The 71,310-nt window shown below is 47.1% G+C and overlaps 1 protein-coding gene across 1 annotated transcript; it reads right to left on the reverse strand.

Annotated features, from left to right (window-relative positions):
• Positions 1-22,694: 22,694 nt before the first annotated feature.
• On the reverse strand, positions 22,695-53,918 carry LOC116958748 (uncharacterized). Its single transcript, XM_076063858.1, has 6 exons — positions 53,430-53,918; positions 52,558-52,574; positions 41,967-42,060; positions 39,055-39,135; positions 32,846-33,189; positions 22,695-22,961 (listed from the first exon to the last, which is right to left on the reverse strand). The coding sequence occupies exons 3-6, from the start codon at positions 42,055-42,057 to the stop codon at positions 22,707-22,709; spliced, it is 771 nt and encodes a 256-aa protein (XP_075919973.1). The 5' UTR covers positions 42,058-42,060; positions 52,558-52,574; positions 53,430-53,918; the 3' UTR covers positions 22,695-22,706.
• Between the last annotated feature and the right edge of the window lie 17,392 nt (positions 53,919-71,310).

A 71,310-nucleotide genomic window follows, 5' to 3' on the forward strand; every position in this document is an offset into this window, starting at 1 on the left:
CAGGAGGTCCGTGGAATCGATCATAGATACGGTGAGATGTTGACTACCTCGCCTGGTGCACAGGAGGTCGTGAAAGACCCTGTGAGATGTTGACTACCTCGCCGGGTACACAGGAGGTCCGTGGGATCGATCATAGATACGGTGAGATGTTGACTACCTCGCCTGGTGCACAGGAGGTCGTGAAAGACCCTGTGAGATGTTGACTACCTCGCCGGGTACACAGGAGGTCCGTGGGATCGATCATAGATACGGTGAGATGTTGACTACCTCGCCGGGTGCACAGGAGGTCCGTGGGATCGATCATAGATACTGTGAGATGTTGACTACCTCGCCTGGCCTACAGGAGGTCCGTGGGTTAGATCATAGATACTGTGAGATGTTGACTACATCATAGACACTGTGAGATGTTGACTACCTCGCCGAGTACACAGGGAGTCCGTGGGTTCGATCGCTGACACTGGGAGATGTTGACAACATCATAGACACTGTGAGATGTTGACTACCTCGCTGGGTACACAGGGAGTCCGTGGGATCGATCATAGACCCTGTGAGATGTTGACGACCTCGCCTGGTACACAGGAGGTCGTGAAAGACCCTGTGAGATGTTGACTACCTCGCCTGGTGCACAGGAGGTCCGTGGGATTGATCGCTGACACTGTGAGATGTTGACTACCTCGCCGAGTACACAGGGAGTCCGTGGGTTCGATCGCTGACACTGGGAGATGTTGACAACATCATAGACACTGTGAGATGTTGACTACCTCGCTGGGTACACAGGGAGTCCGTGGGATCGATCGCTAACACTGTGAGATGTTGACTACCTCGCCGGGTATACAGGAGGTCGTGAAAGACCCTGTGAGATGTTGAATACCTCGCCTGGGGTACACAGGGAGTCCGTGAGTTAGATCATAGATACTGTGAGATGTTGACTACATCATAGACACTGTGAGATGTTGAATACCTCGCCTGGGGTACACAGGAGGTCCGTGGGATCAATCATAGATACTGTGAGATGTTGACTACCTCGCCTGGTGCACAGGAGGTCGTGAAAGACCCTGTGAGATGTTGACTACCTCGCCGGGTACACAGGAGGTCCGTGGGTTAGATCATAGATACTGTGAGATGTTGACTACATCATAGATACTGTGAGATGTTGAATACCTCGCCGGGGTACACAGGAGGTCCGTGGGATCGATCATAGATACTGTGAGATGTTGACTACCTCGCCGGGGTACACAGGAGGTCCGTGGGATCGATCATAGACACTGTGAGATGTTGACTACCTCGCCTGGTTCACAGGAGGTCGTGAAAGACCCTGTGAGATGTTGACTACCTCGCTTGGTACACACGAAGTCCGTGGGTTCGATCATAGATACTGTGAGATGTTGACTAACTCGCCGGATACACAGGGAGTCCGTGAGATTGATCATAGATAATGTGAGATGTTGACTACCTCGCCTGGTCTACAGGAGGTCGTGGGTTAGATCATAGATACTGTGAGATGTTGACTACATCATAGACACTGTGAGATGTTGACTACCTCGCCGGGTACACAGGGAGTCCGTGGGTTCGATCGCTGACACTGGGAGATGTTGACTACATCATAGACACTGTGAGATGTTGACTACCTCGCCGGGTACACAGGGAGTCCGTGGGATCGATCGCTAACACTGTGAGATGTTGACTACCTCGCCTGGTTCACAGGAGGTCGTGAAAGACCCTGTGAGATGTTGACTACCTCGCTAGGTGCACAGGAGGTCCGTGTGATCGATCATAGATACTGTGAGATGTTGACTACCTCGCCGAGTACACAGCGAATCCGTGGGATCGATCACTGACACTGTGAGATGTTGACTACATCATAGACACTGTGAGATGTTGACTACCTCGCCGGGTACACAGGAGGTCCGTGGGATCGATCGCTAACACTGGGAGATGTTGACTACCTCGCCTGGTACACAGGGAGTCCGTGAGTTCCATCATAGACACTGTGAGATGTTGACTACCTCGCCGGGTACAGAGGAGGTCCGTGGGATCGATCGCTAACACTGGGAGATGTTGACTACCTCGCCTGGTTCACAGGAGGTCGTGGGTTCGATCATAGATACTGTGAGATGTTGACTACCTCGCCAGGTATACAGGAGGTCCGTGGGTTCGATCATAGAAACTGTGAGATGTTGACTACCTCGCCGGGTACACAGGGAGTCCGTGGGATTGATCGCTGACCCTGTGAGATGTTGACTACCTCGCCGGGTACACAGGAGGTCCGTGAGTTCCATCATAGACACTGTGAGATTTTGACTACCTCGCCTGGTACACAGGAGGTCCGTGGGATTGATCGCTGACCCTGTGAGATGTTGACTACCTCGCCTGGTACACAGGAGGTCCGTGGGTTCGATCGCTGACACTGGGAGATGATGACTACCTCGCCAGGTGCACAGGAGGTCGTGAAAGACCCTGTGAGATGTTGACTACCTCGCCAGGTACAAAGGGAGTCCGTGGGTTTGATCGCTGACACTGTGAGATGTTGACTACCTCGCCTGGTACACAGGAGGTCCGTGGGATTGATCGCTGATACTGTGAGATGTTGACTACCTCGCCAGGTACACAGGAGGTCCGTGGGATCGATCGCTGACACTGTGAGATGTTGACTACCTCGCCTGGTACACAGGAGGTCGTGGGATCGATCCCGTGAGCCTGTGAGATGTTGACTACCTCGCCTGGTACACAGGAAGTCCGTGGGATTAATCGCTGACACTGTGAGATGTTGACTACCCCGCCTGGTACACAGGAGGTCGTCGGTTCGATCATAGATACTATGAGATGTTGACTACCTCGCCTGGTACACAGAAGGTCGTGGGATCGATCGCTGACACTGTGAGATGTTGACTACCTCGCCTGATACACAGGAGGTCGTGAGTTCGATCCCGTGACCCTGTGAGATGTTGACTACCTCGCTTGGCTACAGGAGGTCGTGGGTTCGATCCCAGACCCTGTGAGATGTTGACTACCTCGCCTGGTCTACAGGAGGTCATGGGTTCGATCCCGTGACCCTGGGAGATGTTGACCTTAATCGCCTGGTCTAGAGGTTGTGAGTTCGACCCATAGACTCATCATCACACAGAGACCCGTAGTCTCATCATCCAGAGACCCATAGACTCACCACACAGAGACCCATAGACTCAAAACACAGAGATCCACCACACCACCACACCACCATCCCAGCCACACCACCACCACCACACCGCCACACACACACACAGACCCACCACAACAAAAACACAAACACACAGACACACACATACATAGACACACAGACAAACAACAACAACCGCCATTCGCCACAAACTGACGGTGACGTCACCACGACGCTTGTGCCAGGCCATGTGCACCTTGAGGCCACGTGAAGTGTCGAACGCCCGCTGGCAGGGTATCACGGGGCAGACCCAGGTGCCACGGGTGGACTAAGATGACTGAGATGACTGGCTGATGCACCACCTGTGCCCCCTACTGTGCCAACCTGCTGTGCTTTAGCCACCCGGCGCTCTGCTCATTGTTGTGAGTGTCGCTCCTCCGCCCTCCGTTGTTGTTGGATGGTGACTGCCTCCAACTGCCCAGTAGCGTCCTTCACGAGCCTCCTCCACAGAGGCCGATCTTGACACCGCTGGAACCAGTCATCGGCAAGTCCACTCAGCTCCACGTCCTCCTGTACCACATCACTCCATCTCTTCTCTAGCCCGTGCCACGCCCGTTTAGCCCCCTCGATCCGGCCGAACAAAAGCTGTTTTGGCATGCGGTGGCTGGGCATGCGGGCTACATGACCCAGCCATCGCAGCCTTGCCTGCCGGAGGAGCTCACCGATGGGACCTTGCCCAGATCTTTCAAGGATTTGTGAGCTCCTCACACAATCCAGCCTGGTTAAACCAAGAATGGATCGTAGTCAGGCTAGCCTAATGTAGGGAGGGAATGACCGTGGCCGAGAAGACCTGAAGCTTAGTGCGGAGCGACAGACCAGGTAGCTTCCACACACCATTACACAACCGATGAAAAGATATTGCCGCTCGACTGATTCGGAGTGAGACCTCTGCTGTTAAACTGGAGCCGGTCATAAGCACACTGCCCAGGTATGGGAAACTCTCCACTCTCTCCACAACTGCCCCATCACCGATTGGGAGGTGTGGGGGTGGAGTGTCCGATGGTACAAAATACCCAAGCAGGTGCTTAGTTTTGGTGGGGCTGATGGTAAGGCCCCACCTCTAAGTGGCACGCTCCAGTCTCAGCAGCTGCGTCTCCAACTCCTCCTCTGACTGAGCAGCTATTACCAAATCATCGGCATACATAACGTGGTTGAGCAATAGGGAGCCATCCCTTGACCGCACCCGCGCATCGATCAGCCTCCCATTATATCTGTACCAAATGGAGATTCCCACGGTACAGCTATTGAAGGCTTCACGAACTACGTGGTCAAAATATATGTTAAATAATGTGGGAGCCAGAGGACATCCCTGTCGCACCCCAAGGTGTACAGAGAATGGCTCTGACTCCCGGCCACGTAGTTTTACCAGGGCCCGCTCACCATCATGAAGGTACTTAATGATCGTTAGCAGAGGGTCAGGGACTCCAAAAGCACGAAGAACATTCCAGAGCCTAAGGCCTACTGATGGTATCATAGGCCTTGACCAGGTCAATAAAGCAGAGATGTAGGTCTTGCTGGAATTCCCTACACCTCTGCTGTAGCATACGGACAGAAAATATGGCATCTGTGCAGGACCGCACTTTCCTGAAACCGCATTGGGGCTCCGCAAGCCTCTCCTCAGCGTGCCTGGCAAGGCGATGTTGAATAATCCTTGCCAGCACCTTTCCCGACACACTGAGGAGTGAGATGCCCCTGTAGTTGTTACAGTCTGTGCGGTCCCCCTTCTTAAAGAGGGGGACCACTAGGGCATCGTTCCAATCCTGCGGAACCCGTCCAGTGGTCCAGACTGTTGTTATGTTGTCATATAGGGCAGTCTGTACACAAACGGCACCCTCCCTCAGCATTTCGCTTGGGAGATCATCTCTGCCCGCTGCCTTTCCTGGTCTCAGACTCCGGATCACCTTTAGTACATCCTCAACAGATGGCACTTCAGCCAGCCACTCACAGGGGGTGACTTCTTCCAATAATTGAGTCACCGCAGCCTCAGCAGGGCCATCCTCACTTTGTGCCATGATGTTTTCCTGGCTGAGGGATTTTCCCTCCCCCAGGACCTCACAGAAATGCTCAGCAAATCTGCAAACCTGTTCCTGGGGGTCGGAGATTGGATCACTATTTTTTCCCCTAATGATGGTAATAGGTGTGGCGCTGCAGGTTACTTTTTAGATGTAGTAAAATAGAGATTTGTGATCATGGGCCACTGAGGCAGACTCCATCTCCTCAGCAACCCGCGACCACCACCCATCCTTGCAGCGCCTCACGGCTCTCCGAACCTCCGAGCGAAGGCTGCGGTAAGCCTCCTCATTCTCTGACGTGAGATTCTGTAGCCGATGACAGTTTGCCTGTCGCTTCTTCTCAACTATGCTGAACACCTCTTCTGTCATCAGATAACTGAGACCAGGCCACTTTAGGTTGGAATGGGGTCCTGGGTGTACACCCACCACCGGAGTAGAAGAATGGCAGGCGCATCTTACAGATGACTAGTCGATGGTCAGAGGGCAAATCAGCTCCATGGTAGGTCCTAGTGTCAAGGATATGGGCTCGCATCCGCTGTTCCGTCACTATGTAGTCCAGCAGATGTTCTTGCTTGGACCCGGCATGCATCCATGATGTTGTGTGGATGTGCCAATGCCAGAATAGTGTGTTGGTAATTACAAGCCCATGAGCTGTACAAAAATCTAGCAGCCTCCTACCGTTGTTATTGAGCTGATCTGGCCCATGCCCTCCAATCACTCCAGACCAGGTGCCAGCATCATGACCAACTCGGGCATTGAAGTCACCCAACAAGATGACTCTATCCCGAGGTGCCACTTTAGCCAGCACCTGTGACAGGAGGTCATAGCAGGCATCTGACTCATCGGCTTTGCCTGCATCCCTCCACGGATGTTCGTCTTCGGTGGGGGCATAAGTAACCATGACCACCACTCCTCTCCTCCGGTTGATGGGAAGGCGAGCCCAAAGTAGCCTGGGGCTCACAGCTTCCCACACCTCACAGCCACGCTCCCACGCCCCCTTCATTCTTTTGTTCAAATGAAGAGCCACACCCTGCTGTTTGTTAGTCTGCTGCCCCGAGTAGAGGACTGTCCACCCCTCATGGTGGAAGGAGCCAGAACCGGTCCACCGGACCTCCTGAATGCCGCATAGATCCAGGCGGTACCGGTCCAGCTCCCGACAGAGGAGTGGCAGCCTCTCCTCCGCGGTGAGCGTTCGAACATTCCACGTGGCCACCCGTAGTGGCTTTTCGTTGTTTCTGGAGTCGCCCCAGGGTAGAGATTTAATCTCCTGGCTCCGACAATTGGGGTTTGGCCAGGAGACGTCATAGACGCCTGTCCTCCCAGGGACTCCGGCACAAGCTTATTAGTTACATATTTTAGTCGTGGTTTAGTAGTAAATTATTGAAGGTGGAGGGGTTACCAGCCCCTCGCACCCGTCCAGAGCCCCCGTTTAGCCCCTGTGGTGGTCACAGACGCCATGAGGGGAGGAGCCAATCAAAATTGGACCTCCCCCCACAGCATTGTCCACGACAGAGTTGCCCGTCTGGCTCGCGAGGAGGTAGGGGGTTGTTTTTCCCACCACACCACACACACAGAGACCCACCACACCACCACACACACAGAGACCCACACACACACACACAGAGACCCACCACACCACCACACACACACAGAGACCCACACACACACAGAGACACACACACACAGACCCACACACACACACACAGAGACCTACCACACCACCACACTACACACACCACACACACCACACCACACACACCACACACACACCACACACACCACCACACACACCACACTACACCACACACACCACTACACAACACACACCACACACTACACACCCACACCACACAAGACACCACCCACACTACACACCACACACCACCCACACCACACCACACACACCACACTACACACACAGAGACCCACACACACTACACATACACAGAGACCCACACCACACACACACACTACACCACACACTACACCACACCACACCCACACACTACACACACCACACACACTACACACCACACACACCACACCACACACACCACACCACACACACACCACACACACACTACACACACCACACACACCACACTACACACACACACCACCCACACACACCACACACACCACACACACACCACACACACACCACACACCACACACCACACACACCACACACACACACCACACACCACACACACACACCACACACACCACACACCACACACACACACACACCACACACACCACACCACACACACACCACACACACCACACACCACACCACACACACCACACACACCACTACACACACTACACACACCACACACACCACACAACACACACACACACCACACACCACACACCACACACCACACACTACACCACACACACACCCACACACACTACACTACACTACACCACACACACTACACACCACACTACACACCACACACACACACCACACACAGAGACCCACACACACACTACACACACACATAGACCCACACCACACACACACACTATACCACACCACACACACTACACCACACTACACCACACACCACACAACAGAGACCTGCAGGTAGACGATTTCCTGTGCGTGCCTCGAGGGCGCTGGCCCCTGCGACGACGAGAGGCGTCGAGAGGTTCGGCCACCGCCGGAGGCTGATGAGTAGGACGACTCCTCTGGGCACGAGGATGAGCATGAGGATGAGCCTGAGGATGAGCCTGAGGATGAGCCTGAGGATGAGCAGGACGACTCCTCTGGGCACGAGTCGGAGGAGGACCCCGAGCCGTGCCCACGAGACCGGCGGCCAACAGCGTAGAGGCCCGGAGCATCGGGCACCGTCACCGCGTTGGCTCGGACAGCGGCACGGTACCAGGGGCGGTCCACGAGACGCTGGGCCAGCTCCAGCGCTGGGCGGGGTTAGGGGGGGATAGGGGTTAGGGGTTAGGGGTTAGAGGTTAGGGCGTGGTTTAGAGGGGCGTGGTGGTGGTGGGGGTGGTGTATAGTGTAGTAGTGTAGTGTATAGTGTAGTAGTGTATAGTGTAGTGTAGTAGTGTATAGTGTAGTAGTGTATAGTGTAGTAGTGTATAGTGTAGTGTAGTAGTGTATAGTGTAGTAGTGTATAGTGTAGTAGTGTATAGTGTAGTAGTGTATAGTGTAGTAGTGTATAGTGTAGTAGTGTATAGTGTAGTAGTGTATAGTGTAGTGTAGTAGTGTATAGTGTAGTAGTGTATAGTGTAGTAGTGTATAGTGTAGTAGTGTATAGTGTAGTGTAGTGTAGTAGTGTATAGTGTAGTAGTGTATAGTGTAGTGTATAATGTAGTAGTGTATAGTGTAGTAGTGTATAGTGTAGTAGTGTATAGTGTAGTAGTGTATAGTGTAGTGTAGTAGTGTAGTGTAGTAGTGTATAGTGTAGTAGTGTATAGTGTAGTAGTGTATAGTGTAGTAGTGTATAGTGTAGTAGTGTATAGTGTAGTAGTGTATAGTGTAGTGTATAGTGTAGTAGTGTATAGTGTAGTGTAGTAGTGTATAGTGTAGTGTAGTAGTGTATAGTGTAGTAGTGTATAGTGTAGTGTAGTAGTGTATAGTGTAGTGTAGTAGTGTATAGTGTAGTGTAGTGTAGTAGTGTATAGTGTAGTAGTGTAGTAGTGTATAGTGTAATAGTGTATAGTGTAGTAGTGTATAGTGTAGTAATGTATAGTGTATAATGTAGTGTATAGTGTAGTGTATAGTGTAGTAGTGTATAGTGTAGTGTAGTAGTGTAGTAGTCTATTAGTGTATAGTGTAGTAGTGTATAGTGTAGTAGTAGTGTACAGTGTAGTAGTGTATAGTGTAGTGTAGTAGTGTATAGTGTAGTGTAGTAGTGTAGAGTATAGTGTAGTAGTGTATAGTGTAGTAGTGTATAGTGTAGTAGTGTATAGTGTAGTAGTGTATAGTGTAGTGTAGTAGTGTATAGTGTAGTAGTGTATAGTGTAGTAGTAGTGTATAGTGTAGTAGTAGTGTATAGTGTAGTAGTGTATAGTGTAGTGTAGTAGTGTATAGTGTAGTGTAGTAGTGTAGAGTATAGTGTAGTAGTGTATAGTGTAGTAGTGTATAGTGTAGTAGTGTATAGTGTAGTAGTGTATAGTGTAGTGTAGTAGTGTATAGTGTAGTAGTGTATAGTGTAGTAGTGTATAGTGTAGTAGTGTATAGTGTAGTAGTGTATAGTGTAGTAGTGTATAGTGTAGTGTATAGTGTAGTAGTGTATAGTGTGTAGTGTAGTAGTGTATAGTGTGTAGTGTAGTAGTGTATAGTGTAGTAGTGTATAGTGTAGTAGTGTATAGTGTAGTGTATAGTGTATTAGTGTATAGTGTAGTGTATAGTGTAGTGTATAGTGTAGTAGTGTACTAGTGTATAGTGTAGTAGTGTATAGTGTAGTGTATAGTGTAGTAGTGTATAGTGTAGTAGTGTATAGTGTAGTAGTGTACTAGTGTATAGTGTAGTAGTGTATAGTGTAGTGTATAGTGTAGTAGTGTATAGTGTAGTAGTGTATAGTGTAGTAGTGTATAGTGTAGTAGTGTATAGTGTAGTGTAGTAGTGTATAGTGTAGTAGTGTATAGTGTAGTAGTAGTGTATAGTGTAGTAGTAGTGTAGTGTAGTAGTGTATAGTGTAGTGTAGTAGTGTAGAGGATAGTGTAGTAGTGTATAGTGTAGTAGTGTATAGTGTAGTAGTGTATAGTGTAGTAGTGTATAGTGTAGTGTAGTAGTGTATAGTGTAGTAGTGTATAGTGTAGTAGTGTATAGTGTAGTAGTGTATAGTGTAGTAGTGTATAGTGTAGTAGTGTATAGTGTAGTAGTGTATAGTGTAGTAGTGTATAGTGTAGTAGTGTATAGTGTAGTGTATAGTGTAGTAGTGTATAGTGTGTAGTGTAGTAGTGTATAGTGTGTAGTGTAGTAGTGTATAGTGTAGTAGTGTATAGTGTAGTAGTGTATAGTGTAGTGTATAGTGTATTAGTGTATAGTGTAGTGTATAGTGTAGTGTATAGTGTAGTAGTGTACTAGTGTATAGTGTTGTAGTGTATAGTGTAGTGTATAGTGTAGTAGTGTATAGTGTAGTAGTGTATAGTGTAGTAGTGTACTAGTGTATAGTGTAGTAGTGTATAGTGTAGTGTATAGTGTAGTAGTGTATAGTGTAGTAGTGTATAGTGTAGTGTATAGTGTAGTAGTGTATAGTGTAGTGTAGTAGTGTATAGTGTAGTAGTGTATAGTGTATAGTGTAGTAGTGTAGTGTAGTAGTGTATAGTGTAGTATAGTGTATAGTGTAGTGTAGTGTATAGTGTAGTAGTGTGTAGTGTAGTAGTGTATAGTGTAGTAGTTTATAGTGTATAGTGTAGTAGTGTAGTAGTGTATAGTGTAGTGTAGTGTATAGTGTAGTAGTGTATAGTGTAGTAGTGTATAGTGTAGTAGTGTATAGTGTATAGTGTAGTAGTGTAGTGTAGTAGTGTATAGTGTAGTATAGTGTATAGTGTAGTGTAGTGTATAGTGTACTAGTGTGTAGTGTAGTAGTGTATAGTGTAGTAGTTTATAGTGTAGTAGTGTATAGTGTAGTAGTGTATAGTGTAGTGTAGTGTATAGTGTAGTAGTGTAGTGTAGTAGTGTAGTGTATAGTGTAGTAGTGTATAGTGTAGTAGTGTATAGTGTAGTAGTGTATAGTGTAGTAGTGGTGTATAGTGTAGTGTATAGTGTAGTAGTGTATAGTGTAGTGTATAGTGTAGTAGTGTATAGTGTAGTAGTGTATAGTGTAGTAGTGTATAGTGTAGTAGTGTATAGTGTAGTGTATAGTGTAGTGTATAGTGTAGTAGTGTATAGTGTAGTAGTGTATAGTGTAGTAGTGTATAGTGTAGTAGTGTATAGTGTAGTAGTGTATAGTGTAGTAGTGTATAGTGTAGTAGTGTATAGTGTAGTAGTGTATAGTGTAGTGTAGTAGTGTATAGTGTAGTAGTGTATAGTGTAGTAGTGTATAGTGTAGTAGTGTATAGTGTAGTGTAGTGTAGTAGTGTATAGTGTAGTAGTGTATAGTGTAGTGTATAATGTAGTAGTGTATAGTGTAGTAGTGTATAGTGTAGTAGTGTATAGTGTAGTAGTGTATAGTGTAGTGTAGTAGTGTAGTGTAGTAGTGTATAGTGTAGTAGTGTATAGTGTAGTAGTGTATAGTGTAGTAGTGTATAGTGTAGTAGTGTATAGTGTAGTAGTGTATAGTGTAGTGTATAGTGTAGTAGTGTAGTAGTGTATAGTGTAGTAGTGTATAGTGTAGTAGTGTATAGTGTAGTGTAGTAGTGTATAGTGTAGTAGTGTATAGTGTAGTGTAGTAGTGTATAGTGTAGTGTAGTAGTGTATAGTGTAGTGTAGTAGTGTAGTGTAGTAGTGTATAGTGTAGTAGTGTAGTAGTGTATAGTGTAATAGTGTATAGTGTAGTAGTGTATAGTGTAGTAATGTATAGTGTATAATGTAGTGTATAGTGTAGTGTATAGTGTAGTAGTGTATAGTGTAGTGTAGTAGTGTAGTAGTCTATTAGTGTATAGTGTAGTAGTGTATAGTGTAGTAGTAGTGTACAGTGTAGTAGTGTATAGTGTAGTGTAGTAGTGTATAGTGTAGTGTAGTAGTGTAGAGTATAGTGTAGTAGTGTATAGTGTAGTAGTGTATAGTGTAGTAGTGTATAGTGTAGTAGTGTATAGTGTAGTGTAGTAGTGTATAGTGTAGTAGTGTATAGTGTAGTAGTAGTGTATAGTGTAGTAGTAGTGTATAGTGTAGTAGTGTATAGTGTAGTGTATAGTGTAGTGTAGTAGTGTAGAGTATAGTGTAGTAGTGTATAGTGTAGTAGTGTATAGTGTAGTAGTGTATAGTGTAGTGTAGTAGTGTATAGTGTAGTAGTGTATAGTGTAGTAGTGTATAGTGTAGTAGTGTATAGTGTAGTAGTGTATAGTGTAGTAGTGTATAGTGTAGTAGTGTATAGTGTAGTGTATAGTGTAGTAGTGTATAGTGTGTAGTGTAGTAGTGTATAGTGTGTAGTGTAGTAGTGTATAGTGTAGTAGTGTATAGTGTAGTAGTGTATAGTGTAGTGTATAGTGTATTAGTGTATAGTGTAGTGTATAGTGTAGTGTATAGTGTAGTAGTGTACTAGTGTATAGTGTAGTAGTGTATAGTGTAGTGTATAGTGTAGTAGTGTATAGTGTAGTAGTGTATAGTGTAGTAGTGTACTAGTGTATAGTGTAGTAGTGTATAGTGTAGTGTATAGTGTAGTAGTGTATAGTGTAGTAGTGTATAGTGTAGTAGTGTATAGTGTAGTAGTGTATAGTGTAGTGTAGTAGTGTATAGTGTAGTAGTGTATAGTGTAGTAGTAGTGTATAGTGTAGTAGTAGTGTAGTGTAGTAGTGTATAGTGTAGTGTAGTAGTGTAGAGGATAGTGTAGTAGTGTATAGTGTAGTAGTGTATAGTGTAGTAGTGTATAGTGTAGTAGTGTATAGTGTAGTGTAGTAGTGTATAGTGTAGTAGTGTATAGTGTAGTAGTGTATAGTGTAGTAGTGTATAGTTTAGTAGTGTATAGTGTAGTAGTGTATAGTGTAGTAGTGTATAGTGTAGTAGTGTATAGTGTAGTAGTGTATAGTGTAGTGTATAGTGTAGTAGTGTATAGTGTGTAGTGTAGTAGTGTATAGTGTGTAGTGTAGTAGTGTATAGTGTAGTAGTGTATAGTGTAGTAGTGTATAGTGTAGTGTATAGTGTATTAGTGTATAGTGTAGTGTATAGTGTAGTGTATAGTGTAGTAGTGTACTAGTGTATAGTGTTGTAGTGTATAGTGTAGTGTATAGTGTAGTAGTGTATAGTGTAGTAGTGTATAGTGTAGTAGTGTACTAGTGTATAGTGTAGTAGTGTATAGTGTAGTGTATAGTGTAGTAGTGTATAGTGTAGTAGTGTATAGTGTAGTGTATAGTGTAGTAGTGTATAGTGTAGTGTAGTAGTGTATAGTGTAGTAGTGTATAGTGTATAGTGTAGTAGTGTAGTGTAGTAGTGTATAGTGTAGTATAGTGTATAGTGTAGTGTAGTGTATAGTGTAGTAGTGTGTAGTGTAGTAGTGTATAGTGTAGTAGTTTATAGTGTATAGTGTAGTAGTGTAGTAGTGTATAGTGTAGTGTAGTGTATAGTGTAGTAGTGTATAGTGTAGTAGTGTATAGTGTAGTAGTGTATAGTGTATAGTGTAGTAGTGTAGTGTAGTAGTGTATAGTGTAGTATAGTGTATAGTGTAGTGTAGTGTATAGTGTAGTAGTGTGTAGTGTAGTAGTGTATAGTGTAGTAGTTTATAGTGTAGTAGTGTATAGTGTAGTAGTGTATAGTGTAGTGTAGTGTATAGTGTAGTAGTGTAGTGTAGTAGTGTAGTGTATAGTGTAGTAGTGTATAGTGTAGTAGTGTATAGTGTAGTAGTGTATAGTGTAGTAGTGGTGTATAGTGTAGTGTATAGTGTAGTAGTGTATAGTGTAGTGTATAGTGTAGTAGTGTATAGTGTAGTAGTGTATAGTGTAGTAGTGTATAGTGTAGTAGTGTATAGTGTAGTGTATAGTGTAGTGTATAGTGTAGTAGTGTATAGTATAGTAGTGTATAGTGTAGTAGTGTAGTGTAGTGTATAGTGTAGTAGTGTATAGTGTAGTAGTGTATAGTGTAGTAGTGTATAGTGTAGTGTATAGTGTATAATGTAATGTATAGTGTATTAGTGTATAGTGTAGTAGTGTATAGTGTAGTAGTGTATAGTGTAGTAGTGAGTGTAGTAGTGTATAGTGTAGTAGTGTATAGTGTAGTAGTGTATAGTGTAGTGTAGTAGTGTATAGTGTAGTAGTGTATAGTGTAGTAGTGTATAGTGTAGTGTATAGTGTATAATGTAATGTATAGTGTATTAGTGTATAGTGTAGTAGTGTATAGTGTAGTGTATAGTGTAGTAGTGTATAGTGTAGTAGTGTATAGTGTAGTATTGTATAGTGTAGTAGTGTATAGTGTAGTAGTGTATAGTGTAGTAGTGTATAGTGTAGTAGTGTATAGTGTAGTAGTGTATAGTGTAGTGTAGTAGTGTAGTGTATAGTGTAGTGTATAGTGTAGTAGTGTATAGTGTAGTAGTGTATAGTGTAGTAGTGTATAGTGTAGTAGTGTATAGTGTAGTAGTGTATAGTGTAGTAGTGTATAGTGTAGTAGTGTATAGTGTAGTAGTGTATAGTGTAGTAGTGTATAGTGTAGTAGTGTATAGTGTAGTGTATAGTGTAGTAGTGTATAGTGTATAATGTAATGTATAGTGTATTAGTCAGTTTAACACGTAGGCTTTCGCGACCAATATTATTCATAATAAAGGTTTTTGGGTTAGATCGCGTTTATTTATAAATGTGTCGTAACCCTCCACCACCCGACACGGCCAATCAGCAAAGATAAGTGTCACGTTGACAAAAGACAAATAATTCACTACTTCAGCCCACCGGTGTGTTGAAGAGTTAATCCACATTTACAGTTTGAGTACGACGTTTCGCTGGTAAATACTTCCAGCATCATCGGGCAATTCGCCAGAATGGTAAAGCCCTCGCTTGCTCCCGGTTTTATATAGAGCAGCAGGGTGACGTCATCACTTAACTCATCAGGTGCAGTGATTAGAGGCGTAGGGGGGGGGGGTAATGTAATTATATAATCGATTAGTAATCAGTCATTGGTTATGATTAGTAATGAGTTGTAGATTAGTAATTCTTTAAATCAAAATGTAATGTGTATTATTTAATAATACGCTTCCAGGCCGCACTGAGCCGGTAGCTGTCAGAGCGATTAAAGTTATTCTTGTTCCTCTCAATTTCAATGGATTCTCTAATTAGTCTTTGCCAGTAATAATTAGTTTTACACACCACTGCAACATTGTCAAAATCAATTGAGTGTCCTTGTTGACAAGCATGTTCTGCCACTGCCGACAGTTGTGTTTGAGATAATTTTATATTTCTCTGATGTTCTTTTAGTCTTACGCTGATGTTACGTCCCGTCTGCCCAATGTAGCAGCTGCCACATGAACAATTAATCCGATATACACCTTCTGTTGATAGTTTAGGTAATGCGTCTTTAGTGCAAGATACTAGTTTTTGAATTTTGTGTACTGTACCAAATCTTACTGTAATGTTTTGCTTTTGCAAAACGCGGGCTAATTTGTCAGTTACTCCTGAGATATATGGAATTTTTATTGTTTTAACAATCTGGTCGCTTTCAGTAGTATTGCTTTGCGATCGTGATTTGGCATTCAGTGCTCTGTTAATTTGAGCATTATTGTAGCCATTAATCGCTCTGACAGCTACCGGCTCAGTGCGGCCTGGAAGCGTATTATTAAATAATACACATTACATTTTGATTTAAAGAATTACTAATCTACAACTCATTACTAATCATAACCAATGACTGATTACTAATCGATTATATAATTACATTACCCCCCCCCCCTACGCCTCTAATCACTGCACCTGATGAGTTAAGTGATGACGTCACTCTTCTGCTCTATATAAAACCGGGAGCAAGCGAGGGCTTTACCATTCTGGCGAATTGCCCGATGATGCTGGAAGTATTTACCAGCGAAACGTCGTACTCAAACTGTAAATGTGGATTAACTCTTCAACACACCGGTGGGCTGAAGTAGTGAATTATTTGTCTTTTGTCAACGTGACACTTATCTTTGCTGATTGGCCGTGTCGGGTGGTGGAGGGTTACGACACATTTATAAATAAACGCGATCTAACCCAAAAACCTTTATTATGAGTTAGTGGTGGTGTTGGTGGTAATGTTAGTGTTGGTGATGTCAATGGTGGTGATGTTAGTGGTGGTGATGTTAGTGGTGGTGATGTTAGTGGTGGTGGAAGTGTTGGTGGTGGTGTTAGTGGTGGTGATGTTAGTGTTGGTGGTGTTAGTGGTGGTGATGTTAGTGGTGGTGGTGGTGTTAGTGGTGGTGGTGGTGATGGTGGTGATGTTAGTGGTGGTGGTGTTAGTGTTGGTGGTGTTAGTGGTGGTGGTGGTGTTAGTGGTGGTGGTGGTGTTAGTGTTGGTGGTGTTAGTGGTGGTGGTGTTAGTGGTGGAGATGTTAGTGGTGGTGGTGTTAGTGGTGGTGGTGATGTTAGTGTTGGTGGTGTTAGTGGTGGTGATGTTAGTGGTGTTGGTGGTGGTGTTGTTAGTGATGGTGGTGTTAGTGGTGGTGGTGTCAGTGGTGGTGGTTTTGGTGGTCTTAGTGGTGGTGGTGTTACTGGTGGTGATGTTAGTGGTGGTGATGTTAGTGGTGGTGGTGGTAGTGTTGGTGGTGGTGTTAGTGTTGGTGATGTTAGTGTTGGTGGTGTTAGTAGTGGTGGTGTTAGTGGTAGTGTTAATGGTGGTGGTGTTAGTGGTGGTGGTGTTAGTGGTGGTGATGTTAGTGGTGGTGGTGTTAGTGGTGGTGGTGTTAGTGGTGGTGATGTTAGTGTTGGTGATGTTAGTGGTGGTGATGTTAGTGGTGGTGGTGTTAGTGGTGATGGTGTTAGTGGTGGTGGTGTTAGTGTTGGTGATGTTAGTGTTGGTGATGTTAGTGGTGGTGGTGTTGGTGGTGGTGGTGTTAGTGGTGGTGATGTTAGAGGTGGTGGTGGTGTTAGTGGTGGTGTTAGTGGTGGTGGTGTTAATGGTGGTGGTGTTAGTGGTGGTGGGGATGTTAGTGGTGGTGATGTTAGTGGTGGTGGTGGTGTTGGTGGTGGTGTTGGTGGTGGTGATGTTAGTGGTGGTGATGTTTGTGGTGGTGGTGGTGTTGGTGGTGATGTTAGTGGTGGTGGTGTTAGTGGTGGTGGTGTTAGTGGTGGTGGTGGTGTTAGTGGTGGTGGTGGTGTTAGTGGTGGTAGTGGTGGTGGTGTTAGTGGTGGTGGTGGTGTTAGTGGTGGTGGTGTTAGTGGTGGTGGTGTTAGTGGTGGTGTTGTTAGTGGTGGTGGTGTTAGCGTTGGTGGTGTTGGTGGTGGTCTTAGTAGTGGTGGTGTTAGTGGTGGTCTTAGTAGTGGTGGTGTTAGTGGTGGTGATGTTAGTGGTGGTGGTGTTAGTGGTGGTGGTGTTAGTGTTGGTGATGTTAGTGTTGGTGATGTTAGAGGTGGTGATGTTAGTGGTGGTGATGTTAGTGGTGGTGATGTTAGTGGTGGTGGTGTTAGTGGTGGTGGTGTTAGTGGTGGTGATGTTAGTGGTGGTGATGTGAGTGGTGGTGGTGTTAGTGGTGATGTTAGTGGTGGTGGTGTTAGTGGTGGTGTTAGTGGTGGTGATGTTAGTGGTGGTGTTAGTGGTGGTGGTGTTAGTGGTGGTGGTGTTAGTGGTGGTGATGTTAGTGGTGGTGATGTTAGTGGTGGTGGTGTTAGTGGTGATGTTAGTGGTGGTGGTGTTAGTGGTGGTGGTGTAAGTGGTGGTGGTGTTAGTGGTGGTGTTAGTGGTGGTGGTGTTAGTGTTGGTGATGTTAGTGGTGGTGGTGTTAGTGGTGGTGGTGGTGGTGGTGGTGTTGGTGGTGTTAGTGGTGGTGGTGGTGTTAGTGGTGATGTTAGTGGTGGTGGTGGTGTTAGTGTTGGTGATGTTAGTGGTGATGTTAGTGGTGGTGATGTTTGTGTTGGTGATGTTAGTGGTGATGTTAGTGGTGGTGATGTTAGTGGTGGTGGTGTTAGTGTTGGTGATGTTAGTGGTGGTGATGTTAGTGGTGGTGGTGTTGGTGGTGTTAGTGGTGGTGGTGGTGGTGTTAGTGGTGGTGATGTTAGTGGTGGTGATGTTAGTGGTGGTGGTGTTAGTGTTGGTGATGTTAGTGGTGATGTTTGTGGTGGTAATGTTAGTGGTGGTGATGTTAGTGGTGGTGATGTTAGTGTTGGTGGTGTTAGTGTTGGTGATGTTAGTGTTGGTGATGTTAGTGTTGGTGGTGTTAGTGGTAGTGGTGTTAGTGGTGGTGGTGTTAGTAGTGGTGGTGTTAGTGGTGGTGATGTTAGTGGTGGTGATGTTAGTGGTGGTGATGTTAGTGGTGGTGATGTTAGTGGTGGTGGTGTTAGTGGTGTTAATGGTGGTGATGTTAGTGGTGGTGTTAGTGGTGGTGGTGTTAGTGGTGGTGGTGTTAGTGGTGGTGTTTGTGGTGGTAATGTTAGTGTTGGTGATGTTAGTGTTGCTAATTCCTTTGTCAAGGCGCTTTGTTTCTTCTCACACAGCTTAAAAGGTCGCGATCTGAGCGTGGCTGTGTTCACTCCAGCGCTGTCCTCCAGACAATCTCGTCCCTTCACCTGATGAAGGCCGCTTGTGTCGTGGCCGAAACGTCGTGAGAATTTTAATATTTCATTTTATTAATTTATAATTGTTATCCTCATTCTACGTGGTGGTGACTTCACCGAAAGAACCAAAGAAGATGAATCCTCGCACTCACGAATGCTTTAAACAAGTTTAACACGTAGAAGGCTTTCGCGACCAATATTATTCATAATAAAAGTTTTTTTGGGTTAGATCGCCACGTTATTTATAAATGTGTCGTAACCCTCCACCACCCGACACGGCCAATCAGCAAAAAAAGTGTCACGTTGACAAAAGACACAAAATAGTTCACTACTTTAGCCCACCGGTGTGTTGTTGAAGAGTGAATCCACAACATTTACAGTTTGAGTTGTACGACGTTGGATGTATTTACCAGCGAAACGTCGTACAACTCAAACTGTAAATGTTGTAGAGATTCACTCTTCAACAACACACCGGTGGGCTAAAGTAGTGAACTATTTTGTGTCTTATGTCAACGTGACACTTTGTTTTGCTGATTGGCCGTGTCGGGTGGTGGAGGGTTACGACACATTTATAAATAAAAACACGATCTAACCCACCAAAAACCTTTATTATGAATGCTTTAAATCGTAACCAAAAAAAAAGGATTCGAGTTTTAATAATAGGCGATTTAAAAAAAAAATGTTTAATATAATTTAGGTGGTGGTGGTGGTGGTGGTGGTTGGGGGGCCCATTCACACAACATCATTCCGATCGCCGCTGTGACGGAGAGCTAGCGGCGATCTGAACCGGCGAGACTCGGGGAAACTTGTGGAAAATAAAGACGTCTGCCTCTGCATCCTCTTCACCACGCTCGCAAACAAAGGCACGCGCACACACACACGCCATAGATACGCACGTATATATATTTATATTTACGTATTTTTTGTTTTTTACACGTCAAATATTAATAACATATTTACAGCGAGCAAAAATACTTTAATAGTTATGACCGCCCACCCCCCTGACAGAAGAAATTCACGGGCTGATCGTAGCATCAAGAAGATGGGAATTGGTGTTAGTGCAGTGTCTAACTAGCAATGTCTCACTATCCAGTGTCTAACTAGCAATGTCTCACTATCCAGTGTCTAACTAGCAGTGTCTCACTACCCAGTGTCTCACTAGCAGTGTCTAACTAGCAGTGTCTCACTACCCAGTGTCTCACTACCCAGTGTCTCACTACCCAGTGTCTCACTACCCAGTGTCTCACTAGCAGTGTCTCACTACCCAGTGTCTCACTACCCAGTGTCTCACTACCCAGTGTCTCACTACCCAGTGTCTCACTAGGAGGGAATGACCGTGGCCGAGAAGACCTGAAGTTTAGTGCGGAGCGACAGACCAGGTAGCTTCCACACAGCGTTACACAACCGATGAAAAGATATTGCCGCTCGACTGATTTGGAGTGAGACCTCTGCTGTTAAACTGGAGCCAGTCATAAGCACACTGCCCAGTTATGGGAAACTCTCCACTCTCTCCACAACTGCCCCATCACCGATTGGGAGTTGTGGGGGTGGAGTGTCCGATGGTTCAAAATACCCAGGCAGGTGCTTAGTTTTGGTGGGGCTGATGATAAGGCCCCATCTCTCCAACTCCTCCTCTGAATGAGCAGCTATTACCAAATCATCAGCATACATAACGTGGTTGAGCAATAGGGAGCCATCCTTTGACCGCACCCGGGCATCGATCAGCCTCCCATTATATCCGTACCATATGGAGATTCCCCCGGTACAGCTATTGAAGGCTTCACGAACTACGTGGTCAAAATAGATGTTAAATAATGTGGGAGCCAGAGGACATCCCTGTCGCACCCCAAGGTGTACAGGGAATGGCTCCGACTCCCGGCCACGTAGTTTTACCCGGGCCCGCTCACCATCATGAAGGTCCTTAATGATCGTGAGCAGTGGGTCAGGGACTCCAAAAGCACGAAGAACAACCCAGAGCCAAGGCCTACTGATGGTATCATAGGCCTTGACCTGGTCGATAAAGCAGAGATGTAAGTCTTGTTGGAATTCCCTACACCTCTGCTGTAGCAGACGGACAGAAAATATGGCATCTGTGCAGGACCGCCCTTTCCTGAAACCGCATTGGGGCTCCGCAAGCCTCTCCTCAGCGTGCCTGGCAAGGCGATGCTGAATAATCCTTGCCAGGACCTTTCCCGGCACACTGAGGAGTGAGATGCCCCTGTAGTTGTTACAGTCTGTGCGGTCCCCCTTCTTAAAGAGGGGGACCACCAGGGCATCCTTCCAATCCTGCGGAACCCGTCCAAGACACTAAACCACAAATAAAATACACACACACACACACACATAGACACAGACACACACAGACACACACAGACACACAGAGACACACACACAGAGACACACAGACACACACACACACACAGACACACAGACACACACACACACAGAGACACACACACAGAGACACACAGACACACACATAGACACACACACACAGACACACGCACACACATAGACACACAGACACACACACATATACACTGCTACACTACACTATACACTACTACATTACTATATCACTACCCACATCACCCATCCAGATCACTACCCACTAACCACACCGAATCAACAAAAACATCAACTAACATCACATCAACTAACATCAACTAACACAACATCAACTAACACAACATCAACTAACATCAACTAACATCAACTAACATCACATCAACTAACACAACATCAACTAACATCAACTAACACAACATCAACTAACATCAACTAACATCAACTAACATCACATCAACTAACACAACATCAACTAACATCAACTAACATCAACTAACACAACATCAACTAACCACACCACATCAGCTCCGTGAGTGAGTCAGCCCAGCTCCACCCCCAGCTCCACCCCCAGCTCCACCCCCAGCTCCACCCCCAGCTCCACTCCCAGCTCCACTCCCAGCTCCACCCAGCTCCACCCCCCCAGCTCCACCCAGCTCCACTCCCAGCTCCACTCCCAGCCCCACCCAGCTCCACCCCCCCAGCTCCACCCAGCTCCACTCCCAGCTCCACCCCAGCTCCACCCCAGCTCCACCCCAGCTCCACCCCCAGTTCCACCCAGCTCCACCCCAGCCCCACCCCAGCCCCACCCCAGCTCCACTCCCAGCTCCACCCCAGCTCTACCCCAGCTCCACCCCCGGCTCCACCCCCAGCTCCACCCCCAGCTCCACCACCACCAGGTTAAGAGACGACACAGCTCCACCCACCCCAGCTCCACCACCCACACCACCAGGTTAAGAGACGACACAGCTCCACCCACACCACCCACTCCACCAGGACCACCTTAAGACACAACACAGCTCCACCAGCACCACCCACTCCACCAGGACCACCTTAAGACACAACACAGCTCCACCAGCACCACGTTAAGACACAACACAGCTCCACCACCACGTTAAGACACAACACAGCTCCACCACCACCCAGCTCCACCAGGTTAAGACACGACACAGCTCCACGTTAAGACACAACACAGCTCCACGTTAAGACACAACACAGCTCCACGTTAAGACACAACACAGCTCCACCACCACCCCAGCTCCACCCCAGCTCCACCCCCAGCTCCACCCCAGCTCCACCCAGCACCACCACGTTAAGACACAACACAGCTCCACCACCACCCACACCACCACGTTAAGACACGACACAGCTCCACCAGCACCACGTTAAGACACGACACAGCTCCACCAGCACCACGTTAAGACACAACACAGCTCCACCCCACCCACCACCACCCCAGCTCCACCCCAGCTCCACCCCCAGCTCCACCCCAGCTCCACCCACACCACCAGGTTAAGACACAACACAGCTCCACCCACACCACCACGTTAAGACACGACACAGCTCCACGTTAAGACACAACACAGCTCCACCACGTTAAGACACAACACAGCTCCACCACCAGGTTAAGACACAACACAGCTCCTCCACCACCACCCCAGCTCCACCCCAGCTCCACCCCCAGCCCCACCCCCAGCTCCACCCACATCTCCACCACGTTAAGACACAACACAGCTCCACCCACACCACCACGTTAAGACACGACACAGCTCCACCACCACCCCAGCTCCACCCCCAGCTCCACCCCAGCTCCACCCCCAGCTCCACCCCCAGCTCCACCCACCCACACCACCACCACGTTAAGACACAACACAGCTGTCCACGTGGACGTAGAGGGCCTCGTTGTACTCCGGCTCGTAGCCCAGGCGCTGGCTGACCGCGGCCTGGCACGAGGACAGCGGCAGCTCAGCCTCCCACTCGTGGCTGAAGGGGGTCCACTTCACGTAGAGATCACTCTCGGCAGACGAGAAGAGGGCCTCCGAGAGCCCGCACGGATTCTTGCGGCTGAACGCAGCTCGCACGGAGCGGCGGAGGTCCTTGGGGGCACACGCCACCTGGTGGAGGGTGGTGGAGGGTGGTAGGGAGATGTTGACTACCTCGCCGGGGGTACACAGGAGGTCCGTGGGGTTCGATCATAGACACTGTGAGATGTTGACTACATCATAGACACTGGGAGATGTTGAATACCTCGCCTGGGGTACACAGCGAGTCCGTGAGTTAGATCATAGATACTGTGAGATGTTGACTACCTCGCCGGGTGCACAGGAGGTCCGTGGGATTGATCGCTGACACTGTGAGATGTTGACTACCTCGCCTGGTACACAGGAGGTCGTGAAAGACCCTGTGAGATGTTGACTACCTCGCTTGGTACACACGAAGTCCGTGGGTTCGATCATAGATACTGTGAGATGTTGACTACCTCGCCGGATACACAGGGAGTCCGTGAGATTGATCATAGATACTGTGAGATGTTGACTACCTCGCCTGGTCTACAGGAGGTCGTGGGTTAGATCATAGATACTGTGAGATGTTGACTACATCATAGACACTGTGAGATGTTGACTACCTCGCCGAGTACACAGGGAGTCCGTGGGTTGGATCGCTGACACTGGGAGATGTTGACAACATCATAGACACTGTGAGATGTTGACTACCTCGCCTGGTACACAGGGAGTCCGTGGGATCGATCGCTGACACTGTGAGATGTTGACTACCTCGCTGGGTACACAGGGAGTCCGTGGGATCGATCACTGACACTGTGAGATGTTGACTACCTCGCTGGGTACACAGGGAGTCCGTGGGATCGATCACTGACACTGTGAGATGTTGACTACCTCGCTGGGTACACAGGGAGTCCGTGGGATCGATCACTGACACTGTGAGATGTTGACAACATCATAGACACTGTGAGATGTTGACTACCTCGCCTGGTACACAGGGAGTCCGTGGGATCGATCGCTGACACTGTGAGATGTTGACTACCTCGCCGGGGTACACAGGGAGTCCGTGGGATCGATCACTGACACTGTGAGATGTTGACTACCTCGCTGGGTACACAGGGAGTCCGTGGGATCGATCACTGACACTGTGAGATGTTGACAACATCATAGACACTGTGAGATGTTGACTACCTCGCCTGGTACACAGGGAGTCCGTGGGATCGATCGCTGACACTGTGAGATGTTGACTACCTCGCCGGGGTACACAGGGAGTCCGTGGGATCGATCGCTGACACTGGGAGATGTTGACAACATCATAGACACTGTGAGATGTTGACTACCTCGCTGGGTACACAGGGAGTCCGTGGGATCGATCGCTGACACTGTGAGATGTTGACTACATCATAGACACTGTGACATGTTGACTACCTCTCCGCGTACACAGGAGGTCCGTGGGTTTGATCGCTGACACTGTGAGATGTTGACTACCTCGCCGGGTGCACAGGAGGTCCGTGGGATCGATCATAGATACTGTGAGATGTTGACTACCTCGCCTGGCCTACAGGAGGTCGTGGGTTAGATCATAGATACTGTGAGATGTTGACTACATCATAGACACTGTGAGATGTTGACTACCTCGCCAGGTACACCGGAAGTCCGTGGGATTGATCATAGATACTGTGAGATGTTGACTACCTCGCCTGGTCTACAGGAGGTCGTGGGTTAGATCATAGATACTGTGAGATGTTGACTACATCATAGACACTGTGAGATGTTGACTACCTCGCTGGGTATACAGGAGGTCCGTGGGATCGATCGCTGACACTGGGAGATGTTGACTACATCATAGACACTGTGAGATGTTGACTACCTCGCCGGGTACACAGGGAGTCCGTGGGATCGATCGCTGACACTGTGAGATGTTGACTACCTCGCCGGGGTCCACAGGGAGTCCGTGGGTTCGATCGCTAACACTGTGAGATGTTGACTACCTCGCCGGGTACACAGGGAGTCCGTTGGATCGATCGCTGACACTGGGAGATGTTGACTACATCATAGACACTGTGAGATGTTGACTACCTCGCTGGGTACACAGGAGGTCGTGAAAGACCCTGTGAGATGTTGACTACCTCGCCTGGTGCACAGGAGGTCCGTGGGATTGATCGCTGACACTGTGAGATGTTGACTACCTCGCCTGGTACACAGGGAGTCCGTGGGATCGATCACTGACACTGTGAGATGTTGACTACATCATAGACACTGTGAGATGTTGACTACCTCGCCGGGTACACAGGGAGACCGTTGGATCGATCGCTAACACTGTGAGATGTTGACTACCTCGCCTGGTTCACAGGAGGTCGTGAAAGACCCTGTGAGATGTTGACTACCTCGCTTGGTACACACGAAGTCCGTGGGTTCGATCATAGATACTGTGAGATGTTGACTACCTCGCCGGATACACAGGGAGTCCGTGAGATTGATCATAGATACTGTGAGATGTTGACTACCTCGCCTGGTCTACAGGAGGTCGTGGGTTAGATCATAGATACTGTGAGATGTTGACTACATCATAGACACTGTGAGATGTTGACTACCTCGCCGGGTACACAGGAGGTCGTGGGTTAGATCATAGATACTGTGAGATGTTGACTACCTCGCCAGGTACACAGGGAGTCCGTGGGATTGATCATAGATACTGGGAGATGTTGACTACCTCGCCGGGTACACAGGGAGTCCGTGGGATCGATCATAGACCCTGTGAGATGTTGACTACCTCGCCTGGTATACAGGAAGTCCGTGGGTTAGATCATAGATACTGTGAGATGTTGAATACCTCGCCGGGGTACACAGGAGGTCCGTGGGATCGATCATAGATACTGTGAGATGTTGACTACCTCGCCGAGTACACAGGGAGTCCGTGGGATCGATCGCTGACACTGTGAGATGTTGACTACATCATAGACACTGTGAGATGTTGACTACCTCTCCGGGTACACAGGAGGTCCGTGGGTTTGATCGCTGACACTGTGAGATGTTGACTACCTCGCCGGGTACACAGGAAGTCCGTGGGATTGATCATAGATACTGTGAGATGTTGACTACCTCGCCTGGTCTACAGGAGGTCGTGGGTTAGATCATAGATACTGTGAGATGTTGACTACATCATAGACACTGTGAGATGTTGACTACCTCGCCAGGTACACAGGAAGTCCGTGAGGTCCATCATAGATACTGTGAGATGTTGACTACCTCGCCAGGTACACAGGGAGTCCGTGAGTTCCATCATAGATACTGTGAGATGTTGACTACCTCGCCGGATACACAGGGAGTCCGTGAGTTCCATCATAGACACTGTGAGATGTTGACTACCTCGCCGGGTACACAGGAGGTCCTTGGGAATGATCGCTGACACTGGGAGATGTTGACTACCTCGCCGGGTACACAGGGAGTCCGTGGGATTGATCATAGACCCTGTGAGATGTTGAATACCTCGCCTGGTACACAGGAGGTCCGTGGGATCGATCACAGACCCTGTGAGATGTTGACTACCTCGCCTGGTTCACAGGAGGTCGTGAAAGACCCTGTGAGATGTTGACTACCTCGCCAGGTACACAGGAGGTCCGTGGGATCGATCGCTGACGCTGTGAGATGTTGACTACCTCGCCTGGTGCACAGGAGGTCCGTGGGTTCGATCGCTGACGCTGTGAGATGTTGACTACCTCGCCTGGCCTACAGGAGGTCGTGGGTTAGATCACAGACCCTGTGAGATGTTGACCACCTCGCCTGGTACACAGGAGGTCGTGGGTTAGATCACAGACCCTGTGAGATATTGACTACCTTGCCTGATACACAGGAGGTCGTGAGTTAGATCACAGACCCTGTGAGATGTTGACCACCTCGCCTGGTACACAGGAGGTCGTGGGTTCGATCACAGACACCGTGAGATGTTGACTACCTCGCCTGGTCTACAGGAGATCGTGGGTTCGATCACAGACCCTGTGAGATGTTGACTACCTCGCCTGGTACACAGGAGGTCGTGAAAGACCCTGTGAGATGTTGACTACCTCGCTAGGTATACAGGAGGTCGGTGGGTTCGATCGCTGACACTGTGAGATGTTGAATACCTCGCCTGGTTCACAGGAGGTCGTGAAAGACCCTGTGAGATGTTGACTATCTCGCCAGGTACACAGGGAGTCCGTGGGATCGATCGCTGACACTGTGAGATGTTCACTACCTCGCCAGGTACACAGGAAGTCCGTGGGTTCGATTGCTACCTTGCCTGGTGTACAGGAGGTCGTGAGTTTGATCATAGACACTGTGAGATGTTGACTACCTCGCCCGGTACACAGGAGGTCGTGGGTTCGATCACAGACCCTGTGAGATGTTGACTACCTCGCCTGGTACACAGGAGGTCGTGGGTTCGATCACAGACCCTGTGAGATGTTGACTACCTCGCCTGGTACACAGGAAATCCGTGGGATCGATCGCTGACCCTGTGAGATGTTGACTACCTCGCCTGGTACACAGGAGGTCGTGGGTTCGATCGCTAACACTGTGAGATGTTTACTACCTCGCCTGGTCTGCAGGAGGTCCGTGGGTTCGATGCCGTGAGCTTGTGAGATGTTGACTACATCGCCTGGTCTACAGGAGGTCGTGGGTTCGATCACAGACCCTGTGAAATGTTCACTACCTCGCCAGGTACACAGGAGGTTGTGGTATAGATCGCTAACACTGTGAGATGTTGACTACCTCGCCTGGTATACAGGAAGTCGTAGGTTCGATCGCTAACACTGTGAGATGTTGACTACCTCGCCTGGTACACAGGAAGTCGTGGGATTGATCACAGACCCTGTGAGATGTTGACTACCTCGCCTGGTATACAGGAGGTCGTGGGTTCGATCCCAGACCCTGTGAGATGTTGAATACCTCGCCTGGCCTACAGGAGGTCGTGAGTTCGACCCATAGACTCATCATCACACAGAGACCCGTAGTCTCATCATCCAGAGACCCATAGACTCACCACACAGAGACCCATAGACTCAAAACACAGAGATCCACCACACCACCACACCACCATCCCTGCCACACCACCACCACCACACCGCCACACACACACACAGACCCACCACAACAAAAACACAAACACACAGACACACACACATAGACACACAGACAAACAACAACAACCGCCATTCGCCACAAAGTGACGGTGACGTCACCACGACGCTTGTGCCAGGCTATGTGCACCTTGAGGCCACGTGAAGTGTCGAACGCCCGCTGGCAGGAAATCACGGGGCAGACCCAGGTGCCACGGGTCGACTGACTGAGATGACTGGCTGATGCACCACCTGTGCCCCCTACTGTGCCAACCTGCTGTGCTTTAGCCACCCGGCGCTCTGCTCATTGTTGTGAGTGTCGCTCCTCCGCCCTCCGTTGTTGTTGGATGGTGACTGCCTCCAACTGCCCAGTAGCGTCCTTCACGAGCCTCCTCCACAGAGGCCGATCTTGACACTGCTGTTACCAGTCATCGGCAAGTCCACTCAGCTCCACGTCCTCCTGTACCACATCACTCCATCTCTTCTCTAGCCCGTGCCGCGCCCGTTTAGCCCCCTCGATCCGGCCGAACAAAAGCTGTTTTGGCATGCGGTGGCTGGGCATGCGGGCTACATGACCCAGCCATCGCAGCCTTGCCTGCCGGAGGAGCTCACCGATGGGACCTTGCCCAAATCTTTCAAGGATTTGTGAGCTCCTCACACAATCCAGCCTGGTTAAACCAAGAATGGATCGTAGTCAGGCTAGCCTAATGTAGGGAGGGAATGACCGTGGCCGAGACGACCTGAAGCTTAGTGTGGAGCAAAAGACCAGGTAGCTTCCACACACCGTTACACAACCGATGAAAATATATTGCCGCTCGACTGATTCGGAGTGAGACCTCTGCTGTTAAACTGGAGCCGGTCATAAGCACACTGCCCAGGTATGGGAAACTCTCCACTCTCTCCACAACTGCCCCATCACCGATTGGGAGGTGTGGAGGTGGAGTGTCCGATGGTACAAAATATCCAGGCAGGTGCTTAGTTTTGGTGGGGCTGATGGTAAGGCCCCACCTCTAAGTGGCACGCTCCAGTCTCAGCAGCTGCGTCTCCAACTCCTCCTCTGACTGAGCAGCTATTACCAAATCATCGGCATACATAACGTGGTTGACCAATAGGGAGCCATCCCTTGACCGCACCCGGGCATCGATCAGCCTCCCATTATATCTGTACCATATGGAGATTCCCCCGGTACAGCTATTGAAGGCTTCACGAACTACGTGGTAAAAATAGATGTTAAATAATGTGGGAGCCAGAGGACATCCCTGTCGCACCCCAAGGTGTACAGAGAATGGCTCTGACTCCCGGCCACGTAGTTTTACCAGGGCCTGCTCACCATCATGAAGGTCCTTAATGATCGTTAGCAGAGGGTCAGGGACTCCAAAAGCACGAAGAACATTCCAGAGCCTAAGGCCTACTGATGGTTTCATAGGCCTTGACCAGGTCAATAAAGCAGAGATGTAGGTCTTGCTGGAATTCCCTACACCTCTGCTGTAGCATACGGACAGAAAATATGGCATCTGTGCAGGACCGCCCTTTCCTGAAACCGCATTGGGGCTCCGCAAGCCTCTCCTCAGCGTGCCTGGCAAGGCGATGATGAATAATCCTTGCCAGCACCTTTCCCGACACACTGAGGAGTGAGATGCCCCTGTAGTTGTTACAGTCTGTGCGGTCCCCCTTCTCAAAGAGGGGGACCACTAGGGCATCGTTCCAATCCTGCGGAACCCGTCCAGTGGTCCAGACTGTTGTTATGTTGTCATATAGGGCAGTCTGTACACAAACGGCACCCTCCCTCAGCATTTCGCTTGGGAGATCATCTCTGCCCGCTGTCTTTCCTGGTCTCAGACTCCGGATCACCTTCAGTACATCCTCAACAGATGGCACCTCAGCCAGCCACTCACAGGGGGTGACTTCTTCCAATATTTGAGGCACCGCAGCCTCAGCAGGGTCATCCTCACTTTGTGCCACGATGTTTTCCTGGCTGAGGGATTTTCCCTCCCCCAGGACCTCACAGAAATGCTCAGCAAATCTGCAAACCTATTCGTGGGGGTCGGAGATTGGATCACCATTTTTTCCCCTAATGATGGTAATAGGTGTGGTGCTGCAGGTTACCTTTTTGATGGAGTTAAATAGAGATTTGTGATCATGGGCCACTGAGGCAGACTCCATCTCCTCAGCAACCCGCGACCCCCACCTATCCTTGCAGCACCTCACGGCTCTCCGATCCTCTGAGCGAAGGCTGTGGTAAGCCTCCTCATTCTCTGACGTGGGATTCTGTAGCCGATGAGAGTGGGCCTGTCGCTTCTTCTCAACTATGCTGAAGACCTCTTCTGTCATCAGATAACTGAGACCAGGCCACTTTAGGTTGGAATGGGGTCCTGGGTGTACACCCACCACCGGAGTGGAAGAATGGTAGGCGCATCTTACAGATGACTAGTCGATGGTCAGAGGGCAGATCAGCTCCACGGTAGGTCCTGGTGTCAAGGACATGGGCTCGCATCCGCTGTTCCGTCACTATGTAGTCCAGCAGATGTTCTTGCTTGGACCCGGCATGCATCCATGATGTTGTGTGGATGTGCCAATGCCAGAATAGTGTGTTGGTAATTACAAGCCCATGGGCTGCACAAAAATCTAGGAGCCTCCTACCATTGTTATTGAGCTGATCTGGCCCATGCTCTCCAATCACTCCAGACCAGGTGCCAGCATCATGACCAACTCGGGCATTGAAGTCACCCAACAAGATGACTCTATCCCGAGGTGCCACTTTAGCCAGCACCTGTGACAGGAGGTCATAGCAGGCATCTGACTCATCGGCTTTGCCTGCATCCCTCCACGGATGTTCGTCTTCGGTGGGGGCATAAGTAACCATGACCACCACTCCTCTCCTCCGGTTGATGGGAAGGCGAGCCCAAAGTAGCCTGGGGCTCACAGCTTCCCACACCTCACAGCCACGCTCCCACGCCCCCTTCATTCTTTTGTTCAAATGAAGAGCCACACCCTGCTGTTTGTTAGTCTGCTGCCCCGAGTAGAGGACTGTCCACCCCTCATGGTGGCAGGAGCCAGAACCGGTCTACCGGACCTCCTGAATGCCGCATAGATCCAGGCGGTACCGGTCCAGCTCCCGACAGAGGAGTGGCAGCCTCTCCTCCGCGGTGAGCGTTCGAACATTCCACGTGGCCACCCGTAGTGGCTTTTCGTTGTTTCTGGAGGAGCCCCAGGGTAGAGATTTAATCTCCTGGCTCCGACAATTGGGGTTTGGCCAGGAGACGTCATAGACGCCTGTCCTCCCAGGGACTCCGGCACAAGCTTATTAGTTACATATTTTAGTCGTGGTTTAGTAGTAAATTATTGAAGGTGGAGGGGTTACCAGCCCCTCGCACCCGTCCAGAGCCCCCGTTTAGCCCCTGTGGTGGTCACAGACGCCATGAGGGGAGGAGCCAATCAAAATTGGACCTCCCCCCACAGCATTGTCCACGACAGAGTTGCCCGTCTGGCTCGCGAGGAGGTAGGGGGTTGTTTTTCCCACCACACCACACACACAGAGACCCACCACACCACCACACACACACAGAGACCCACACACACACAGAGACACACACACACAGACCCACACACACACAGACCCACAGACCTACCACACCACCACACTACACACACCACACACACACACCACACACACCACACACACCACACTACACCACACACACCACTACACAACACACACCACACACACCACACACCACACCACACACCACCACACACACACCACTACACCACACAACACACACACACCGCACAGTGACCCACACTACACCACACACCACACACTACACACCACACAACACACACACACACCACACAGTGACCCACACTACACTACACACCATACACACCACACACCACACACCACACACACTATATCACACACACCACACACACCACACAGTGACCCACACTACACTACACCACACTACACCACACACCACACACACACACACAGTGACCCACACCACACACACTACACCACACACACACTACACCACACCACACACCACACTACACCACACACCACACTACACCACACCACACACCACACACTACACCACACACACACCCACACACACTACACTACACCACACCACACACACCACACACACACCACACAGTGACCCACACACACCACACACACACCACTACACACCACACACCACACACACCACACACCACACTACACCACACACCACACTACACCACACCACACACCACACACTACACCACACACACACCCACACACACTACACTACACCACACCACACACACCACACACACACCACACAGTGACCCACACACACCACACACACACCACTACACACCACACACCACACACACCACACACCACACTACACCACACACCACACTACACCACACCACACACCACACACTACACCACACACACACCCACACACACTACACTACACCACACCACACACACCACACACACACCACACAGTGACCCACACACACCACACACACTACACCACACACACACTACACCACACTACACCACACACACCACACCACACACTACACACTACACCACACTATACACACCACACACTACACCACACACACCACACCACACACTACACACTACACCACACTATACACCACACACACTACACACCACACTACACACCACACACACACACCACACACAGAGACCCACACACCATACACACACCACACAGTGACACACACTACACACACACATAGACCCACACACACCACACACACCACACACACACATAGACCCACACTACACACACACACTACACACACACATAGACCCACACCACACACTACACACACCACCCACACCACACACCACCACACACACCACACAGAGACCTGCAGGTAGACGATTTCCTGTGCGTGCCTCGAGGGCGCTGGCCCCTGCGACGATGAGAGGCGTCGAGAGGTTCGGCCACCGCCGGAGGCTGATGAGTAGGACGACTCCTCTGGGCACGAGGAGGATGAGCCTGAGGATGAGCAGGAGGATGAGCCTGAGGATGAGCCTGAGGATGAGCAGGACGACTCCTCAGGGCACGAGTCGGAGGAGGACCCCGAGCCGTGCCCACGAGACCGGCGGCCAACAGCATAGAGGCCCGGAGCATCGGGCACCGTCACCGCGTTGGCTCGGACAGCGGCACGGTACCAGGGGCGGTCCACGAGACGCTGGGCCAGCTCCAGCGCTGGGCGGGGTTAGGGGGGGTTAGGGGTTAGGGGTTAGGGGTTAGGGGTTAGGGCGTGGTTTAGAGGGGGCGTGGTGGTGGTGTGGGTGGTGTATAGTGTAGTAGTGTATAGTGTAGTGTAGTGTATAGTGTAGTAGTGTATAGTGTAGTAGTGTATAGTGTGTAGTGTATAGTGTAGTAGTGTATAGTGTAGTAGTGTATAGTGTAGTGTATAGTGTAGTGTATAGTGTAGTAGTGTATAGTGTAGTAGTGTATAGTGTAGTGTAGTAGTGTAGTAGTGTATTAGTGTATAGTGTAGTAGTGTATAGTGTGTAGTGTATAGTGTAGTAGTGTATAGTGTATAATGTAGTGTATAGTGTAGTGTATAGTGTAGTGTATAGTGTAGTAGTGTATAGTGTAGTAGTGTATAGTGTAGTGTAGTAGTGTAGTAGTGTATTAGTGTATAGTGTAGTAGTGTATAGTGTAGTAGTGTAGTAGTGTATAGTGTAGTAGTGTATAGTGTAGTAGTGTATAGTGTAGTGTAGTAGTGTATAGTGTAGTAGTGTATAGTGTAGTAGTGTATAGTGTAGTAGTGTATAGTGTAGTAGTGTATAGTGTAGTAGTGTATAGTGTATAGTGTAGTGTAGTAGTGTATAGTGTAGTAGTGTATAGTGTAGTAGTGTATAGTGTAGTAGTGTATAGTGTAGTAGTGTATAGTGTAGTAGTGTATAGTGTAGTAGTGTATAGTGTAGTAGTGTATAGTGTAGTAGTGTATAGTGTAGTAGTGTATAGTGTAGTAGTGTATAGTGTAGTAGTGTATAGTGTAGTAGTGTATAGTGTAGTGTATAGTGTAGTAGTGTATAGTGTAGTAGTGTATAGTGTAGTAGTGTATAGTGTAGTAGTGTATAGTTTAGTAGTGTAGTAGTGTATAGTGTAGTAGTGTATAGTGTAGTAGTGTATAGTGTAGTAGTGTATAGTGTAGTGTAGTAGTGTAGTGTATAGTATAGTGTATAGTGTAGTAGTGTATAGTGTAGTAGTGTATAGTGTAGTAGTGTATAGTGTAGTAGTGTATAGTGTAGTAGTGTATAGTGTAGTAGTGTATAGTGTAGTGTATAGTGTAGTAGTGTATAGTGTAGTAGTGTATAGTGTAGTAGTGTATAGTGTAGTAGTGTATAGTGTAGTGTATAGTGTAGTAGTGTATAGTGTAGTAGTGTATAGTGTAGTAGTGTATAGTGTAGTGTATAGTGTAGTAGTGTATAGTGTAGTAGTGTAGTAGTGTATAGTGTAGTAGTGTATAGTGTAGTGTATAGTGTAGTAGTGTATAGTGTAGTAGTGTATAGTGTAGTAGTGTAGTGTAGTAGTGTATAGTGTAGTAGTGTATAGTGTAGTAGTGTATAGTGTAGTAGTGTATAGTGTAGTAGTGTATAGTGTAGTGTATAGTGTAGTAGTGTATAGTGTAGTAGTGTATAGTGTAGTAGTGTATAGTGTAGTAGTGTATAGTGTAGTAGTGTATAGTGTAGTAGTGTATAGTGTAGTAGTGTATAGTGTAGTAGTGTATAGTGTAGTAGTGTATAGTGTAGTAGTGTATAGTGTAGTAGTGTATAGTGTAGTAGTGTATAGTGTAGTAGTGTATAGTGTAGTAGTGTTTAGTGTAGTAGTGTATAGTGTAGTAGTGTATAGTGTAGTAGTGTATAGTGTAGTAGTGTATAGTGTAGTAGTGTATAGTGTAGTAGTGTATAGTGTAGTAGTGTATAGTGTAGTAGTGTATAGTGTAGTAGTGTATAGTGTAGTAGTGTATAGTGTAGTAGTGTATAGTGTAGTAGTGTATAGTGTAGTAGTGTATAGTGTAGTAGTGTATAGTGTAGTAGTGTACAGTGTAGTAGTGTATAGTGTAGTAGTGTATAGTGTAGTAACCCCTCCACCTTCAATTAATTACCACGAAACCACGAGTCAAACTGAAATATCTAACTAATAAGCTTGTGCCGGAGGCCCCGGGGGGAGGGACAGGCGCCAGGAGATTGAATCTCTACCCTCGGGGCTCCTCCAGAAACAACGAAAAGCCACTTCGTGTGGCCACGTGGAATGTTCGAACGCTCACTGCGGAGGAGAGGCTGCCACTCCTCTGTCGGGAGCTGGACCTGTACCGCCTGGATCTCTGTGGCATTCAGGAGGTCCGGTGGACCGGTTCTGGCTCCTGCCACCATGAGGGGTGGACAGTCCTCTACTCGGGGCAGCAGACTGCCAAACAACAGGGTGTGGGTCTTCTTTTGAACAAAAGAATGAAGGGGGCGTGGGAGAGTGGCGGTGAGGTGTGGGAAGCTGTAAGCCCCAGGCTACTTTGGGCTCGCCTTCCCATCAACCGGAGGCGAGGAATGGTGGTCGTGGTTACTTATGCCCCCACCGAAGATGAACATCCGTGGAGGGATGCAGGCAAAGCCGATGAGTCAGATGCCTTCTATGACCTCCTGTCACAGGTGCTGGCTAAAGTGGCCCCTCGGGATAGAGTCATCATGTTGGATGACTTTAATGCCCGAGTTGGTCATGATACTGGCACCTGGTCTGGAGTGATTGGAGGGCATGGGCCAGATCAGCTCAATAACAACGGTAGGAGGCTGCTAGATTTTTGTGCAGCCCATGGGCTTGTAATTACCAACACGCTGTTCCAGCATCAGCGCATCCACACAACATCATGGATGCATGCCGGGTCCAAGCAAGAACATCTGCTGGACTACATAGTGACGGACCAGCGGATGCGAGCCTATGTCCTTGACACCAGGACCTACCGTGGAGCTGATCTGCCCTCTGACCATCGACTAGTCATCTGTAAGATGCGCCTGCCATTCTTCCACTCCGGTGGTGGGTGTACACCCAGGACCCCATTCCGACCTAAAGTGGCCTGGTCTCAGTTATCTGATGAAAGTTGCAAGCGAGAATTTCATCATCGCCTGCGGCTGGGATTGGCATCGACCCCGACTCCTCCTGATGTCGAGGGTAAATGGGCGAGGTTTAGGACTGTGACTCATGCAGCTGCAATGACTGCATTGGGTACGCGGTCCAGACCTCCCCAGAGACCCTGGCTGACAGAGGAGGTGTTCAGGATGGTTGAGAAAAAGTGACAGGCCCACTGTTATCGGCTACAGAATCCCACGTCAGAGAATGAGGAGGCTTACCGCAGCCTTCGCTCGGAGGTTCGGAGAGCCGTGAGGCGCTGCAAGGATGGGTGGTGGTCGCGGGTTGCTGAGGAGATGGAGTCTGCCTCAGTGGCCCGTGATCACAAATCTCTATTTAACTCCATCAAAAAAGTAACCTGCAGCGCCACACCTATTACCATCATTAGGGGAAAAAACGGTGATCCAATCTCCGACCCCCAGGAACAGGTTTGCAGATTTGCTGAGCATTTCTGTGAGGTCCTTGGGGAGGGAAAATCCCTCAGCCAGGAAAACATCGTGGCACAAAGTGAGGATGACCCTGCTGAGGCTGCGGTGCCTCAAACATTGGAAGAAGTCACCCCCTTTGAGTGGCTGGCTGAGGTGCCATCTGTTGAGGAAGTACTGAAGGCGATCCGGAGTCTGAGACCAGGAAAGGCAGCGGCAGAGATGATCTCCCAAGCGAAATGCTGAGGGAGGGTGGCGTTTGTGCACAGACTGCCCTATATGACATCATAACAACGGTCTCGGCCGCTGGACGGGTTCCGCAGGATTGGAAGGATGCCCTGGTGGTCCCCCTCTTTAAGAAGGGGGACCGCACAGACTGTAACAACTACAGGGGCATCTCACTCCTCAGTGTGCCGGGAAAGGTCCTGGCAAGGATTATTCAGCATCGCCTTGCCAGGCACGCTGAGGAGAGGCTTGCGGAGCCCCAATGCGGTTTCAGGAAAGGGCGGTCCTGCACAGATGCCATATTTTCTGTCCGTCTGCTACAGCAGAGGTGTAGGGAATTCCAACAAGACCTACATATCTGCTTTATTGACCTGGTCAAGGCCTATGATACCATCAGTAGGCCTGGGCTCTGGGTCGTTCTTCGTGCTTTTGGAGTCCCTGACCCTCTACTCACGATCATTAAGGACCTTCATGATGGTGAGCGGGCCAGGGTAAAACTACGTGGCCGGGAGTCAGAGCCATTCCCTGTACACCTTGGGGTGCGACAGGGATGTCCTCTGGCTCCCACATTATTTAACATCTATTTTGTCCACGTAGTTCGTGAAGCCTTCAATAGCTGTACCGGGGGAATCTCCATATGGTACAGATATAATGGGAGGCTGATCGATGCCCGGGTGCAGTCAAGGGATGGCTCCCTATTGGTCAACCACGTTATGTATGCTGATGATTTGGTAATAGCTGCTCAGTCAGAGGAGGAGTTGGAGACGCTGCTACTGAGACTGGAGCGTGCTACTAAGAGGTGGGGCCTTACCATCAGCCCCACCAAAACTAAGCACCTGCCTGGGTATTTTGTACCATCGGACACTCCACTCCCACAACTCCCAATCGGTGATGGGGCAGTTGTGGAGAGAGTGGAGAGTTTCCCATACCTGGGTAGTGTGCTTATGACTGGCTCCAGTTTAACAGAAGAGGTCTCACTCCGAATCAGTCAAGCGGCAATATCTTTTCATCGGTTGCGTAACGCTGTGTGGAAGCTACCTGGTCTGTCGCTCCACACTAAGCTTCAGGTCTTCTCGGCCACGGTCATTCCCTCCCTTCTCTACGCTTGCGAAACGTGGACCCCCCTAATGGAACATCTTCTCCGGTTAGAAACATTTAGGCTGGCCTACCTACGATCCATCCTAGGTTTAACCAGACTGGATTGTGTGAGGAGCTCACAAATCCTTGAAAGATCTGGGCAAGGTCCCATCGGTGAGCTCCTCCGGCGGGCAAGGCTGCGATGGCTGGGTCATGTAGCCCGCATGCCCAGCCAACGCATGCCGAAACAACTTTTGTTCGGCCGGATTGAGGGGGCTAAGCGGGCGCGGCACGGGCTAGAGAAGAGATGGAGTGATGTGGTACAGGAGGACGTGGAGCTGAGTGGACTTGCCAATGACTGGTACCAGCGGTGTCAAGATCGACCTCTGTGGAGGAGGCTCGTGAAGGATGCTACTGGGCAGTTGGAGGTAGTCGCCCTCCAACAACAACGGTGGACGGAGGAGCGACGCTCACAACAACGAGCGGAGCGCCGGGTGGCTAAAGCACAGCAGGTTGGCACAGTAGGGGGCACAGGTGGTGCATCAGCCAGTCATCTCAGTCAGTCGACCCGTGGCACCTGGGTCTGCCCCGTGACCTCCTGCCAGCGGGCGTTCGACACTTCACGTGGCCTCAGCGTGCACATAGCCTGGCACAAGCGTCGTGGTGACGTCACCGCCACTTAGTGGCGAATGGCGGTTGTTGTTGTATAGTCTAGTGTAGTAGTGTAGTAGTGTATAGTGTAGTAGTGTATAGTGTAGTAGTGTATAGTGTAGTAGTGTATAGTGTAGTAGTGTATAGTGTAGTAGTGTATAGTGTAGTAGTGTATAGTGTAATAGTGTATAGTGTAGTAGTGTATAGTGTAGTAGTGTATAGTGTAGTGTATAGTGTAGTGTATAGTGTAGTATTGTATAGTGTAGTAGTGTATAGTGTAGTGTATAGTGTAGTAGTGTATAGTGTAGTAGTGTATAGTGTAGTAGTGTATAGTGTAGTGTATAGTGTAGTAGTGTATAGTGTAGTAGTGTATAGTGTAGTAGTGTATAGTGTAGTAGTGTATAGTGTAGTGTATAGTGTAGTGTATAGTGTAGTGTACAGCGTAGTAGTGTATAGTGCAGTGTACAGTGTAGTGTATAGTGTAGTGTATAGTGTAGTGTACAGTGTAGTAGTGTACAGTGTAGTGTACAGTGTAGTGTGGGTCTCCCAGTAGAGTCACCTTCGATGACGTCATTCTCCGTTGTTGGCATGAGGCGCCTCCGGACGGATTCCTTCCAGCTCTGCATCGCTCCATCCATAGCTGTGGGTAGCGGAGACAGAGACACAGACACAGACAGAGACACAGAGAGACAGAGACACAGAGAGAGACACAGAGACACAGAGACACAGACAGACAGAGACACAGACAGACAGAGACACAGAGACAGAGACACAGAGAGAGACACAGACAGACAGAGACACAGAGACACAGACAGAGAGAGACACAGACAGACACAGACAGACAGAGACACAGAGACACAGACAGACAGAGACACAGACAGACAGAGACACAGAGACAGAGCCACAGAGAGAGACACAGACAGACAGAGACACAGACAGAGAGAGACACAGACAGACACAGACAGACAGAGACACAGAGACACAGACAGACAGAGACACAGACAGACAGAGACACAGAGACACAGACAGACAGAGACACAGAGACACAGACAGACAGAGACACAGAGACACAGACAGACAGAGACACAGAGAGAGACACAGACAGACAGAGACACAGACAGAGAGAGAGAGATAGACAGGCCGTTAGCCTCCCTGCAGGTTCAAATTGGCCGTGGCTACAGACACACACACAGACACACACAGACACACACACAGACACACACAGACACACACACACAGACACACACACACATAGACAGACACACACAGACCCACACACACACACAGACACACACACATACACACACACAGACAGACACACACAGACACACACACATACACACACACACATACACACACAGATACACACACACAGATACACACACACAGATACACACACACAGACAAACACACACAGACACACAGACACACACAGACACACACACACACCTACACACACAGACACACACACACAGACACACACACACAGACACACACACACACAGACACACACAGACAGACACACACACACAGACACACACACACACAGACACACTACACAGACAGACACACACACACAGACACACTACACAGACATTACTTAAATACTTATTTCCCTCCTTAAAATGCAAATCAATTTATAACATTTTTGACATGCGTTTTTCTGGATTTTTGTTGTTATTCTGTCTCTCACTGTTCAAATAAACCTACCATTAAAATTATAGACTGATCATTTCTTTGTCAGTGGGAAAACCGTACAAACAATCAGCAGGGGATCAAATACTTTTTTCCCTCACTGTATCTGGGCGTCAAAGTGGCTAGGAAATGTTGACTACCTCGCCTGGTACACAGGAGGTCGTGGGTTCGATCACAGACCCTGTGAGATGTTGACTACCTCGCCTGGTATACAGGAGGTCGTGGGTTCAATCCCAGACCCTGTGAGATGTTGACTACCTCGCCTGGTCTACAGGAGGTCGTGGGTTCTATCACAGACCCTGTTAAATGTTGACTACCTCGCCTGGTATACAGGAGGTCGTGGGTTCGATCCCAGACCCTGTAGGATGTTGACTACCTCGCCCGGTCCACAGGAGGTCATGCGTTCGATCCCTGACACCATGAGATGTTGACTACCTCGCCTGGGATACAGGAGGTCGTGGGTTCGATCTCTGACCCTGTGAGATGTTGACTACCTCGCCTGGTATACAGGAGGTCGTGGGTTCGATCCCAGACCCTGTAGGATGTTGACTACCTCGCCTGGTACACAGGAGGTCGTGGGTTCGATCACAGACCCTGTGAGATGTTGACTACCTCGCCTGGGATACAGGAGGTCGTGGGTTCAATCGATGACCCTGTGAGATGTTGACCACCTTGCCTGGTCTGCAGGAGGTCGTGGGTTAGATCACAGACACTCTGAGATGTTGACTACCTCGCCTGGTATACAGGAGGTCGTGGGTTCGATCCCGTGACCCTGTGAGATGTTGACTACCTCGCCTAGTCTAAAGGAGGTCGTGGGTTCGATCCCGTGACCCTAACGATGCCTGCTGCTGCTGTATATTTCGAGTCTGCGTGGTAGATTTTTCCCACTAAACCCACCATTATCACCACCACCATCAACACCACCATCAACACCATCACCACAGTGGTTCGCCAGCGCTAACCACTGCACCACCGCTAACCACACACATACAGACACACACACAGACAGACACACACAGACATACACACACATAGACACACACACAGACAGACACACAGATACACAAACACAGACACACAGATACACAGACACACACAGATACACAGACACACACAGACACAGACACACACAGACACACAGACACACACACACAGCTACACAGACACACACACACACAAACACACACACAGACACAAACACACAGACACACCCACACACACACACACAGACACACACACAGAGACACACAGACACACACAGACACACACACACAGCTACACACACAGACACACACACACACAAACACACACAGACACAAACACACAGACACACCCACACACACACAGACACACACAGACACACACAGACACACAGACACACACACACACAGTCACACACACACACAGACACACACAGTGACACACACAGACACACACACACAGACACACACACAGACACACACACAGTCACACACACAGACACACCCACACACACACAGACACAGTCACACAGACACACACACACACACAGACACACACAGACACACACACACAGACACACACACAGACACACACACACACACCTACACACACACTGACACACACACACAGACACACACACTGACTCACACAGACACACCCACACACACAGACACACAAACAGACACACACACACACAGACACACACACAGACACACACAGACACACACACACAGACACACACACACACAGACACACAGACACACAGAGTGCGCTAACCGCTGCACCACCACTCACTCTCTTCCGCCTGCTTAGTGCTGGCTCCATCAAAACTTCTCCGCACGCTGGACTTGAAGGCGCTCAGAGTCTCCTCCACGCCCTCCATCATTGTCTGTAGGTAGAGTAGCAGTGGTATAGTGTAGTGTATAGTGTAGTGTAGTAGTGTATAGTGTAGTGTATAGTGTAGTAGTGTATAGTGTAGTAGTGTATAGTGTATAGACTTGAAGGCGCTCAGAGTCTCCTCCACGCCCTCCATCATTGTCTGTAGGTAGAGTAGCAGTGGAGTAGTTTATTGTGTAGTGTAGTAGTGTATAGTGTAGTAGTGTATAGTGTAGTGTATAGTGTAGTGTAGTAGTGTATAGTGCAGTAGTGTATAGTGGAGTAGTGTATAGTGTAGTAGTGTATAGTGTAGTAGTGTATAGTGTAGTAGTGTATAGTGTAGTAGTGTATAGTGTAGTAGTGTATAGTGTAGTGTATAGTGTAGTGTAGTAGTGTATAGTGTAGTAGTGTATAGTGGAGTAGTGTATAGTGTAGTAGTGTATAGTGTAGTAGTGTATAGTGTAGTAGTGTATAGTGTAGTAGTGTATAGTGTAGTAGTGTATAGTGTAGTAGTGTATAGTGTAGTGTATAGTGTAGTAGTGTATAGTGTAGTGTATAGTGTAGTGTATAGTGTAGCAGTGTATAGACTTGAACTCGCTCAGAGTCTCCTCCACGCCCTCCATCATTGTCTGTAGGTAGAGTAGCAGTGGAGTAGTGTATAGTGTAGTGTAAAGTGTAGTGTATAGTGTAGTGTAGTAGTGTAGTAGTGTATAGTGTAGTAGTGTGTAGTGTAATAGTGTATAGTGTAGTAGTGTATAGTGTAGTAGTGTATAGTGTAGTAGTGTATAGTGTAGTGTATAATGTAGTGTAGTAGTGTATAGTGTAGTAGTGTATAGTGTAGTAGTGTATAGTGTAGTAGTGTATAGTGTAGTAGTGTATAGTGTAGTAGTGTATAGTGTAGTAGTGTATAGTGTATAATGTAGTAGTGTATAGTGTAGTAGTGTATAGTGTAGTAGTGTATAGTGTAGTAGTGTATAGTGTAGTGTATAGAGTTGTAGTGTATAGTGTAGTAGTGTATAGTGTAGTGTATAGTGTATAATGTAGTAGTGTATAGTGTAGTAGTGTATAGTTTAGTAGTGTATAGTGTAGTAGTGTATAGTGTAGTGTATAGTGTAGTAGTGTATAGTGTATAGTGTAGTAGTCTATAGTGTAGTGTAGTAGTGTATAGTGTAGTAGTGTATAGTGTAGTAGTGTATAGTGTAGTGTAGTAGTGTAGTGTATAGTGTAGTAGTGTAGTGTAGTAGTGTAGTGTATAGTGTAGTAGTGTATAGTGTAGTGTAGTAGTGTATAGTGTAGTAGTGTATAGTGTAGTAGTGTATAGTGTAGTGTAGTAGTGGAGTGTATAGTGTAGTAGTGTATAGTGTAGTAGTGTATAGTGTAGTGTAAAGTGTAGTAGTGTATAGTGTAGTAGTGTATAGCGTAGTAGTGTATAGTGTAGTAGTGTATAGTGTAGTAGTGTATAGTGTAGTAGTGTATAGTGTAGTAGTGTATAGTGTAGTAGTGTATAGTGTAGTAGTGTATAGTGTAGTATTGTACAGTGTAGAAGTGTATAGTGTAGTAGTGTATAGTGTAGTGTATAGTGTAGTAGTGTATAGTGTAGTAGTGTAGTGTAGTAGTGTAGTGTATAGTGTAGTGTAGTAGTGTAGTGTAGTAGTGTAGTGTATAGTGTAGTAGTGTATAGTGTAGTGTAGTAGTGTATAGTGTAGTAGTGTATAGTGTAGTAGTGTATAGTGTAGTGTAGTAGTGTAGTGTATAGTGTAGTAGTGTATAGTGTAGTAGTGTATAGTGTAGTGTAAAGTGTAGTAGTGTATAGTGTAGTAGTGTATAGCGTAGTAGTGTATAGTGTAGTAGTGTATAGTGTAGTAGTGTATAGTGTAGTAGTGTATAGTGTAGTAGTGTATAGTGTAGTAGTGTATAGTGTAGTAGTGTATAGTGTAGTATTGTACAGTGTAGAAGTGTATAGTGTAGTAGTGTATAGTGTAGTGTATAGTGTAGTAGTGTATAGTGTAGTAGTGTATAGTGTAGTGTAGTAGTGTAGTGTATAGTGTAGTGTATAGTGTAGTAGTGTATAGTGTAGTAGTGTATAGTGTAGTGTATAGTATAGTGTAGTAGTGTAGTAGTGTATAGTGTAGTGTAGTAGTGTATAGTGTAGTAGTGTATAGTGTAGTAGTGTATAGTGTAGTGTATAGTGTAGTGGTGTATAGTGTAGTAGTGTATAGTGTAGTAGTGTATAGTGTAGTGTATAGTGTAGTGTATACTGTAGTAGTGTATAGTGTAGTAGTGTAGTAGTGTATAGTGTAGTGTATAGTGTAGTGTATAGTGTAGTGTAGTAGTGTATTGTGTAGTAGTGTATAGTGTAGTAGTGTATAGTGTAGTACTGTATAGTGTAGTAGTGTAGTAGTGTATAGTGTAGTAATGTATAGTGTAGTAGTGTATAGTGTAGTAGTGTATAGTGTAGTGTAGTAGTGTATAGTGTAGTAGTGTATATTGTAGTGTATAGTGTAGTAGTGTATAGTGTAGTAGTGTATAGTGTATTAGTGTATAGTGTATAGTGTAGTAGTGTATAGTGTAGTAGTGTATAGTGTAGTAGTGTATAGTGTAGTAGTGTATAGTGTAGTAGTGTATAGTGTAGTGTATAGTGTAGTAGTGTATAGTGTAGTAGTGTATAGTGTAGTAGTGTATAGTGTAGTAGTGTATAGTGTAGTAGTGTATAGTGTATAATGTAGTAGTGTATAGTGTAGTAGTGTATAGTGTAGTAGTGTATAGTGTAGTAGTGTATAGTATAGTAGTGTAGTGTATAGTGTAGTAGTGTATAGTGTAGTGTATAGTGTATAATGTAGTAGTGTATAGTGTAGTAGTGTATAGTGTAATAGTGTATAGTGTAGTAGTGTATAGTGTAGTGTATAGTGTAGTAGTGTATAGTGTATAGTGTAGTAGGCTATAGTGTAGTGTAGTAGTGTATAGTGTAGTAGTGTATAGTGTAGTAGTGTATAGTGTAGTGTAGTAGTGTAGTGTATAGTGTAGTAGTGTAGTGTAGTAGTGTAGTGTATAGTGTAGTAGTGTATAGTGTAGTGTAGTAGTGTATAGTGTATAGTGTAGTAGTGTATAGTGTAGTAGTGTATAGTGTAGTGTAGTAGTGTAGTGTATAGTGTAGTGTATAGTGTAGTAGTGTATAGTGTAGTAGTGTATAGTGTAGTGTAAAGTGTAGTAGTGTATAGTGTAGTAGTGTATAGCGTAGTAGTGTATAGTGTAGTGTATAGTGTAGTAGTGTATAGTGTAGTAGTGTATAGTGTAGTAGTGTATAGTGTAGTAGTGTATAGTGTAGTAGTGTATAGTGTAGTAGTGTATAGTGTAGTGTATAGTGTAGTAGTGTATAGTGTAGTAGTGTATAGTGTAGTGTATAGTGTAGTGTACAGTGTAGTGTAGTAGTGTATAGTGTAGTAGTGTATAGTGTAGTAGTGTATAGTGTAGTACTGTATAGTGTAGTAGTGTAGTAGTGTATAGTGTAGTAATGTATAGTGTAGTAGTGTATAGTGTAGTAGTGTATAGTGTAGTGTAGTAGTGTATAGTGTAGTAGTGTATATTGTAGTGTATAGTGTAGTAGTGTATAGTGTAGTAGTGTATAGTGTATTAGTGTATAGTGTAGTAGTGTATAGTGTAGTAGTGTAGTAGTGTATAGTGTAGTAGTGTATAGTGTAGTAGTGTATAGTGTAGTAGTGTATAGTGTAGTAGTGTATAGTGTAGTGTAGTAGTGTATAGTGTAGTAGTGTAGAAGTGTAGTAGTGTAGTGTAGTGGTGTATAGTGTATTGTAGTAGTGTATAGTGTAGTGTAGTAGTGTATAGTGTAGTAGTGTATAGTGTAGTGTATAGTGTATAGTGTAGTAGTGTATAGTGTAGTAGTGTATAGTGTAGTAGTGTAGTAGTGTATAGTGTAGTAGTGTATAGTGTAGTGTAGTAGTGTATAGTGTAGTGTAGTAGTGTAGTTTAGTAGTGTATAGTGTAGTGTAGTAGTGTAGTTTAGTAGTGTATAGTGTAGTGTAGTAGTGTAGTGTATAGTGTAGTAGTGTACAGTGTAGTAGTGTATAGTGTAGTGTATAGTGTAGTAGTGTATAGTATAGTGTAGTAGTGTATAGTGTAGTAGTGTATAGTGTAGTGTAGTGTATAGTGTAGTAGTGTATAGTGTAGTGTATAGTGTAGTAGTGTATAGTGTAGTGTAGTAGTGTATAGTGTAGTGTATAGTTTAGTAGTGTATAGTGTAGTAGTGTATAGTTTAGTAGTGTATAGTTTAGTAGTGTATAGTGTAGTAGTGTATAGTGTAGTAGTGTGTAATTTATAGTGTAGTGTAGTAGTGTATAGTGTAGTGTATAGTGTAGTAGTGTATAGTGTAATGTACAGTGTATAGTGTAGTGTATAGTGTAGTGTAGTAGTGTATAGTGTAGTAGTGTATAGTGTAGTAGTGTAAAGTGTAGTGGTGTATAGTGTAGTAGTGTATAGTGTAGTAGTGTATAGTGTAGTAGTGTATAGTGTAGTGTATAGTGTAGTAGTGTATAGTGTAGTGTATAGTGTAGTGTAGTAGTGTATTGTGTAGTAGTGTATAGTGTAGTAGTGTAGTAGTGTATTGTGTAGTGTATAGTGTAGTAGTGTATAGTGTAGTAGTGTATAGTGTAGTAGTGTATAGTGTAGTAGTGTATAGTGTAGTGTATAGTGTACTAGTGTATAGTGTAGTAGTGTATAGTGTATAGTGTAGTAGTGTATAATGTATAGTGTAGTAGTGTATAGTGTAGTGTATAGTGTAGTGTATAGTGTAGTGTATAGTGTGTTGTATAGTGTAGTAGTGTAGTGTATAGTGTAGTGTAGTGTATAGTGTAGTAGTGTATAGTGTAGTAGTGTATAGTGTAGTAGTGTATAGTGTAGTAGTGTATAGTGTAGTAGTGTATAGTGTAGTGTATAGTGTAGTAGTGTATAGTGTAGTAGTGTATAGTGTAGTAGTGCATAGTGTAGTGTATGGTGTAGTAGTGTATAGTGTAGTAGTGTATAGTGTAGTAGTGTATAGTGTAGTGTATGGTGTAGTAGTGTATAGTGTAGTAGTGTATAGTGTATAGTGTAGTAGTGTATAGTGTAGTAGTGTATAGTGTAGTAGTGTATAGTGTAGTAGTGTATAGTGTAGTAGTGTATAGTTTAGTAGTGTATAGTGTAGTGTATAGTGTAGTAGTGTATAGTGTGTAGTGTAGTCGTGTATAGTGTATAGTGTAGTAGTGTATAGTGTAGTAGTGTATAGTGTAGTGTAGTGTATAGTGTTGTAGTGTATAGTGTAGTAGTGTATAGTGTAGTGTATTGTGTAGTAGTGTATAGTGTAGTGTATAGTGTAGTAGTGTATAGTGTAGTAGTGTATAGTGTATAGTGTAGTGTATAGTGTAGTGTATAGTGTAGTGTATATTGTATAGGGTAGTAGTGTATAGTGTAGTGTATAGTGTAGTAGTGTATAGTGTAGTAGTGTATAGTGTATAGTGTAGTGTATAGTGTAGTGTATAGTGTAGTGTATATTGTATAGGGTAGTAGTGTATAGTGTAGTGTATAGTGTAGTGTATAGTGTAGTAGTGTATAGTGTAGTGTATAGTGTAGTGTAGTAGTTTATAGTGTATAGTGTAGTAGTGTATAGTGTAGTAGTGTATAGTGTAATAGTGTATAGTGTAGTAGTGTATAGTGTAGTAGTGTATAGTGTAGTGTATAGTGTAGTGTATAGAGTAGTAGTGTATAGTGTAGTGTATAGTGTAGTAGTGTATAGTAGTGTATAGTGTAGTGTATAGTGTAGTGTATAGTGTAGTAGTGTAGTAGTGTATAGTGTAGTGTATAGTGTAGTAGTGTATAGTGTAGTAGTGTATAGTGTAGTAGTGTATAGTGTAGTGTATAGTGTAGTAGTGTAGTAGTGTATAGTGTAGTGTATAGTGTAGTAGTGTAGTAGTGTATAGTGTAGTGTATAGTGTAGTAGTGTATAGTAGTGTATAGTGTAGTGTATAGTGTAGTAGTGTATAGTAGTGTATAGTGTAGTAGTGTATAGTGTAGTGTATAGTGTAGTAGTGTATAGTGTAGTGTAGTAGTGTATAGTGTAGTGTATAGTTTAGTAGTGTATAGTGTAGTAGTGTATAGTTTAGTAGTGTATAGTTTAGTAGTGTATAGTGTAGTAGTGTATAGTGTAGTAGTGTGTAATTTATAGTGTAGTGTAGTAGTGTATAGTGTAGTGTATAGTGTAGTAGTGTATAGTGTAATGTACAGTGTATAGTGTAGTGTATAGTGTAGTGTAGTAGTGTATAGTGTAGTAGTGTATAGTGTAGTAGTGTAAAGTGTAGTGGTGTATAGTGTAGTAGTGTATAGTGTAGTAGTGTATAGTGTAGTAGTGTATAGTGTAGTGTATAGTGTAGTAGTGTATAGTGTAGTGTATAGTGTAGTGTAGTAGTGTATTGTGTAGTAGTGTATAGTGTAGTAGTGTAGTAGTGTATTGTGTAGTGTATAGTGTAGTAGTGTATAGTGTAGTAGTGTATAGTGTAGTAGTGTATAGTGTAGTAGTGTATAGTGTAGTGTATAGTGTACTAGTGTATAGTGTAGTAGTGTATAGTGTATAGTGTAGTAGTGTATAATGTATAGTGTAGTAGTGTATAGTGTAGTGTATAGTGTAGTGTATAGTGTAGTGTATAGTGTGTTGTATAGTGTAGTAGTGTAGTGTATAGTGTAGTGTAGTGTATAGTGTAGTAGTGTATAGTGTAGTAGTGTATAGTGTAGTAGTGTATAGTGTAGTAGTGTATAGTGTAGTAGTGTATAGTGTAGTGTATAGTGTAGTAGTGTATAGTGTAGTAGTGTATAGTGTAGTAGTGCATAGTGTAGTGTATGGTGTAGTAGTGTATAGTGTAGTAGTGTATAGTGTAGTAGTGTATAGTGTAGTGTATGGTGTAGTAGTGTATAGTGTAGTAGTGTATAGTGTATAGTGTAGTAGTGTATAGTGTAGTAGTGTATAGTGTAGTAGTGTATAGTGTAGTAGTGTATAGTGTAGTAGTGTATAGTTTAGTAGTGTATAGTGTAGTGTATAGTGTAGTAGTGTATAGTGTGTAGTGTAGTCGTGTATAGTGTATAGTGTAGTAGTGTATAGTGTAGTAGTGTATAGTGTAGTGTAGTGTATAGTGTTGTAGTGTATAGTGTACTAGTGTATAGTGTAGTGTATTGTGTAGTAGTGTATAGTGTAGTAGTGTAGTGCATAGTGTAGTAGTGTATAGTGTAGTGTATAGTGTAGTAGTGTATAGTGTAGTAGTGTATAGTGTATAGTGTAGTGTATAGTGTAGTGTATAGTGTAGTGTATATTGTATAGGGTAGTAGTGTATAGTGTAGTGTATAGTGTAGTGTATAGTGTAGTAGTGTATAGTGTAGTGTATAGTGTAGTGTAGTAGTTTATAGTGTATAGTGTAGTAGTGTATAGTGTAGTAGTGTATAGTGTAATAGTGTATAGTGTAGTAGTGTATAGTGTAGTAGTGTATAGTGTAGTGTATAGTGTAGTGTATAGAGTAGTAGTGTATAGTGTAGTGTATAGTGTAGTAGTGTATAGTAGTGTATAGTGTAGTGTATAGTGTAGTGTATAGTGTAGTAGTGTAGTAGTGTATAGTGTAGTGTATAGTGTAGTAGTGTATAGTGTAGTAGTGTATAGTGTAGTAGTGTATAGTGTAGTGTATAGTGTAGTGTATAGTGTAGTAGTGTAGTAGTGTATAGTGTAGTGTATAGTGTAGTAGTGTATAGTAGTGTATAGTGTAGTGTATAGTGTAGTAGTGTATAGTAGTGTATAGTGTAGTAGTGTATAATGTAGTGGTGTATAGTGTAGTAGTGTATAGTGTAGTAGTGTATAGTGTAGTGTATAGTGTAGTAGTGTATAGTGTAGTAGTGTATAGCGTAGTAGTGTATAGTGTAGTGTATAGTGTAGTAGTGTATAGTATAGTAGTGTATAGTGTAGTAGTGTATAGTGTAGTAGTGTATGGTGTAGTAGTCTATAGTGTAGTAGTGTATAGTGTAGTAGTGTAGTGTATAGTGTAGTGTATAGTGTAGTAGTGTATATTGTATAGTGTAGTAGTGTATAGTGTAGTAGTGTATAGTGTAGTAGTTTATAGTGTAGTAGTGTATAGTGTAGTAGTGTAGTAGTGTGTAGTGTAGTAGTGTATAGTGTAGTAGTGTATAGTGTAGTGTATAGTGTAGTAGTGTATAGTGTAGTGTATAGTGTAGTAGTGTATAGTGTAGTGTATAGTGTAGTGTAGTGTATAGTGTAGTAGTGTATAGTGTAGTAGTGTATAGTGTATACTGTAGTGTATAGTGTATAGTGTAGTAGTGTATAGTGTAGTGTATAGTGTAGTAGTGTATAGTGTAGTAGTGTATAGTGTAGTGTATAGTGTAGTAGTGTATAGTGTAGTAGTGTATAGTGTAGTAGTGTATAGTGTAGTGTATAGTGTAGTAGTGTATAGTGTAGTAGTGTATAGTGTAGTGTATAGTGTAGTCGTGTATAGTGTAGTGTATAGTGTATTGTATAGTGTAGTGTAGTAGTGTATAGTGTAGTAGTGTATAGTGTAGTGTATAGTGTAATAGTGTATGGTGTAGTAGTGTATTGTGTAGTGTAGTAGTGTATAGTGTAGTAGTGTATAGTGTAGTGTATAGTGTAGTGTATAGTGTAGTGGATAGTGTAGTAGTGTATAGTGTAGTGGATAGTGTAGTAGTGTATAGTGTAGTAGTGTAGTAGTGTATAGTGTAGTGTATAGTGTAGTGTATAGTGTAGTGTATAGTGTAGTAGTGTAGTGTATAGTGTAATAGTGTATAGTGTAGTAGTATATAGTGTAGTGTAGTAGTGTATAGTGTAGTAGTGTATAGTGTAGTGTATAGTGTAGTGTATAGTGTAGTAGTGTATAGTGTAGTAGTGTATAGTGTAGTGTATAGTGTAGTGTAGTGTATAGTGTAGTAATGTATATTGTAGTAGTGTATAGTGTAGTAGTGTATAGTGTAGTAGTGTATAGTGTAGTAGTGTATAGTGTAGTAGTGTATAGTGTAGTGTATAGTGTAGTAGTGTATAGTGTAGTAGTGTAGTGTATAGTGTAGTGTGTATAGTGTAGTGTATAGTGTAGTGTATAGTGTAGTAGTGTATAGTGTAGTAGTGTATAGTGTAGTAGTGTAGAGTGTAGTGTATAGTGTAGTGTATAGTGTAGTAGTGTATAGTGTAGTAGTGTATAGTGTAGTGTATAGTGTAGTGTATAGTGTAGTAGTGTATAGTGTAGTAGTGTATAGTGTAGTGTATAGTGTAGTGTAGTGTATAGTGTAGTGTATAGTGTAGTAGTGTATAGTGCAGTGTATAGTGTAGTGTATAGTGTAGTGTATAGTGTAGTAGTGTATAGTGTAGTAGTGTATAGTGTAGTAGTGTATAGTGTAATGTATAGTGTAGTAGTGTATAGTGTAGTAGTGTATAGTGTAGTAGTGTATAGTGTAGTAGTGTATAGTGTAGTAGTGTATAGTGTAGTGTATAGTGTAGTGTATAGTGTAGTAGTGTATAGTGTATAGTGTAGTAGTGTATAGTGTAGTAGTGTATAGTGTAGTAGTGTATAGTGTAGTAGTGTATAGTGTAGTGTATAGTGTAGTGTATAGTGTAGTGTATAGTATAGTGTATAGTGTAGTAGTGTATAGTGTAGTAGTGTATAGTGTAGTAGTGTATAGTGTAGTAGTGTATAGTGTAGTAGTGTATAGTGTAGTAGTGTATAGTGTAGTAGTGTATAGTGTAGTAGTGTATAGTGTAGTAGTGTATAGTGTAGTAGTGTATAGTGTAGTAGTGTATAGTGTAGTAGTGTATAGTGTAGTAGTGTATAGTGTAGTAGTGTATAGTGTAGTAGTGTATAGTGTAGTAGTGTATAGTGTAGTAGTGTATAGTGTAGTAGTGTATAGTGTAGTAGTGTATAGTGTAGTGTATAGTGTAGTGTAGTGTATAGTGTAGTGTATAGTGTAGTAGTGTATAGTGCAGTGTATAGTGTAGTGTATAGTGTAGTGTATAGTGTAGTAGTGTATAGTGTAGTGTATAGTGTAGTGTATAGTGTAGTAGTGTATAGTGTATAGTGTAGTAGTGTATAGTGTAGTAGTGTATAGTGTAGTAGTGTATAGTGTAGTAGTGTATAGTGTAGTGTATAGTGTAGTGTATAGTGTAGTGTATAGTATAGTGTATAGTGTAGTAGTGTATAGTGTAGTAGTGTATAGTGTAGTAGTGTATAGTGTAGTAGTGTATAGTGTAGTAGTGTATAGTGTAGTAGTGTATAGTGTAGTAGTGTATAGTGTAGTAGTGTATAGTGTAGTAGTGTATAGTGTAGTAGTGTATAGTGTAGTAGTGTATAGTGTAGTAGTGTATAGTGTAGTAGTGTATAGTGTAGTAGTGTATAGTGTAGTAGTGTATAGTGTAGTAGTGTATAGTGTAGTGTAGACTATTTGCGTACCCCTGTGTGTGCCCACGTACCTGTGTGTTCTGTCTTTCTGTCACGTAGAGAACCACACAGGCTGAGAGACACAGGTAGACAGACACAGGTAGAGAGACACACACAGGTAGAGAGACACAGGTAGAGAGACACAGGTAGAGTCACACCTGGTAGAGAGACACAGGTAGAGAGACACAGGTAGAGAGACACAGGTAGAGACACACCTGGTAGAGAGACACAGGTAGAGAGACACAGGTAGAGACACTCCTGGTAGAGAGACACAGGTAGAGAGACACAGGTAGAGAGACACACAGGTAGAGAGACACACACAGGTAGAGAGACACACACAGGTAAAGAGACACAGGTAGAGAGACACAGGTAGAGAGACACAGGTAGAGAGACACAGGTAGAGAGACACAGGTAGACACACACCTTGTAGACACACACAGATAGAGAGACACAGGTAGAGAGACACAGGTAGACACACACCTTGTAGACACACAGGTAGAGAGACACAGGTAGAGAGACACACACAGGTAGATAGACACACACAGGTAGATAGACACACAGGTAGAGAGACACACAGGTAGAGAGAGACAGGTAGAGAGACACAGGTAGACACACACCTTGTAGACACACACAGGTAGATAGACACAGGTAGATAGACACACAGGTAGACACACACAGGTAGAGAGAGACAGGTAGAGAGACACAGGTAGACACACACCTTTTAGACACACACAGGTAGATAGACACAGGTAGATAGACACACCTGGTAGATAGACACAGCTATCTATGTAGAGAGACACAGGTAGATAGACACAGGTAGATAGACACAGGTAGAGAGACACAGCTATCTATGTAGATAGACACAGGTAGAGAGACACAGCTATCTCTGTAGATAGACACACACCTGGTAGAGAGACACAGCTATCTATGTAGAGAGGGAGATCGCGACTCAGGCATCTGCTGTTTGCGCGCTCGCGTTAAGTACAGCAGGCTAAGGTGTGAGTGGGTGTGAGTGAGTGTGAGTGGGTGTGAGTGTGTGTGAGTGTGTCTGGGTGTGTCTGGGTGTGTCGCCGCGTGTTTTGCTCAGGGTAGGGTTGGATTTGGAGGGAACGGTGAGCGGTGGAGCATCGGTTAGCAGCGCTGCGATTCGCTACTTTGTGTGTCAGTGTGTGTAAGTGTGTGTAAGTGTGAGTGTCTAAGTGTGAGTGTGTAAGTGTGTGTAAGTGTGTGTAAGTGTGAGTGTGTGTAAGTGTGAGTGTGTGTAAGTGTGAGTGTGTGTAAGTGTGTGTAAGTGTGAGTGTGTGTGAGTGTGTGTGAGTGTGTGTGTGTAAGTGTGTGTAAGTGTGAGTGTGTAAGTGTGTGTGTGAGTGTGTGTGAGTGTGTGTGAGTGTGTGTGTGTGTGAGTGTGTGTAAGTGTGTGTAAGTGTGAGTGTGTGTGAGTGTGTCTAAGTGTGAGTGTGTGTAAGTGTGAGTGTGTGTGTGTGTAAGTGTGAGTGTGTGTATGTAAGTGTGTAAGTGTGTGTAAGTGTGTGTGTGTAAGTGTGAGTGTGTGTAAGTGTGTGTGTGTAAGTGTGTGTGTGTGTAAGTGTGTGTAAGTGTGTGTAAGTGTGAGTGTGTGTGTGTAAGTGTGTGTAAGTGTGTGTAAGTGTGTGTGTGTAAGTGTGAGTGTGTGTAAGTGTGAGTGTGTGAGTGTGTGTGTGTGTAAGTGTGTGTGTGTAAGTGTGTGTAAGTGTGAGTGTGTGTAAGTGTGTGTAAGTGTGTGTAAGTGTAAGTGTGTGTAAGTGTGAGTGTGTGTAAGTGTGTGTAAGTGTGTGTGTAAGTGTGTGTAAGTGTGTGTAAGTGTGATTGTGTAAGTGTGAGTGTGTGTAAGTGTGTGTAAGTGTGAGTGTGTGTGAGTGTGTGTGTGTGTAAGTGTGAGAGTGTGTGAGTGTGTGTGAGTGTGTAAGTGTGTGTAAGTGTGAGAGTGTGTAAGTGTGAGTGTGTGTAAGTGTGAGTGTCTAAGTGTGTGTGTGTAAGTGTGTGTGTGTAAGTGTGAGTGTGTGTAAGTGTGAGTGTATAAGTGTGAGTGTCTAAGTGTGAGTGTGTGTGTAAGTGTGTGTAAGTGTGAGTGCCCAAGTGTGAGTGTGTGTGTGTAAGTGTGTGTAAGTGTGTGTAAGTGTGTGTGAGTGTGTGTGAGTGTGTGTGTGTGTGAGTGTGTGTAAGTGTGTGTAAGTGTGAGTGTGTGTGAGTGTGTCTAAGTGTGAGTGTGTGTAAGTGTGAGTGTGTGTGTGTGTGTAAGTGTGAGTGTGTGTATGTAAGTGTGTGTAAGTGTGTGTAAGTGTGTGTGTGTAAGTGTGAGTGTGTGTAAGTGTGTGTGTGTAAGTGTGTGTGTGTGTAAGTGTGTGTAAGTGTGTGTAAGTGTGAGTGTGTGTGTGTAAGTGTGTGTAAGTGTGTGTAAGTGTGTGTGTGTAAGTGTGAGTGTGTGTAAGTGTGAGTGTGTGAGTGTGTGTGTGTGTAAGTGTGTGTGTGTAAGTGTGTGTAAGTGTGAGTGTGTGTAAGTGTGTGTAAGTGTGTGTAAGTGTAAGTGTGTGTAAGTGTGAGTGTGTGTAAGTGTGTGTAAGTGTGTGTGTAAGTGTGTGTAAGTGTGTGTAAGTGTGATTGTGTAAGTGTGAGTGTGTGTAAGTGTGTGTAAGTGTGAGTGTGTGTGAGTGTGTGTGTGTAAGTGTGAGAGTGTGTGAGTGTGTGTGAGTGTGTAAGTGTGTGTAAGTGTGAGAGTGTGTAAGTGTGAGTGTGTGTAAGTGTGAGTGTCTAAGTGTGTGTGTGTAAGTGTGTGTGTGTAAGTGTGAGTGTGTGTAAGTGTGAGTGTATAAGTGTGAGTGTCTAAGTGTGAGTGTGTGTGTGTAAGTGTGTGTAAGTGTGAGTGCCCAAGTGTGAGTGTGTGTGTGTAAGTGTGTGTAAGTGTGTGTAAGTGTGTGTGAGTGTGAGTGAGTGTGTGTAAGTGTGAGTGTGTGAGAGTGTGTAAGTGTGTGAGTGTGTGTAACTGTGAGAGTGTGTGTAAGTGTGTGTAAGTGTGAGTGTGTAAGTGTGTGTAAGTGTGTGTAAGTGTGAGTGTGTGTAAGTGTGTGTAAGTGTGTGTGTAAGTGTGTGTAAGTGTGTGTAAGTGTGATTGTGTAAGTGTGAGTGTGTGTAAGTGTGTGTAAGTGTGTGTAAGTGTGAGTGTGTGTAAGTGTGTGTAAGTGTGTGTAAGTGTGTGTAAGTGTGAGTGTGTGTAAGTGTGTGTAAGTGTGAGTAAGTGTGTGTAAGTCTGTGTGTGTGTGAGTGAGTGTGTAAGTGTGTGTAAGTGTGAGTGTGTGAGAGTGTGTAAGTGTGTGAGTGTGTGTAACTGTGAGAGTGTGTGTAAGTGTGTGTAAGTGTGTGTGTGTAAGTGTGTGTAAGTGTGAGTGTGTGTGTGTGTAAGTGTGTGTAAGTGTGTGTAAGTGTGAGTGTGTAAGTGTGTGTAAGTGTGTGTAAGTGTGAGTGTGTAAGTGTGTGTAAGTGTGAGTGTGTGTGTGTGAGAGTGTCTAGGTCATGGAGCCCGCATGCCCAGCCACCGCAGGTTGAAGCAGCTTTTGTTCAGTCGGATAGGGTCACGAGCTGGAGTGGAGATGGAGTGATGGGTGGGTGAGTGAGTGGGTGAGTGAGTGGGTGAGTGAGTGGGTGAGTGGGTGAGTGAGTGAGTGGGTGAGTGGGTGAGTGAGTGGGTGGATGAGTGAGTGGGTGAGTGAGTGGGTGAGTGAGTGGGTGAGTGGGTGAGTGAGTGGGTGAGTGGCTGAGTGAGTGGGTGAGTGAGTGGGTGAGTGGGTGAGTGAGTGAGTGAGTGGGTGAGTGGGTGAGTGAGTGGGTGAGTGAGTGGGTGAGTGGGTGAGTGAGTGAGTGGGTGAGTGGGTGAGTGAGTGGGTGAGTGAGTGGGTGAGTGGGTGAGTGGGTGAGTGGGTGAGTGAGTGAGTGGGTGAGTGGGTGAGTGAGTGGGTGAGTGAGTGGGTGAGTGGGTGAGTGGGTGAGTGAGTGAGTGGGTGAGTGGGTGAGTGAGGGACGCAGTGTGTGTGTGTGTGTAGGTGTGTGTAGGTGTGTGTGTGTAGGTGTGTGTGTAGGTAGGTGTGTGTGTAGGTGTGTATGTGTGTGTGTGTAGGTGTGTATGTGTGTGTGTGTAGGTGTATGTGTAGGTGTGTGTGTGTGTAGGTGTGTGTAGGTGTGTGTAGGTGTGTGTGTGTAGGTGTGTGTAGGTGTGTGTGTGTAGGTGTGTGTGTGTAGGTGTGTAGTGTGTGTGTGTAGGTGTGTGTAGGTGTGTGTGTAGGTGTGTGTGTGTAGGTGTGTGTGTAGGTGTGTGTAGGTGTGTGTTTAGGTGTGTGTAGGTGTGTGTATGTGTGTGTAGGTGTGTGTGTGTAGGTGTGTGTAGGTGTGTGTGTAGGTGTGTGTGTAGGTGTGTGTGTGTAGGTGTGTGTGTGTAGGTGTGTGTGTGTAGGTGTGTGTGTAGGTGTGTGTAGGTGTGTGTGTGTGTAGGTGTGTGTGTAGGTGTGTGTAGGTGTGTGTGTAGGTGTGTGTGTGTGTAGGTGTGTGTGTGTGTAGTTGTGTGTGTAGGTGTGTGTGTGTGTAGGTGTGTGTGTGTGTAGGTGTGTGTGTGTAGGTGTGTGTGTGTAGGTGTGTGTAGGTGTGTGTGTGTGTAGGTGTGTGTAGGTGTGTGTGTAGGTGTGTATGTGTAGGTGTGTGTGTAGGTGTGTGTGTGTAGGTGTGTGTAGGTGTGTGTAGGTGTGTGTGTGTAGGTGTGTGTAGGTGTGTGTGTGTGTGTAGGTGTGTGTGTATAGGTGTGTGTGTGTGTAGGTGTGTGTGTAGGTGTGTGTGTGTAGGTGTGTGTGTAGGTGTGTGTGTGTAGGTGTGTGTGTAGGTGTGTGTGTAGGTGTGTGTGTGTAGGTGTGTGTGTGTGTAGGTGTGTGTAGGTGTGTGTAGGTGTGTGTAGGTGTGTGTAGGTGTGTGTGTAGGTGTGTGTGTAGGTGTGTGTGTGTAGGTGTGTGTGTAGGTGTGTGTGTGTAGGTGTGTGTGTGTAGGTGTATGTGTATGTGTAGGTGTATGTGTATGTGTAGGTGTGTGTGTAGGTGTGTGTGTGTAGGTGTGTGTGTGTAGGTGTGTATGTGTGTGTAGGTGTGTGTAGGTGTGTGTAGGTGTGTGTAGGTGTGTGTATGTGTGTGTGTGTGTAGGTGTGTGTGTAGGTGTGTGTGTAGGTGTGTGTAGGTGTGTGTGTAGGTGTGTGTGTGTGTAGGTGTGTGTAGGTGTGTGTGTGTGTGTAGGTGTGTGTAGGTGTGTGTGTGTGTGTAGGTGTGTGTGTAGGTGTGTGTAGGTGTGTGTAGGTGTGTGTAGGTGTGTGTGTAGGTGTGTGTGTGTGTAGGTGTGTGTAGGTGTATGTGTATGTGTAGGTGTATGTCTATGTGTAGGTGTGTGTGTGTAGGTGTGTGTGTGTGTAGGTGTGTGTGTGTAGGTGTGTATGTGTGTGTAGGTGTGTGTGTGTGTGTAGGTGTGTGTAGGTGTGTGTAGGTGTGTGTGTGTAGGTGTGTGTGTGTGTAGGTGTGTGTAGGTGTGTGTAGGTGTGTGTAGGTGTGTGTGTGTAGGTGTGTGTGTAGGTGTGTGTGTGTAGGTGTGTGTATGTGTGTGTGTATGTGTGTGTGTATGTGTGTTTGTGTGTGTAGGTGTGTGTGTGTGTGTAGGTGTGTGTGTGTGTAGGTGTGTGTGTGTAGGTGTGTGTAGGTGTGTGTAGGTGTGTGTGTGTAGGTGTGTGTAGGTGTGTGTGTGTAGGTGTGTGTAGGTGTGTGTAGGTGTGTGTGTAGGTGTGTGTGTGTGTGTAGGGGTGTATGTGTGTGTAGGTGTGTGTGTGTGTAGGTGTGTGTGTGTGTAGGTGTGTGTGTAGGTGTGTGTGTAGGTGTGTGTGTAGGTGTGTGTGTGTAGGTGTGTGTGTGTGTGTAGGTGTGTGTGTGTGTAGGTGTGTGTAGGTGTGTGTGTGTAGGTGTGTGTGTAGGTGTGTGTGTGTAGGTGTGTGTAGGTGTATGTGTATGTGTAGGTGTATGTGTATGTGTAGGTGTGTGTGTGTAGGTGTGTGTGTGTAGGTGTGTGTGTGTAGGTGTGTATGTGTGTAGGTGTGTGTGTGTAGGTGTGTATGTGTGTGTAGGTGTATGTAGGTGTGTGTGTGTGTGTGTAGGTGTGTGTGTAGGTGTGTGTAGGTGTGTGTGTGTAGGTGTGTGTGTAGGTGTGTGTAGGTATTGTGTATGTGTAGGTGTATGTGTAGGTGTGTGTGTGTAGGTGTGTGTGTGTAGGTGTGTGTGTGTAGGTGTGTGTGTGTAGGTTTGTGTGTGTGTAGGTGTGTGTGTGTAGGTGTGTGTGTAGGTGTGTGTAGGTGTGTGTGTGTGTGGACTTGTCAGCCCACATTCTGACCAGCATCACTGCCCCAAAATCTGCCACCGCGCCTTGCATGGAATCCAAGGCAACCAATAAACACCACAATGGGCTCTAGGTGGGTTAGTGTGAGTAGGTATGTGTGTGTGTGTATGTGTGTGTATGTGTGTGTGTATGTGTGTGTATATGTGTGTGTGTATGTGTGTATGTGTGTGTATGTGTGTGTATGTGTTTGTGTGTGTATGTGTGTGTATGTTTGTGTATGTGTGTGTGTATGTGTGTGTATGTGTGTGTGTATGTGTGTGTATGTGTGTGTATGTGTGTATGTGTGTGTATATGTGTATGTGTGTAGGTGTGTGTGTGTAGGTGTGTGTAGGTGTGTGTAGGTGTGTGTGTATGTGTGTGTATGTGTGTGTGTGTATGTGTAGCGGTTAGCGCGCTGCGCTATGAACCTGGCGACCCGGGTTCGATTCCCGCTCACGGCCAATACCAGTGACGATTATCTGAACCGGTCCCGGGCCTCCCCTAGGTCGACTCAGCCTCAAATGAGTACCTGGTGCGGTGTGTAAACATTGCCACTAGGGAGACAAAGGCGGTCGGGCGTGGTGCTGGCCACCCACCCCCTTGTGTACCGTTCCGGCCTTCATAGGTGCTCGCTAATAGCACTTGCCCCTACAGTCTGTTAAGGCTATATGGGGGATCTTTGTTTATCTTTGTATCTTTGTGTGTGTATGTAGGAGTGTGTATGTGTGTGTGTATGTATGTGTGTATGTAGGTGTGTGTGTAGGTGTGTGTAGGTTGTGTAGGTGTGTGTCTATGTGTGTGTGTATGTGTGTGTATGTGTGTGTGTATTTGTGTTGGTGTGTGTGTATGTGTGTGTATGTAGGTGTGTGTGTATGTGTGTGTATGTGTGTGTAGGTGTGTATGTAGGTGTGTGTGTGTAGGTGTCTGTGTATGTGTGTGTGTAGGTGTGTATGTATGTGTCTGTGTAGGTGTGTGTGTGTGTATGTGTGTGTGTAGGTGAGTGTGTGTGTAGGTGTGTGTGTGTTGGTGTGTGTATGTGTGTGTATGTGTGTGTATGTAGGTGTGTGTATAGGTGTGTGTATGTGTGTGTGTATGTGTGTGTGTATGTATGTGTGTATGTGTGTGTGTAGGTGAGTGTCTTTGTAGGTGTATGTGTGTAGGTGTGTGTAGGTGTGTGTGTGTATGTGTGTGTATGTGTGTTTGAATGTGTGTGTGTATGTGTGTGTGTAGGTGTGTGTGTGTAGGTGTGTGTATGTAGGTGTGTGTGTGTATGTGTGTGTGTATGTAGGTGTGTGTGTAGGTGTGTGTGTAGGTGTGTGTGTGTTTGTAGGTGTGTGTGTAGCTGTGTGTGTAGGTGTGTGCGTAGGTGTGTGTATGTGTGTGTGTAGGTGTGTGTGTAGGTGTGTGTGTGTAGGTGTGTGTATGTAGGTGTGTGTGTAGGTGTGTGTGTATGTGTGTGTGTGTAGGTGTGTGTGTATGTGTGTGTAGGTGTGTAGGCTGGCCTGCATACGATCCATCCTGGTTTTAACAAGGCTGGATTTTGTGAAGAGCTCACAAATCCTTGAAAGATCTGGGCAAGGTCCCATCGGTGAGCTCCTCCGGCAGACAAGGCTGCGTTGGCTGGGTCATGTAGCCCGCATGCCCAGCCACCGCATGCCGAAACAGCTTTTGTTCGGTCGGATCGAGGGGGCTAAGCGGGCGCGGCACGGGCTAGAGAAGAGATGGAGTGATGTGGTACAGGAGGACGTGGAGCTGAGTGGACTTGCCGATGACCGGTACCAGCGGTGTCAAGATCGGCCTCTGTGGAGGAGGCTCGTGAAGGACGCTACTGGGCAGTTTGAGGCAGTCGCCCTCCAACAACAACGGAGGGCGGAGGAGCGACGCTCACAACAACGAGCGGAGCACCGGGTGGCTAAAGCACAGCAGGTTGGCAAGGTAGGGGGCACAGGTGGTGCATCAGCCAGTCATCTCAGTCAGTCGACCCGTGGCACCTGCTGGGTCTGCCCCGTGACCTCCTGCCAGCGGGCGTTCGACACTTCACGTGGCCTCAGGGTGCACATAGCCTGGCACAAGCGTCGTGATGACATCACCGCCACTTAGTGGCGAATGGCGGTTGTTGTTGTTGTTGTAGGTGTGTCTGTGTGTGTCTCTGTGTGTGTGTGTGACTGTGTGTGTCTGTGTCTGTGTGTGTCTGTATGTGAGCGATAGTGTAGTGGTTAGCGCTACGCTGCGCTATGAACCTGGCGACCCGGGTTCGATTCCCGCTCACGGCCATCACCGCCAGTGACGATTATCTGAACCGGTCCTGGGCCTCCCCTAGGTCGACTCAGCCTCAAATGAGTACCTGGTGCGGTGTGTAAACGTCGCCACTGGGAGACAAAGGAGGTCGTGCGTGGTGCTGGCCACCCACCCCCTCCTGTGCTGTTCCGGCCTTTATAGGTGCTCGCTAACAGCACTTGCCCCTACAGTCTGTTAAGGCTATATGGGGGATCTTTGTCTTTGTCTGTGTGTGTGTGTGTGTCTGTGTGTGTGTTGTCCAGCAAAACAACCCTCTACTTCCTCGCGGTGCCGGACGGGCAACTCTGTCGTGGACAATGCTGTGGGGGGAGGTCCAATTTTGATTGGCTCCTCCCCTCATGGCGTCTTTGTCCACCACAGGGGCTAAACGGGGGCTCTGGACGGGTGCGAGGGGCTGGTAACCCCTCCACCTTCAATAATTTACCACTAAACCACATCTAAAATGTATAACTCATAAGCTTGTGCCGGAGGCCCCGGGGGGACAGGGGTCTATGAGATCTCCTGGCCAAACCCCAATTGGTGGAGCCAGGAGATTGAATCTCTACCCTCAGGGCTCCTCCAGAAACAACGAAAAGCCACTTGGTGTGGCCACGTGGAATGTTCGAACGCTCACTGCAGAGGAGAGGCTGCCACTCCTCTGTCGGGAGCTGGTCCGGTATCGCCTGGATCTCTGAGGCATTCAGGAGGTCCGGTGGACCGGTTCTGGATCCTGCCACCATGAGGGGTGGACAGTCCTCTACTCGGGACAGCAGACTGCCAAACAACAGGGTGTGGCTCTTCTTCTGAACAAAATAATGAAGGAGGCGTGGGAGCGTGGCGGTGAGGTGTGGGATGCTGTAAGCCCCAGGCAATTTTGGGCTCGCCTTCCCATCAACCAGAGGCAAGGAGTGGTGGTCGTGGTTACTTATGCCCCCACCGAAGACGAACATCCGTGGAGGGATGCAGGCAAAGCCGATGAGTCAGATGCCTTCTATGACCTCCTGTCACAGGTGCTGGCTAAAGTGGCCCCTCGGGATAGAGTCATCTTGTTGGGTGACTTCAATTCCCAAGTTGGTCATGATGCTGGCACCTGGTCTGGAGTGATTGGAAGGCATGGGCCAGATCAGCTCAATAACAACGGTAGGAGGCTGCTAGATTTTTGTGCAGCCGATGGGCTTGTAATTACCAACACGCTGTTCCGGCATCGGCGCATCCACACAACATCATGGATGCATGCCGGGTCCAAGCAAGAACATCTGCTGGACTACATAGTGACGGACCAGCGGATGCGAGCCCATATCCTTGACACCAGGACCTACTGTGGAGCTGATCTGCCCACTTACCATCGACTATTCATCTGTAAGATGCGCCTGCCATTATTCCACTCCGGTGGTGGGTGTACACCCTGGACCCCATTCCAACCTAAGGTGGCCTGGTCTCAGTTATCTGATGAAAGTTGCAAGCGAGAATTTCATCATCGCTTGCGGCTGGGATTGGCATCGTCCCCGACTCCTCCTGATGTCGAGGGTAAATGGGCGAGGTTTAGGACTGTGACTCATGCAGCTGCAATGGCTGCTTTGGGTACGCGGTCCAGACCTCCCCAGAGACCCTGGCTGACAGAGGAGGTGTTCAGGATGGTTGAGAAAAAGCGACAGGCCCACTGTCATCGGCTACAGAATCCCACGTCAGAGAATGAGGAGGCTTACCGCAGCCTTCGCTCGGAGGTTTGGAGAGCCGTGAGGCGCTGCAAGGATGGGTGGTGGTCGCGGGTTGCTGATTGGTGGTGGTGGGGGTGGTGGTAGTGGTGGTGGGGGTGGTGGTAGTGGTGGTGGTAGTTGGGGTGGTAGTGGTGGTGGTGGTAGTAGTGGTGGTAGTGGGGGTGGTGCTGGTAGTGGTGGAAGTGGTGGTGGTAGTGGTTGTAGTGGTAGTAGTAGTGGTGCTGGTGGTGCTGGTGGTAGTAGTGGTGGTAGTGGGGATAGTGGTGGTGGAGGTGGTGGTAGTGGTGGTATTGGTGGTACACTATACGCTACACTACAAGCTACCCTATAAACTCCATTATACACTACACCATTCACTACACTACTGTACACTACACTGCTATACACTACACTATGCACTACACTTATATACACTACCATATGCACTACACTAGTATACACTACACTATGCGCTACACCTCTATACACTACACTCTACACTGTACCTGGGGCTACCTTTGTCTGTGCGCTACTCGCTACTACCAACAGCACTTGCCCCTACAGCCTGCTGGAGGCTACCTGGGACTACCTTTGTCTGTGTGTTACTCGCTACTACCAACAGCACTTGCCCTTACAGCCCTGCTAGAGGCTACCTGGGGTCACCTTTGTCTGTGTGACTGCACTTGCCCCTATAGCCCTGCTAGAGGTTACCTGGGGTAGCTTTGTCTGTGTCTGTGTGACTGCACTTGCCCCTACAGCCCTGCTAGAGGCTACCTGGGGTCACCTTTGTCTGTGTCTGTGTGACTGCACTTGCCCCTATAGCCCTGCTAGAGGTTACCTGGGGTAGCTTTGTCTGTGTCTGTGTGACTGCACTTGCCCCTACAGCCCTGCTAGAGGCTACCTGGGGTCACCTTTGTCTGTGTCTGTGTGACTGCACTTGCCCCTACAGCCCTGCTAGAGGCTACCTGGGGTCACCTTTGTCTGTGTGCTATTCGCTACTGCTAACAACACTTGCCCCGAAAGTCAACAAAGGCTATCCTTGTCTTTGTCTTTGCTACGTGCCTGAGTGCACTGTGTGTGTGTTGGTCTCTATGGATCTTTGTGAGTCTTTGTGGGTCTCTGTGGGTCTCTGTGTGTCTCTGTGGGTGTCTGTGTGTGTCTGTGTGTGTCTCTATGTGTGTCTTTGTGTGTCTCTATGTGTGTCTGTGTGTGTCTCTATGGATCTTTGTGAGTCTTTGTGGGTCTCTGTGGGTCTCTGTAGGTGTCTGTGGGTGTCTGTGTGTGTCTGTGTGTGTCTCTATGTGTGTCTTTGTGTGTCTCTATGGATCTTTGTGAGTCTTTGTGGGTCTCTGTGGGTCTCTGTGGGTGTCTGTGGGTGTCTGTGTGTGTCTCTATGTGTGTCTTTGTGTGTCTTTGTGTGTCTCTATGGATCTTTGTGAGTCTTTGTGGGTCTCTGTGGGTCCCTGTGGGTGTCTGTGTGTGTCTGTGTGTGTCTCTATGTGTGTCTTTGTGTGTCTCTATGGATCTTTGTGAGTCTTTGTGAGTCTCTGTGGGTCTCTGTGGGTCTCTGTGGGTGTCTGTGGGTGTCTCTGTAGGTGTCTGTGTGTGTCTTTGTGTGTCCCTATGGATCTTTGTGAGTCTTTGTGAGTCTTTGTGGGTGTCTGTGGGTGTCTGTGTGTGTCTGTGTGTGTCTCTATGTGTGTCTGTGTGTGTCTCTATGGATCTTTGTGAGTCTCTGTGGGTCTCTGTGGGTGTCTGTGTGTGTCTGTGTGTGTCTCTATGTGTGTCTTTGTGTGTCTCTATGGATCTTTGTGAGTCTTTGTGGGTCTCTGTGGGTCTCTGTGGGTCTCTGTGGGTGTCTGTGTGTGTCTGTGTGTGTCTCTGTGGGTGTCTTTGTGTGTCTCTATGGATCTTTGTGAGTCTTTGTGGGTCTCTGTGGGTCCCTGTGGGTGTCTGTGTGTGTCTTTGTGGGTCTCTATGTGTGTCTTTGTGTGTCTCTATGGATCTTTGTGAGTCTTTGTGAGTCTCTGTGGGTCTCTGTGGGTGTCTGTGGGTGTCTCTGTAGGTGTCTGTGTGTGTCTCTATGTGTGTCTGTGTGTGTCTCTATGTGTGTCTTTGTGTGTCCCTATGGATCTTTGTGAGTCTTTGTGAGTCTTTGTGGGTGTCTGTGGGTGTCTGTGGGTGTCTGTGTGTGTCTGTGTGTGTCTCTATGTGTGTCTCTATGTGTTTCTTTGTGTGTCTCTATGGAACTTTGTGAGTCTTTGTGGGTGTCTGTGGGTGTCTGTGGGTGTCTGTGGGTGTCTGTGTGTGTCTGTGTGTCTCTATGTGTGTGTTGGTCTCTATGGATCTTTGTGAGTCTTTGTGAGTCTCTGTAGGTGTCTGTGGGTGTCTATGTGGGTCTCTGTGGGTGTCTGTGTGTGTCTGTGTGTGTCTCTTTGTGTGTCTTTGTGTGTCTCTATGGATCTTTGTGAGTCTTTGTGGGTCTCTGTGGGTCTCTGTAGGTGTCTGTGGGTGTCTGTGTGTGTCTGTGTGTGTCTCTATGTGTGTCTTTGTGTGTCTCTATGGATCTTTGTGGGTCTCTGTGGGTCTCTGTGGGTCTCTGTAGGTGTCTGTGGGTGTCTGTGGGTCTCTGTGGGTGCCTGTGTGGGTCTCTGTGTGTCTCTGTGTGCGTCTGTGTGTGTCTTTGTGTGTCTCTATGGATCTTTGTGAGTCTTTGTGGGTCTCTGTGGGTCTCTGTGGGTCTCTGTGGGTGTCTGTGTGTGTCTGTGTGTGTCTCTATGTGTGTCTGTGTGTGTCTCTATGGATCTTTGTGAGTCTTTGTGGGTCTCTGTGGGTCTCTGTGTGTCTGTGTGTGTCTCTGTGGGTGTCTGTGTGGGTCTCTGTGGGTCTCTGTGGGTCTCTGTAGGTGTCTGTGGGTGTCTGTGTGTCTCTGTGGGTCTCTGTGTGTGTCTGTGTGTGTCTGTGTGTGTCTCTATGTGTGTCTTTGTGTGTCTCTATGGATCTTTGTGAGTCTTTGTGTGTCTGTGTGTGTCTGTGTGTGTCTCTGTGTGTGTCTGTGTGTGTCTCTATGGATCTTTGTGAGTCTTTGTGGGTCTCTGTGGGTGTCTGTGTGTGTCTGTGGATGTCTGTGTGTGTCTCTATGTGTGTCTGTGTGTGTCTCTATGTGTGTCTTTGTGTGTCTCTATGGATCTTTGTGAGTCTTTGTGGGTCTCTGTGGGTCTCTGTGGGTGTCTGTGGGTGTCTGTGTGTGTCTGTGTGTGTCTCTATGTGTGTCTTTGTGTGTCTCTATGGATCTTTGTGAGTCTTTGTGAGTCTTTGTGGGTCTCTGTAGGTGTCTGTGGGTGTCTGTGGGTGTCTGTGTGTGTCTCTGTGGGTGTCTGTGTGGGTCTCTGTGGGTCTCTGTGGGTCTCTGTAGATGTCTGTGGGTGTCTGTGTGTCTCTGTGGGTCTCTGTAGGTGTCTGTGTGTGTCTGTGTGTGTCTCTATGTGTGTCTTTGTGTGTCTCTATGGATCTTTGTGAGTCGTTGTGGGTCTCTGTGGGTCTCTGTGGGTGTCTGTGTGTGTCTGTGTGTGTCTCTATGTGTGTCTGTGTGTGTCTCTATGGATCTTTGTGAGTCTTTGTGGGTCTCTGTGGGTCTCTGTGGGTGTCTGTGTGTGTCTGTGTGTGTCTCTATGTGTGTCTGTGTGTGTCTCTATGGATCTTTGTGAGTCTTTGTGGGTCTCTGTGGGTCTCTGTGGGTCTCTGTAGGTGTCTGTGGGTGTCTGTGTGTCTCTGTGGGTCTCTGTGTGTGTCTGTGTGTGTCTGTGTGTGTCTCTATGTGTGTCTTTGTGTGTCTCTATGGATCTTTGTGAGTCTTTGTGTGTCTGTGTGTGTCTGTGTGTGTCTCTGTGTGTGTCTGTGTGTGTCTCTATGGATCTTTGTGAGTCTTTGTGGGTCTCTGTGGGTGTCTGTGTGTGTCTGTGGATGTCTGTGTGTGTCTCTATGTGTGTCTGTGTGTGTCTCTATGTGTGTCTTTGTGTGTCTCTATGGATCTTTGTGAGTCTTTGTGGGTCTCTGTGGGTCTCTGTGGGTGTCTGTGGGTGTCTGTGTGTGTCTGTGTGTGTCTCTATGTGTGTCTTTGTGTGTCTCTATGGATCTTTGTGAGTCTTTGTGAGTCTTTGTGGGTCTCTGTGGGTGTCTGTGGGTGTCTGTGGGTGTCTCTGTGGGTCTCTGTAGGTGTCTGTGGGTGTCTGTGTGTCTCTGTGGGTCTCTGTAGGTGTCTGTGGGTGTCTGTGTGTCTCTGTGGGTCTCTGTAGGTGTCTGTGTGTGTCTGTGTGTGTCTCTATGTGTGTCTTTGTGTGTCTCTATGGATCTTTGTGAGTCTTTGTGGGTCTCTGTGGGTCTCTGTGGGTGTCTGTGTGTGTCTGTGTGTGTCTCTATGGATCTTTGTGAGTCTTTGTGGGTCTCTGTGGGTCTCTGTGGGTGTCTGTGTGTGTCTGTGTGTGTCTCTGCGGGTCTCTGTGGTTCGCTGTAGGTGTCTTTGTGTGTCTCTATGGGTCTTTGTGAGTCTTTGTGAGTCTTTGTGGGTCTCTGTGGGTCTCTGTGGGTCTCTGTGGGTGTCTGTGTGTGTCTGTGGGTGTCTGTGTGTGTCTCTATGTGTGTCTGTGTGTGTCTCTATGTGTGTCTTTGTGGGTCTCTGTGGGTCTCTGTAGGTGTCTGTGTGTGTCTGTGTGTGTCTCTATGTGTGTCTTTGTGTGTCTCTATGGATCTTTGTGAGTCTTTGTGGGTCTCTGTGGGTGTCTGTGGGTGTCTGTGTGTGTCTGTGTGTGTCTCTATGTGTGTCTTTGTGTGTCTCTATGGATCTTTGTGAGTCTTTGTGGGTCTCTGTGGGTCTCTGTGGGTCTCTGTAGGTGTCTGTGTGTGTCTGTGTGTGTCTGTGTGTGTCTGTGTGTGTCTCTATGGATCTTTGTGAGTCTCTGTGGGTCTCTGTGGGTGTCTGTGGGTGTCTGTGGGTGTCTGTGTGTGTCTTTGTGTGCGTCTGTGTGTGTCTCTGTGGGTCTCTATGGATCTTTGTGAGTCTTTGTGGGTCTCTGTGTGTCTCTGTGGGTCTCTGTGGGTGTCTGTGTGTGTCTCTGTGGGTCTCTGTGGGTCTCTGTAGGTGTCTGTGGGTGTCTGTGTGTCTCTGTGTGTCTCTGTGGGTGTCTGTGTGTGTCTCTGTGGTTCTCTGTGGGTCACTGTAGGTGTCTGTGGGTGTCTGTGGGTCTCTGTGGGTGCCTGTGTGGGTCTCTGTGTGTCTCTGTGTGCGTCTGTGTGTGTCTCTGTGGGTCTCTATGGATTTTTGTGAGTCTTTGTGGGTCTCTGTGTGTCTCTGTGGGTCTCTGTGGGTGTCTGTGTGTGTCTCTGTTGGTCTCTGTGGGTCTCTGTGGGTCTCTGTAGGTGTCTGTGGGTGTCTGTGTGTGTCTCTGTGGGTCTCTGTGGGTCTCTGTAGGTGTCTGTGGGTGTCTGTGTGTCTCTGAATGCCAACTGTCATCGGCTACAGAATCCCACGTCAGAGAATGAGGAGGCTTACCGTAGCCTTCGCTCGGAGGTTCGGAGAGCCGTGAGGCGCTGCAAGGATTGGTGGTGGTCGCGGGTTGCTGAGGAGATGGAGTCTGCCTCAGTGGCCCGTGATCACAAATCTCTATTTAACTCCATCAAAAAAGTAACCTGCAGCGCCACACCTATTACCATCATTAGGGGAAAAAACGGTGATCCAATCTCCGACCCCCAGGAACAGGTTCGCAGATTTGCTGAGCATTTCTGTGAGGTCCTGGGGGAGGGAAAATCCCTCAGCCAGGAAAACATCGTGGCACAAAGTGAGGATGACCCTGCTGAGGCTGCGGTGCCTCAAATATTGGAAGAAGTCACCCCCTGTGAGTGGCTGGCTGAGGTGCCATCTGCTGAGGAAGTATTGAAGGCGATCCGGAGTCTGAGACCAGGAAAGGCAGCGGGCAGAGATGATCTCCCAAGCAAAATGCTGAGGGAGGGTGGCGTTTGTGCACAGACTGCCCTATATGACATCATAACAACAGTCTGGACCACTGGACGGGTTCCGCAGGATTGGAAGGATGCCCTGGTGGTCCCCCTTTTTAAGAAGGGGGACCGCACAGACTGTAACAACTACAGGGGCATCTCACTCCTCAGTGTGCCGGGAAAGGTCCTGGCAAGGATTATTCAGCATCGCCTTGCCAGGCACGCTGAGGAAAGGCTTGCGGAGCCCCAATGCGGTTTCAGGAAAGGGCGGTCCTGCACAGATGCCATATTTTCTGTCCGTCTGCTACAGCAGAGGTGTAGGGAATTCCAACAAGACCTACATCTCTGCTTTATTGACCTGGTCAAGGCCTATGATACCATCAGTAGGCCTGGGCTCTGGGTCGTTCTTCGTGCTTTTGGAGTACCTGACCCTCTGCTCACGATCATTAAGGACCTTCATGATGGTGAGCGGGCCCGGGTAAAACTACGTGGCCGGGAGTCAGAGCCATTCCCTGTACACCTTGGGGTGCGACAGGGATGTCCTCTGGCTCCCACATTATTTAACATCTATTTTGACCACGTAGTTCGTGAAGCCTTCAATAGCTGTACCGGGGGAATCTCCATATGGTACAGATATAATGGGAGGCTAATCGATGCCCGGGTGCGGTCAAGGGATGGCTCCCGATTGCTCAACCACGTTATGTATGCTGATGATTTGGTAATAGCTGCTCAGTCAGAGGAGGAGTTGGAGACGCTGCTGCTGAGACTGGAGCGTGCCACTAAGAGGTGGGGCCTTACCATCAGCCCCACCAAAACTAAGCACCTGCCTGGGTATGTTGTACCATCGGACACTCCACCCCCACAACTCCCAATCGGTGATGGGGCAGTTGTGGAGAGAGTGGAGAGTTTCCCATACCTGGGCAGTGTGCTTATGACTGGCTCCAGTTTAACAGCAGAGGTCTCACTCCGAATCAGTCGAGCGGCAATATCTTTTCATCGGTTGCGTAACGCTGTGTGGAAGCTACCTGGTCTGTCACTCCGCACTAAGCTTCAGGTCTTCTCGGCCACGGTCATTCCCTCCCTCCTCTACGCTTGCGAAACGTGGACCCCCCTAATGGAACATCTTCGCCGGTTAGAAACATTTAGGCTGGCCTGCCTACGATCCATCCTGGGTTTAACCAGACTGGATTGTGTGAGGAGCTCACAAATCCTTGAAAGATCTGGGCACGGTCCCATCGGTGAGCTTCTCCGGCAGGCAAGACTGCGATGGCTGGGTCATGTAGCCCGCATGCCCAGCCACCGCATGCCGAAACAGCTTTTGTTTGGCCGGATTGAGGGGGCTAAGCGGGCGCGGCACGGGCTAGAGAAGAGATGGAGTGATGTGGTACAGGAGGACGTGGAGCTGAGTGGACTTGCCGATGACTGGTACCAGCGGTGTCAAGATCGGCCTCTGTGGAGGAGGCTCGTGAAGGATGCTACTGGGCAGTTGGAGGCAGTCGCCCTCCAACAACAACGGAGGGCGGAGGAGCGACGCTCACAACAACGGGCGGAGCGCCGGGTGGCTAAAGCACAGCAGGTTGGCACAGTAGGGGGCACAGGTGGTGCATCAGCCAGTCATCTCAGTCAGTCGACCCGTGGCACCTGCTGGGTCTGCCCCGTGACCTCCTGCCAGCGGGCGTTCGACACTTCACGTGGCCTCACGGTGCACATAGCCTGGCACAAGCGTCATGGTGACGTCACCACCACTTAGTGGCGAATGGCGGTTGTTGTTGTTGTTGTTGTGTGTGTCTCTGTGTGTGTCTGTGTGTGTCTGTGTGTGTCTCTCTGGGTCTCTGTGGGTCTCTGTAGGTGTCTGTGGGTGTCTGTGTGTCTCTGTGTGTCTCTGTGGGTGTCTGTGTGTGACTCTGTGGGTCTCTGTGGGTCTCTGTAGGTGTCTGTGGGTGTCTGTGTGGGTCTCTGTGGGTCTTTGTGGGTCTCTGTGTGTGTCTGTGGGTGTCTGTGTGTGTCTCTGTGGGTCTTTGTGTGTCTCTGTGTGTGTCTGTGGGTGTCTTTGTGGGTCTCTGTGGTTCTCTGTAGGTGTCTGTGGGTGTCTGTGGGTCTCTGTGGGTGTCTGTGTGGGTCTCTGTGTGTCTCTGTGTGTGTCTGTGTGTGTCTCTGTGGGTCTCTATGGATCTTTGTGAGTCTTTGTGGGACTTTGTGTGTCTCTGTGGGTCTCTGTGGGTGTCTGTGTGTATCTCTGTGGGTCTCTGTGGGTCTTTGTGGGTCTCTGTAGGTGTCTGTGGGTGTCTGTGTGTGTCTCTGTGGGTCTCTGTGGGTCTCTGTAGGTGTCTGTAGGTGTCTGTGTGTCTCTGTGTGTGTCTGTGTGTGTCTCTGTGGGTCTCTGTGGGTCTCTGTAGGTGT

The sequence above is a fragment of the Petromyzon marinus genome, unplaced genomic scaffold, assembly GCF_048934315.1.
Source record: "Petromyzon marinus isolate PM22_M1 ecotype Great Lakes invasive population unplaced genomic scaffold, UKy_Petmar_22M1.pri1.0 PM_Scaffold_216, whole genome shotgun sequence".
Lineage (NCBI taxonomy): Eukaryota > Metazoa > Chordata > Hyperoartia > Petromyzontiformes > Petromyzontidae > Petromyzon > Petromyzon marinus.

What these genes read in the sequence shown, in the direction of transcription:
- LOC116958748 (XM_076063858.1), bottom strand. Translation starts at nt 42,057, where the DNA reads ATGATGGAGGGCGTGGAGGAGACTCTGAGCGCCTTCAAGTCCAGCGTG. An exon ending in CACTAAGCAGGCGGAAGAGA is followed by an intron (nt 39,136 to 41,966) that starts GTGAGTGGTGGT and finishes CGCTACCCACAG; the next exon opens with CTATGGATGGAGCGATGCAG. An exon ending in AGGAAATCGTCTACCTGCAG is followed by an intron (nt 22,962 to 32,845) that starts GTCTCTGTGTGG and finishes ACCCTCCACCAG; the next exon opens with GTGGCGTGTGCCCCCAAGGA.